General features: G+C 39.9%; 2 protein-coding genes across 2 annotated transcripts; both read left to right on the forward strand.

Moving 5' to 3' along the window:
• Window positions 1–204: 204 nt before the first annotated feature.
• On the forward strand, window positions 205–16,038 carry LOC146763681 (uncharacterized). The gene has a single exon (XM_085567401.1). The coding sequence runs from the start codon at window positions 12,464–12,466 to the stop codon at window positions 13,481–13,483; it is 1,020 nt and encodes a 339-aa protein (XP_085423527.1). The 5' UTR covers window positions 205–12,463; the 3' UTR covers window positions 13,484–16,038.
• Window positions 16,039–16,169: 131 nt separating this feature from the next.
• Window positions 16,170–20,504, forward strand: LOC146763682 (E3 ubiquitin-protein ligase Topors-like). Its single transcript, XM_085567941.1, has one exon. The coding sequence runs from the start codon at window positions 16,174–16,176 to the stop codon at window positions 17,230–17,232; it is 1,059 nt and encodes a 352-aa protein (XP_085424067.1). The 5' UTR covers window positions 16,170–16,173; the 3' UTR covers window positions 17,233–20,504.
• The last annotated feature ends 51,585 nt before the right edge of the window (window positions 20,505–72,089 follow it).

The following is a 72,089-nucleotide window of genomic DNA, read 5'->3' on the forward strand; positions in this document are numbered from 1 at the left end:
CTCACTGCTTATAACTGGATGTCAGTAGACGCTAGGCCAGGCTGGCTTGGGACAAAAGTGGCCACTGAGAGAGACAGCAACTGCCCCATCTGCCAGGATTCTTGGAAGGACGTGGCTTCTGTTCTGCCCCATCACCACATCTTCTGCCTGGGCTGTGTCCTGCTGTGGGGACATAGAAATCCCTCGTGCCCACTCTGCAGGACACCGGAAGAGATGGGCAGGATTTCTGAGCAGGATGAGTGGGACTATGTACAGTTGGTCATCACTTCCTCTGCAGAGTCACCAGAAGCCCATAGCCAGCAGGGAGGACTCCCGATCATCTGGATGCAAACAGCCCTCATGGCCCTGAGGTGTCCCCTCCGTCTTCCCCACAGCAAACACTGTCCCTAGCTGAGCAGGGCTGGAGCCTGTGGGTGGCCTTCTGCCCGAGGTGTGTGTGGGCAGGAGTGTTCCAACAAAACCAGTTTCTCCTGGAGCCCATCCGGCCCTGGCTGTGTGAGAGAAGATACCGGGGCCGGCGGTGGCTGGGTGAGGCCGCAGAGAGCTGCATCCTGCGCTCCCTCTGCATCCGTGCCCTGGGTGCAGGGACCTTGGCCCAGAGGCTGCCAGGCTTCCTTGAGGGGCGCACGGCGCCGCTGGTCCCTGGCCGCATTGGGGTTGGTGCAGCGGTGCAGCGAGGATGCCGAGGGGCTTCTGCATTCCTGCACTGCTGGGGAAGAGGACAACAGCCAAGCAGAGAGCAGCAGCTCCAGCAGATCCAAGTCCAGCAGTTTCAGCTCCAGCAGCTCCCAGGAGAGCACTCCCACCAGTGGCTCCAGTGTGGAAGAAAAAGCTGGTACCTCCGAGGTCACTCACCATGGGATTCCCAGCCAGCCCGCACCTGTGCCCAGAAGGAGCCAGAGCCAGCAGTGGCTGGTCCCTCTGCCCAGGGCAGCAGCTGCAGCCCCTCTGCTCCCAGCCAGGGCAGGGGCTGCTTGCCTGGGGTGACCTGGTGTGCCCAAAAGAGGAAGGTCCCCAGGCCTCTGGATTCTTGCCAGCCCAGCAAGAGGCCATGATGGGAGTGATGTGACCCCTGCAGCCCTAAGCAAACCTTGTCATCATTTCAGATTAAATTATGAAACTTCATCTCTCTCTTCATTTGCATTTCCCATCCAAAGCAAATGCAATGTGCTTCCTTTGGATGGAATGCCAATGCATCTACAATGCATTTGGGAAGTGACTTCAACTTTCGAGGTCTGACTTCCAGAAGGCATTTATGAGGTCTCCATTCAGTCAGTCCCACAAAGACAGTGGTCTGAATAAATCTGTAAATGTTGGAATTCCCCAGTAACTGAGAGAGTCTGACATCCTTAAATGTGAGCACATTTGAAAAGCTCACTTCATATATGATTTGGCTTGTGAAAGCAAAGTCTGAATCTAGAAGCAAAAAAACTGTGGAGAAATTGGATTTCAATAAAATTCTTAGTTCTTGGAGTTTTATGAGATAATTTGAAATTGATTGTTCAAGTCTTTAAGTACCTTAACCAGAACCCAGTAGTTGCTAGGCAGCAGTGCCTTTGCTCTGCAAAGACTCTGCTGTGAATGTGATGTCAAGCTCAAACAATCTTACAACTGTTGAGCCAGTTGTTCTGCTCCAATCAGCCCAAAAGTTCTTTTTCAATGGTCTCTGGGGTCCGGAGGCCAATATTTAACAGACAAGGTGAACTTAAAGATTAATAAAAATGGTGACAAGAAGTTTACCATTATTTTTGACACTAGGAGTTAAAGTTGCAATGGCAACCCAAATTATCTCACACAGACCAGTGCATGCTATGCACAACTGGACAGAATCCACTTGAAATAATATATTATCTACTGTGTTGTAACAAGTGACAATGTGCCCCATCCCCACAGCAGTGGTACAGATGTTAAAATGAAGTAACTTTTTAATCCCTAATGCTGTGGCTCTTAATTTTGTTATATTATGCGGCAATTATTGCACAGCATGTTATTCGCTCAGGTGGAATAATGGACAAGGATGAGCAGTTTTTTAATCTTTCTTCTCTCCTCCTCACAGTGTTTGTGCACATTTCCTCCCGCCCTTCTCTCCTTTGTCATGCACAGATGTATTTTCAGGTCCTGGAAACCTTGACTTTAATGTTTAACTTTGCAGGTGCTGGTCGCTTAATTTTATTGCACCTGACAGGCCCTTTGTTCTTGTATTTATCTTCAGTTTGTCGCTCTCTATCTGTTGTTTCTCTCTTTTGGAGGTAGGCTAATGAATGACAGGGTTTAGTAAATATTTGGTCTGACACAGCAAAACAATTCTTATTTTTTTGCATTCTGTTCTGGATCTGGGGGATTGACTGTGCCAGAGAAGTCTCCTGTTGCAGGTGCCAATTCCTATTGACTTTGCTTTTGGGCTTGCCATTTAGGGACACACAGTTCTTAAGTGCAACACCTTATCATGACTCAGGGCCTTAGTTGAAAATACCAGAAAAATATCTACAAGAGTACAGAATTTTAGTCAATTAAATATTTTCCAGCTTCTTGGCATCCCAAATGAAAGTGTTTTCTGCAAGGCCCACAATAGCTAGAAAATAACTTCTCCTTTATCTTGGGTGAGAAAGAGCTCCCAAAGATAAGAAAAGCTAAACAAAAAGGAAAACATAAAAGTAAAAATCTCTATGTTGTAGAGGTTTAAGAAATGACTGATAAAGAATTATAATGGAAGCCTTTAGACAAATTTTGCAACACTGACTAAAGCCCCATTCCATCTGGAAGCTCACTGAGAGCCCGGGCCAGGGTTGCATTATCTGTCAAACTATGGGCAGCTCGCACAGCATTTAGATAAATGGCTTCCATCCTTGAAACATTTAAACAAAACCAAACAATTCTTTTACCCCAGAGGGGCTTTTGGCAGAAACTGGCAAACATAATTCATCCAGCTGTATGCTGGATATATGATTTGTGATATATCAAATGGAGCATTAAATGTGTTCCAGGGCAACTGGGCTCTTACCCATTAATCACCTGTGAAAGACAATTTGGTAAAAATTGGCATGAGAAACTTGAGCATCTTTGCCATAACAGTTCTTGAGGTATATTCTAAATTTTTTTTAAGACAGCTTTTTTCCATGTCCATTTTGGTCCATTCCTTTTGGAATTTGGATTTGACTATTCCCCTGCCTTCTCCTTAAAACCTTGAAGCGAGCACCAGCTCCATTGTCATCATGGCAATTCCCATCTGTCTTCTCACTTCAGCCATTTGGCCTCAGGATCTCTGCAACAACCCCATCAAGCTCTGCAGAGAGCAACAGGGCATTTGTCCCCAAATTCTCTGTTGCTGGACCAGCTTACTGTGAGCCACAAATGAACCTCTGGAATGGAAGAAGTTGCAGTGGAGATGATCAAAGGACATAGGCTCATGAAGGTCAGGGGATATTTCAGTGTGTGATCCTCTTCCTATCTTCTGGAAGAAGGATGCGCTTGTGTTTGTAAGCATCACAGAGGCACAGGAGACAAACTTTGTATTTAATTTGGAAATTAGGTAAAAGGAAGTGGAAGAGCATGTGGAAAGTTTTACGAAAATATTAACTGCTTTTCCCCTCTACAAACCTTGACCCTTTCTCTGCAAAGATTCCCCAAAGCACACTCTCTGTTCTTATTGATTGGTTGCTTTCAAGAATTGCTCCAGGGGATGACACTGCCCATTCTTTTTTAGCTGCTCAGATCACATCCTCCTGTTTTTCCTTGCCCTTGACTTCCTTGCCTTACTGTAACATTCCCAAGAAATCCTGTGGATTTTAGAGGCGCTGATGTTAATCCAAATTATAAATAATACAGCCTTGCAAAGAACACACTGACCCATAATATTTGCACATTATTTGGTCTAAATGACCTTGCTCTGATTTTTGGAGGGTCATTTTGTAATTTAATGGTTCATCTGAATTATTTTTCCTGAAAGACTAAGTTTCTCATTGTCTCATTCAATAAAGATGCAGCCATTCCAGACCTCCTCAAGATGAAACCAGCCATGAGAATACTGCACATGTATGTGGATTTTCTGAAGTGATTACTTTTCTTGTCTAACCCTACAGAAAAATTATCCTCCTGAAAAACAATTGAACTGAAAGGCTGCTAGGTAAATTTTATTCCAAAGTATAAATTTAATACAATTATATGTAAAGCAAAACATGAATATTGACAAAGTGTCTTTGCAATGCTATTCTACGTTTTTGTATTGATGGTAGAAATTCATATGGTGGGTTTTTTTCCAGTCTGTCAATTACAAAACATGCTATAAGCAAATTGCAGCTGAGTATTTTCAGCTCCTGCACAAAAAACCATTAAGCAAAATAGCAGAGACAGTTACATTTGAGCTGCATTTCCAAAACCAGGGCTTTACTTTAATGCTTAAGGTCAGAGAAGGTAGATGGAGAGGGCCTGTTTGTGAACATAAAGCCATAATGGAACTGTGCAAATTCATTCTGTTCTTTCCCCAGATGGATAATCTCATATTTGAAACATCATTGAAAATTGAGGCTAAATTTCAAGTGACTTTATTTCAATCAGCTGTGTTAACCATTTTAAAAGACTATTACTGGTCTGTCTTAAGTATCTGAATGAATGATAAGCAGAAAATCTGCACATCAAAATGATACTTTCTTGAAGAAGTAATATTTTCCAGAGGAGTCAGAAAGTTGATTTGAGTTTGTTTGGTTTGTTGAAGGGAGGTTTCTGTGTTTAAAAGAAGTTAAAATATCTCACATTTTTGGTTAGCTAGCTCAAGGGAAACTGGTTTGAGGGGTCAATTCTGAGCATTTCCAAAAAATGCTTCCTATATTTTCAGACTTATGAGAGAAAATACATAACCAAAAAAAAAAAATAAAAAATTAATTCAGACATTGTTTTGCTCTCCATTAAGCCACAAATTACACTCTACCCTTCTCATTAATATAAACACAGAAACACTGATCTGGAGGAAAAGGAAAACTGTCACTACCAGTCACCTCAGCATGATGGGAGCAATCGAGGTTGGAAGAGCTTCTGTGCATTTAAGTGTCCAGCCATCACATTAACTTATTGTATTCACACTAAGTGAAAAATGCAAAATAAACACAACATTTATCTCCAAACGAGGTACTGTGAATTTAAATATGCTTCCTTGTTTGTCATCCAGGCATTTATGCCAAAAAGGAATGTAATATGAATCCCACTGAAGATTATTTTTCTCCTAATAACACTATTACTTTATTGGTCATTTAAAGTAAGTGATATATTTTAAATATCTGTGCCTCTGAGCTCTGAAGATTTATATCTGCATTTCCTAAATAAATCCAACTGCCGTTTTACATTTGTAATTCTGTCCTAAGGAAGCAAGATGGTGTAAAGCAAAGAGGTGAAAAATACAACTTATAGATAAAGCTGTAAAATATTCTGTCCATTTAATTTGTATAGAATTAGTTTGTAATCTAACTTAAAATTATTTAAATTTATTTGGAATTGAATGTGTAAGTGTTGCAGATGATAGATAAATATGATTGTTCATAAATAATACAGCTAGGATGAGAACAGTTGTCCCAGCTGGCCGGATGACACCCCTGTCTTTGGATGGGTCCTGGGGTGAAATGCACTGTTCCATCCCACCCCCCAAAAGATGTATGGCTCACCCCGCACCTCTATCCCTCCCTTAAAACATCAGTGCATGCAACCCCATTGGCCATGCCTTATTCCAACCCACCTCGAAGCCCCTTGATAAGGAGGTCTCGAGGGGCCACGCGGTCTCTTGGAACTTCCTCCTCTCTTGGAACTTCCCTTCTCTTGGAGCTTCCCCTCTCCTAGAGCATCCTTTTGTCTCTCCCCTCCCAACCCTCTCAGGCCCGGCCACGTGCTGCGTCTGGGAACACGAGGCAGGACCTTCTGCAACCCCAATAAACCTCTTTCCCCAAGAGCAACCTTCAGAGATCTCTGCCTCCATTCATCTACACCGTGCTGGAGCTTGATATTTTCTACATATAAGAAAATTTTGCACATATCACAACACACCTTTGTGATGGAAAATGGTCTTTTAAGGCTGCATTAATAATGTAAGAGATGATAGAGCCCTCATTCAAATCCCTGATATATCTCAAACTCTACTTTTAAAAAAGAAATAATCCAGGCAGTCCCACCAAAAGTTCCAAGCTCTGTCCTTACAGTGCTAACCTGAGCAGTGTGCAGGACAAATGGAGAGCCCACCCAGCCCTGGAGGGTGTCTGAAGCCAAGTTCAGATCTTTGCCAATGACTTGGTTTTTTCTGTTCTGTTTCCATGCATCATTTCCCTGCAAACTGAGGAAGACAGAAAACCCTGGGCTGCTCTCTGTTTGGCAGCTTTATGACCTGGGTGACCAGGAGGCTCTGGCTACCATGTACTGCTCCTCAAAGCAGCTTCAGGCACTACCCCAGCGACACTAAAAATGTGTTCTGGATGTTTGCACGAGGAAAGACTGATCCCACAGGGACAGGCTCCAGGGATGTGAGCCACGCAAGGAGAACAAAAACAACAGGAGACATGGAAATTGAGGTGATGTCAAGCAGATAACTAGACAAAACTACATTTAAATTCATGTTTTAACAGAACAGACTGAAAAGATATTCTGAAAGATAACATCAATAGTTAAATCTTTGAGATAGGAACTGGAAGTAAAAGGACAGATCATGCCAGTTTAATCTGGATCACTGCTCCCATGGATTTATTTTCACATTTAAATAATCCATAGTTTATTGATTTAATGAAGCCTCTCTCACATACAGATTCCAAACTGTAACAAGCTGCAAGGTGTGCAATCTGTGCTCTTTATTAAAGAATTCCATCCATTGCTTAGTCATATTTTCCTGTCCATGAATCCAGAGGCAAATATGATGCCCCCCACACAGTGAGATGCAAATTACATGTTAGAAGGGTCTGGAAGGACAAAAGCTATAGCCAGAAATACAAGTTAATTTTGACATCTAGAATAAAGACAATCAATTTCCAAAGGAGACCACAGGAAGAGCACTCATTAAGCTGCAACTCACAAATTAGAGATAAAACTGGAGAAGTCTGAGGGACTCAGTTTTGGTTGGTAAATCCTGGCTTTGAAAGGAGCAAGTTCAAAATGCAGGCTTCCCTGCTGTACCTCAAACTGGGCAACCTAATCCTGGGACGTGTCCAAGTAACTATTACTTGTGAAAACTTTGCTCATAAAAGCATCTGGCATGTCTTGGGGTGCCAGTGCAAGCCGATTTCCTATGCACGTGCTCTCTTCAGAAGGCATGTGTTCTTCCTGGCTGGAGTGAATCCAGTGTCATGAGAGGGATTTCTTTTCATTCTTTGAAATGATCTTTTTAAAATATTTTTCTTTTTAGTACTCACTTTGTACATATCAGTGCAGTTCAGGTTGCAAGTTGATGGAGAGATTCAGTCTCATTCTGCCTTTAAAATTTTGAGGTGGCATTTTAGTAAACACCAGCTGGGTGAAAAGAGTCTGCTGTTGCTTGTGTTATTGCAAGTCTGGTGTAGTTCCATAAAAGTGTTTTTGATGCAAGCCAGCACTTAACTTGTGGTTGAATTTTATCAGTGGTAGTGGCCCTACTTCATTGCAATTTAATAATGCAGGGTAGAAAGAGGTCAATGTTATTTCAGCTGCCTGAGCTGTAGTAGGTGGTTGTTGCATCTTCCTCTCTGCTACCTCATGACAGGTCTCAACAGACTAAAACTTAGATGAGAAGTTTTGTTCCCCTCCCTTTTTTTTTTTGTACAGAGACTGTTTCAATAATTCTTTTGTCAAGATCTGAGCCAGAATACTCTTGGATCAGACAAAAGACAGCAGTGCTCCTAAGGAAGTTTACTGGCTTTCTGAGAACCTGAAATTAAGGCTTGTATGGTTGTAATACTAGCTATAAAGGGAGTCATTCATTAGCAGAGAGGGCTCACAATAATAAAATAAAATTCTCCTCACTATTACAGTCAAAGTCAGAAACAGAAGTCATCAGCTCTCTGGATTTTTTTCTCCCAAAACCTTTTAGCAAAACACTGTCCATTTCACAGAAAAATTTAATAGGATCTAATATTTCAAAAATCAACAGCCTAAGTAAGATTAAAAGATATTTTTGACAGTTAACTCCTTTTGCAGATGAATTAGAAATCACTCCAGAAAAGAAAATGTTAAGATGCCTTGAGTATTCTTAACCAGATAATGTCAGAAATTCAGACATCCCTCCCTGGGTAACTGTGAAATTAATGTTGTATTGCACATCTTGTAGGTGTGCACCCAATGAAATGACCAAGGTGTTGTAAGGCATCTGTCCTCCTCCTTGATATTTATTACCTGTGACCCTCCTTCTCCTTTAGTCATCTCCACAGATGAAATATTGACTGCCATGGTTTGAGCTATGCTAGCATGTGGAAAGTCTCACCCCATCCTCAGTTTATGGAGAGAGAGGCACAAGGAGTGCTGTCACCCTGTTCTTTTGAGAGTTTTAGTTTTTTAAAAGTTTTCTATGCCTTCCGATCTTTACATATTTCTACTGTAACTTTCTCACACTGGTCATGTAACTAATGATTGTTTTACATTCTTCTTTGTAAGTAGAGAAAATTAATAGTTTGTTAGTTTAACCAGTGTGGTTGGAGAAGTAGCAATTTCATCCTCCAATCCACTGTCACTTAAAAAACCCTATATATTGCAGAGTCAGAAATTAAAGCTCTCTCTTTTAGTTCTTTTATTTCCCCTTTTTACATCTAACATACTTGTGTGAGTTATTTTGTGTCATACTGCGACAGTGCCAGCTCCAAGGCTCTCCCTGAAGGGTGTGTTACAGGTTTGCAGAGGTGTCCCAAGTCCTGCCCCACAGAAGGGTGACTGCCTCTCCCCAAGGCTGAGTGAGGATAAAGCAGAACTCCAAAGAGAGCCCCAGGAAGACAAGAAACCTGCACAGGGAACATCTAGGCAGAGTCAGAGACAGAACTAGAAGGCAGCTTTTGCTTGAGCAGTAATTGAGATAGTTATTACACCACTACATGACATTATAGACTCTTCTTACTGTTATATAAAAACCACTACTTTTTCACATACATTGACTTCAAACAACACTTGCTATAAACAAGCATTTTATTAGAATGTCAGGTTTCAGTCTCTGAGGATGCATTGAAAAGGTTGACACAGTAATCACTGACAATGGCTCCAAGACAATTCCCTGAAATCTGTGTGATATGACAGAGGGGAAAAAAGATCAAGGTAGAAAGCATAAACTTTTGCCACACTTGGAGCCAGATATATCCCCCTCTTGAGCCCTTCTAATAATTTACTTTTGTCATTCAAAAATGGTCAACTGAGTCTTCATTTCTCATGAGTCAAAAGCCTGCTTAACCTTCAGCAACAAAAGCATCATCCCTTCCTGTTCATTTTACTACACAAATTTTCCAATCACCTAAAAGTAGAGATGAAGAACAGAAAACTAAGACAAAGTTAAGCTTGTGCCTGAGGTCTTTTTTTATCTACAAAGTGCCATTTCACATTCACTCCAATTTTGCCATTCAAAGTGCATTAGAATTCCACAGCTTACAGAATCCTAGAATCACAAGAGGGGTCAGGTTGGCAGGGACCACAGTGAGTTATCTGATCCCACCTCTCTGCTCCAGCAGGCTCATCCCAGAGCATGTAGCACAGGATTGTGTCCAGATGGGTCTGGAATATCTCCAGTGAGCTAAACTCCGCAGCCTCTCTGGGCGATCTGTTCAGTGCCCAGTCACTGCACAGGGAAGAAGTTCTTCCTCATGTTCAGGTGGAACTTCTTGGGCATCAGTTCCTGCCTGTTCTCTTGTCCCACTGCTGGGCCTCAGAGCAGCGCCTAATCCATGTTCTGAGCCCTCCCTGCAGACACTGACAGACAGGGATGAGGTCCCTTCTTAGAAGTCTCTCCTTGAGGCTGAATTGCTCCCTCAAGATTTCCTTGTAAGAGACAAGCTCCTGTCCCTTCCTCATCTTTGTTGCCCTCTGCTGGATCCAGAATCTGCTTCATAATCTCTTGCACAAGGTATGATAATATTTGTGTCTCTTTACATCCTCATTGCAATCAAGTGCCCAGCAACTGTGTTTGATGGATTGTCCAGTGTCACCAAAGGCACTCAGCACAGGGCTGGCTGCCACTGCTAACCCTGTAAAGCAGCTGATCAGAACCTGGGAGCCCCTGTCCAGCGCAGAGCCTTATGTTACGTCTTCAGGTGCTGGTCATGAGCAAACAGTTGGAACTGCTGGTAAGGGCTCAGCTTCTCCCTTGTCATTCCAGCTCCCCTCTTGCAGGCTCCTTCTGAGTAGAGTTGCAGCATTCCCAGGAATAGCACCTGGGGATGATTTTGAGCACTCTGCATTTACAAACCTCCTTCTCTTGCTGTGTGCACTGGCCCCCTGCACCTACTCAGCATCGGGTAGGATTCTTTCCTGTTAGGCATTTCCTTCAAGAACTACTTGCTTTCACAAGTACTGTCTTTTGACATAGTTTCAGGAAATTTCCCTCAGTTGAATTATTCTTTATTTCTGTTTTTCTGGCAGGTGTTGGCCTACAGGTGCTGGGTCACAGCTAAGACCCTGTTTTGAAAGTCCATCCAGAAACAAGTGAATTTTATCTTATTCTCTGGGCTTTCCTTCCATGCCAATCAATCTGGAGGGGAAAAAACAAAACAGCAGGGGTGATGAATGGATTGAGAAGAGCCCTGTGGGGAAGGACTGGGAGATCCTTGAGAAGGAAACACTGGGTGTGAGCTTGCACTGTGTACTTGAAGGCCTGAAACCCCTCTGTTGCCGTGTCTAAAGAGGGATCTCCAACAGGTCAAGCGAGGGAGTTCTGCCCCTCTCCTCGAGTGAAAGCCAGGAACAGGATGCCCATGGCTGTTGTGGATGTCCCCTCATTGGCAGTGTTCAGGGTCAGGTTGGATGAGCGTCTGAGGAACCTGGTCTAGTGGAAGGTATCCCTGAGCATGGCAGGGAGCTTGGACTTGGTGATCTCTAAAGGTGCCTTCCATCCCCATCCTTTCTGTCATTTCATCATTTCAGGGCACATGGGACAGGAGAGAAAAAGAATTGAAATGGGATCATGGCAGCAAGTTAAAGTGGGGATGTTCTGGGCTACAGATGTGCAAGGAACTCAAGATGAAATCAGCACCTTGGGCAAGAGTCCTCTTAAAGCATGAAATGCATCTCCTGGAGTATCTGTGGCCTTAGATACCCCAGGAAAAAGAGAATCTCTTGGTACTCTGAAATTCCAGCTGCTGCCTGCATATTTAGACCGTTAAGAATCCAATTCCAAATGAAGAGAAATATAACTGCAAACTTTAAGGGTCACTTACTCAAGCAAGGAGAAACACCCTCCCCATAACAATACAAAGAAGCCCTGATGAACCAACTTCCATCTTTTTCCATATGGATTGTTAAGCACCAAAATATGGCAATGGACAATCCTCCATTTGCACCGGTTTGAAGAGAGATCTCTGCACCCTGAGGCAGAGCCACGTGGTGGTTGCACACAGCATCCCAAGCCTCAAACCAGGAGAAATTAGTTCCAAGTGAAGAAAGAACTGCTTGGGTTGATGACTCTCATCAGCCAGAGGCAAGAGGGGATGATGGCACAGCATGGCCCACGTGGTGATGGGTCCTGGGCTCTCCAGAGTAATGACAGGGTTCCTCTGGACCTTGTACCCTCCTCTGCTGGGACAGCAACTCCAGCTTCTTCCTGAGGCTGTGGAGAGAAGCACAAAGGCACTGGATTCCAGAAACACAGACACCTGGGAATTGGAGAGAGACCTGGCCCTGTGGGCAAGTGCCAGTAGGAGTGCATGGAGCTGGAGCAAAACATTCCTTTCTGTTTCTCCCTGAAGCAGGGACACAAGCCACAGAGGTGGGAGACTCCAACAGCATCCAGATTGTGCCCAGGGAAAGGCAGTGACAGGAGGAGGCATCATCCAGCCACAGGCAGCCCATGCTGACTGGTCCCACCACTGCACTCCTCACAGAAAACCTTGGCGAGGTGTCAGCAGTGGGGATGAGACACAGGGCCATGGACACATGATGCAGGTGTCCAAGGCAGAGCAAGATGGAAATGCAGAAGTTAAAAACAAGAAAAAATACTTTCTTCTTTCTCCTGAAAACATGCACTGGTGGGGACATCGCCTGCTGATGGAGGGTGACATCAGCGAAAAGCAGATTGTGACATCACTGAGCACAGGATTGTGACATGTCCCCCCTCACTGCTTAAATACAGACATGGGCAGAGCCAGTGCCAGTCTGGGGCAGAGTGTACTTGCAGCACTGACAGGAAACATCTTGTGGTTGGACAGGCAGGTCAGAGGGCTTTAGGGAGGTGGGAGGGTTTCCTTCTTCTTCTTCCTCTCTCCTGCAGGGTGTGACACTGGCAGTGGAGAGCAGCTCCTGATCCTCAGCCCTCCTCAATCTGCTGCAGGGGCCAAGTATGGCCACAGAGGCAGATGGCAACTGTGCTATCTGCCAGGACACCTGGGATGATGTGGCTTCTACTCAGCCTTGTGGCCACCATTTCTGCCGGGGCTGCATCCTGCAGTGGGTACACACAAATCCATCATGCCCACTGTGCAGAGGAGCAATAGAGACTGTCAGATTTTCTGATGATGCCGGTGACTATCTAGAGATTGTCATCACAGTCCCTGAGCAGCTGCCAGGGGCCACGAGCCAGGCAGGGAGAGATCCCGGCGGCCAGGACGAGAACGGCTCCCGTGGCTCTGTGCCGGCCCATCCCTCTTCTCCTCAGGAGACAGCAGCCAGAGCTGTTGGCGGGGTCCTGCCCGAGGTCTGGGCAGAACTTTTCCGTCAACAATGGGAGCTTCTGGACCCTGTGCGGACTTGGCTGAACCAGAGGATGGAGGCCATCCATAGGGAGCAGTGGTGGGTGGCAAGGAGCACACAGAGTGCCATCCTGCATGCTCTCTGTGTGTATGGGCCAGACCAGGAGGTCATGATCCAGAGTTTGCAGGGTGTCCTGGAGGAACACACAGTGCCACTGGTCCAGGGCACCATCGACATCATTGTGAGACACTGCAGCCCAGGGGCCCAGTGGCTGCTGCGCTCCCGTGCTGCTGCAGAGGAGGAAGCCAGCAGCAGCTCCAGCTCCTCCAGTTCAATCTTCTCCAGCTTCTTCAGCTTCTCCCGCTCAAACAACTCTGACTCCCCCAGCCACAATAGCCCCAGCTCCAGCTCTTGGAGATGGACTCCAGCCAGCAGCCCTGCAGTCCCCACAGAGGAAGAAGAGGAAGCTGCCACAATGGAGGACATTCCCACCAGGAGTCAAAGCCACCCCCCAGTTGTGCCAGTGTCCCCAGAGCAGGACCAGCCCCAGGACGAGGCAGGTCCCTCTGTCCAGAGCACCAGCGCCAGACCCTCTGGTCCCAGCCAAGGCGGGCGCTGCTCGCCTGGGCAGCCCCGGCGGTCCCTAAAGAGAAAGGCCCCAGAGCCTTAGGATTCTCCCCACCCCTGCAAGAGATCTCCTCGCCAGTAGAACTAGCAAGGCTCCTTCAACCCCTTATGTAAGAAAAAAAAAAAAAAAAGTTGTTATTTCCCCCATACAGTGTCTGGGCTCTGCTTCCTTAGCCTTCTCTTTGTGCCCCACTAGGAGTGGTGCCCATGTCCTGTGGGGCACAGCCTTGGGCCCAGGGCCATATGGGCAGCACCTTTTCCCACTGGAAATCAAAGGTTCAAATCTATCTGGGTCTCTCTGCGTGGTGTCTCTTCCCTCAGTGGAGTCAACAGCTCCTCCCAGTTTGAGATCAGCAACAGCCTGGAATTGGGACATTTAAGTGCAGCATCCCAATCTTTGAAAAATCCCCATTTTCTCCTCCAGCTGAGCTTGCAGCTGTCCCTCACTTGGTCAATTCCCATGAGGTGTCGCACAATAATGCAGAGAGGCCCACAGGATCCTGCTGGCTGCCCGGCTGCCCTGATTCAGACATGTTTTTCTTTATTAACCAGAGTTCTGTAGCTTGAACAGCAGGAAGGGGCCCTTGTTTGGACAGCAGTGAAGTGTCAGACTGCACCTTGCTGGCACAGTGCCCTTCATCTTCAGGATTCAGGTGGGGAGGACAACTCAGCAGAGGCAGGAGGAGAAAAGTCAAGCTGCACCCCTGGGGCACCATTTGTGTATTTGCAGATTTCCTTTCTTCAGGGGCCCACATGCTGTCATTTGGAGTGTGTCCTTGTCACCTCAGGAGTGCTCCCAGGATGGAGGTCTGGCTTTGTCATTGTGCAGATGAAAGAGCTGCTGCCAAAACCAAAGGCAGAGAGAATTCCTTCCTGGCTTTGGAGCCCCCCTAGACAGGACCCATTTTACTGAGCAAGCAAGGCTGGACAGTCCCACAGCTCTAAACACAGGTGCAGTGTCCTTGTGCCTAGCCCATCACCCTCGATCCAGGAGGGCTGCAGAGAAGATAAACTCTGACCTTTAAACCAAAAGGGACAAAACCTTGTACAGAGCCTGGCCTGAAGGGCCGGGATGTGATGGCCTCTCCAAGGGAGAGAGGTGAGAGGCCCTGTGAACAGACACCAGGACTGTCCCCAGGAATCCATGGCAAGGTGTCAGGAGTGTTATAAAAAGAAGGGTTATAAAGTTATGCTAACCTAGTTATAGAATTATCCCCTGTTAGAATGTTGTTATTACTGTCAACCACTTACCTATGTTCATTCCTTGTTAGAAATCCTTCTGTGTTAGGTGCTGTTTCACTGTGCTTCCAGCTGCTGCTTCCTGGAAAATGGTGCCCAGGTCTGTGAGGAGGAAATCACCTCAGAATCAGTATACAAATACAGGAACTCCTCAGAAACCATGCTAAAATCCCCTAGCACTATGAGCCTTCACAAAATTATGGACCGGGATGCTTGCAGAAGGGTGAGCAACAAACCGTAGCAACCTAGAGAGATGCTTTAATCTGTTGTTCTAACCATAGAGACCTTGAATAGCATGAGGACCCTAGACCATAACACAGACTGTGGGAAGAAGGGGAAGAATCCTGCCACTCCTGTGAGGATGGATCCCCCAGCTCTGCCTGCACGTGAAGTGGACAAAGCTGAATTTCCTCCTCCTTGGCATCCCTCCAGGAAGCAGTGGCGATGTGTGCACAGACTGTCGGGCCCCCACCCGAGCTGATCTCACTAAATAAAGGCATTTTTAAGGAGAATCATCTCCTGCCCATTTATTACAAGGAGCAGGGATTAGAGACAGGGCTGAGGACTTGTGATGCAGGTGGCTGAGGGAGAGCATCATGGAGATGTGGAAATTGAAACTAGGAAACAATATTTCCATTTTTCTCCTGATAATATGTGCCTACAGGGATGGAAGGCTTACTGTGTCATCACAGTGTTAGAAATGAAATAACTTTTAGATACAATTAAATGAGGACAAAGTCGTGGTGGCAAAATAAATCTGTTTAATAGTAACAATTCACCTGAGCTGCATGTATGCCCTCTTTCCCCCAAGAGCCAAACACACACATCCTCCAAAAAAAATGACTGCATTTTATTCCCTTTTCTGTCCAGGCACAGGCCCTGTCCCCTTTCCCATTGGCTGGGTACTTGGGAATTTCTAATCTCTACTGACCATCTTTCTGTCCCCTCCCCTCTCATCCTATTTCCTTTTTGATCAGGTTTTCCAACCTGGCCACTTTCCCAGTCCGCAGCAACACCAACAAATTAACTAGAGCAAATCCAAACCAGAAATAACAACACACAAAACCAACAACTCTTGTTTTTTTAACTAATAACCTTTTAACCTAACAACCTTCAGCAAAATATTACCTCATCTCTCACAACAGGGTAGAGGACTCTGACGTCACCGACCTGTGGATGGTGGCATCAGGGAGTGATGGATTGTGACTTCACGTTCCCTCACTGCTGCCTTGGGGTTCCAAGGAGTTTCCAATGCCTTTTGCGTTGTCACTGGGGGTGTCAGAGGGCAGTGGGCTGTGACATCCCAGAGGGTGGGTTGTGACATTGTGCCCCTCACTGATTCCATTCGGACTTTGGCAGGGCCACTCTGGCTCCAGCCTGAACTCTACTGAACGAGTGGCCAAGGCGGAGAGGATCAAGGCAGGCCTCTCTGGTGCTGGGCACAGCCTGTTCCTGGCAGATCTCGGTGCCAGGCCTGGAGCCATCACTCCTGGGATGGCCACAGAGCCAGACGGCGACTGCCCCATCTGCCAGGACTCTTGCAGGGATGTGACTTCTGCTCTGCCCTGTCACCACCGCTTCTGCCTGGGCTGCATCCTGCGGTGGGTACACAGGAATCCCTCGTGCCCACTCTGCAGGACACCCATAAAGACCATCAGGCTTTCTGAGCACGCAGACGAGCATCAGGACACAGCCAGCACCGCCCCGGAGCAGCTGCCAGTGGCCACCGGCCGGGCAGGGAGAGCTCCCGGCTGCCTGGATGAGAACAGCCCCCATGGCCCTGTGGTGTCCTGTGCAGCTGCGCCACAGGGGACACTGTCCCCAGCTGAGCAGGGCCCCTCAGGGCCGGAGCTCCCGGGTGGCCTCCTGCCCGAGGTGTGGGCCCGACTTTTCCGTGCACAGCCGCAGCTGCTGGAGCCCCTGCAGCCCTGGCTGCGCCGGAGGCTGGAGGGGATATTCCGGCTCTGGTGGTGGCTGGTTGAGGCTGCAGAGAGCTCCATCCTGCACGACCTGTGCCTCAAGGGGCTGAACGCCGAGGCGCTGGTGCAGGGGCTGCAGCCTGTCCTCGAGCAGCACACGGCTCCACTGGTGCATGGCATCATCAGCATCATCGTGGGCCAGTGCAGCGAGGAGGCCCAGAGGCTGCTGTGCTCTGGTGCCATCAGGGATGACAACAACAGCCCTGTGGCCAGTGCCAGCTCCAGCTCCAGCTCCAGCAATCCCCAGACCAGCAGCTCCTGGACAGGGGCTCCTGCCCATGGCCCCAAAGTCTATGATGTGGAGGATGAAGCTGGTACATCGGAGGCTGTTTTCCCTGGGAATCCCAGCCACCCCCCACCTGTGGCTGTCTCTATGGAGTGGGACTGGCCCCAGGAGGAGCCACGGCAGGAGGTGGTGACAGTGGCAGGTCCCTCTGCCCAGGGCAGCAGCTTCAGCTCCTCCACCCCTGTCCTGGGCTGGGACCAATTGCCATGGGGACCCCTTCACCCCATTAAGAGAAAGGTCCCCAGCCCCCAGGACTCTCCCCAGCCCTGCAAGAGGCCAACCCACTGACAACTCTAGCAGGCTCTCAAAATCTTCATTGAAGGAAAAGGGAATAAATGGTTATGTTCCTCACACAAACTCTGGGCAGTGCTTTCTCCCTGCAGGGCAGCAGAAGCCAAAGACAGAGGGGCAGCAGAGGCAGCTGGGCTTCATGCAGGACGATGCCCTCAGCCTGCCTCCAGTGCTCCTCTCTGCCCAGCCGCTGGCACATCTGCTCTGCTCTGCTTTCTCTGTGCTGCCTGTGCCAACCAGGGCAACATGCAGAGTAAATTTACTGGCAGGCAAGCAAGGTCTACTGCAAACTTAATCCTGAGTCAAAATTTTATTTCTATGTCCCAATCAAATAAAATTTTACAGTAACAATTCATTGCTATAGATAATATTATTGAAGGAGAAAGTAATGCTTTTTTCTCCAGCTACTACTACATTTTGAAAAAACATGTTATAAAGCAATACCCTTCATTTCCTAATAATACAAGTTCTGGAGTTGCCCAGTTTGAGGGAATTTACTGAGATTATATGTCAAGTACATGCACTACTCCCAGAGAGTAGAATAAAAATGACTTGTTGCAAAAAGAAATTTATGCAAAAGTGCTGAATGGGAACTATAAATCTAATGAGGAACTGGAGATTTAACAGTAGAGGGACCTATTTTGTTTTTCAGTTTAAAAGTGAGCAAGCTTTAGAAGACGTATTGCCTTTTAATAGGAGATAAGAACATCACCTTCTCAAGAAGGAGGAAAAATAGTTTAAAAAATATTATTATTTTTTAATATTTTAGAATAAAACACAAGAAGAGAGGCAATTATTTTCAGTTTTAAAAAAATATTTTAAAATAATAGGCAAAGAGATGCAAATATTTTAACTCTAACTAAAATTCCACCAGCTGCATGGAGAATGGACAACTTAATTGTCAAATATTGCCTTTTTTTTTTTTTTTTTTTTTTTTTTTTGTCTGTTTGTTAAAAAATATGGAAACAGGGTTATTTGTCCAGGACTATTTTATTTTCAAAATCAACTCTGCTGTGTTTCTCAGAGGGCTGGGAGGGTGTACTTCACTGCTTTTGACATAGGAAAAAACTGGCATTTCACCTGCTAGAGAGATTGCAGCACTATCTGTAGTGGGTTGTTTTTTAGGATGTCCCTTTCTAAGGTATTTTATGGTGTTTAGTGTTGGGATCCTTGTGCCAGCCCATCAGAATGGGGTATGAAGTTTGTTGCAAATTCTTGTCTTTAAAAAAGACTTAATAAAGACACTAGAGAGGTGTCATAGTGCTCTTGTACTTTACTGTACAGCCATCTTAGGTCCTGCAACCAGTCCACTCTTTTCAGTCAAAAAGCTTTGCTCAACAAGCTCTTAAATCTTACAATACACTTCTCAAAAGTGCTGGCTGAAGAGCCCAAAGTTTTTACCATACACCTGGTAAGTTTCTAGCTCCCACAACAAACTTCTTCAAGGTGTTGGCTCACAGGCCACAACACATGACCAGAGGTTCCCCACTCCCACAGCAAACTTTGGTACCAAGAATAGAATAGAACAGGACAGCTGTGCTTTGCCCAGGAGGGTGAGGGAGGAGAGAAATAAAGGCAGAGAAGAGAGAGAAACAACAAAGAATATCACCAGATAGGTCCCACACCAGTCCTGTTCTGTGGATGGTCTGGAGCTGGGTAAACAATGAGAGGGAAAGAGAAGGTGAGGGGAAAAAGAATAAGGGGTCCCAACCTGCTCCTTTTCACAGCTAACCTGCTGCAGCCTCTTATGCGAAGTAGATTTTTCGTGCCTTTTTGTCAGGCATGCACAGCCAGCCCTGATGCTGCAGAGGTGCAGCCCTTCCTCTTCCCTGCTGTGGTGTATCTGGGGGAGAGTCCATGGCTACACACAGCTAAGTCAGGTTTAGGCAATCATGGCTTGTGCCAGTCAGAGAACAATTGCCTTCACTAGTCACAAGTTCCCCTTCTCCATCTCCTCTCCAAATCATGGTGGTGCAGGTCCCAGTGGGCCTGAGGTGTAAAATGGAGTGAAGGGCTAAAACCCTATGCCTTTGTTTCACTGGGGCAACTTCAGCACAGCCTTGGAAAAGGTTATAGTGACACAGAAGAGAGGCTTGTGGCCGTCAGCATACCAAGGAGCAGCTTGAGGAAAAATTGTTTTCAGCTGTTTCCACTGCTAAAGGCAGCTAACATTGGTCCTTCCTCCTCAGCTATGGTTCCACATTAGAAATACTCCACTGTAAAAGTGAAAGAAGGAAAATCTTCCCAGTGGTAATTGGTAGTTGTTTATTTTTTTGTCAAGTTGGACTATGTTACAAACCTGGCTTATAGTTACACACAAGTAATCTGCTTAGTTTGACCTGCCATGTCCCAGGTTGCAAAACTGGGCAAAGAAAATAATTTATTAAAAATTAATTAAAAAGACTTAGTAAAAGAATAGTATGTGAGGTTGCAGAAAGAAAGCTGGCTTTTGACTGTACTAGTATCATACAGGACTCTTCTGACTGAATGAGTGTAGGATCATCTGGTTTCCATTGAAGTATCTGTTAAGAATGCAGAATTCATATTTGTGAGAACCCCGGCCTTATTCTGGGGTCCCATTTGGTGGTGAAATTCCTCCTCCAACCCGTGCTTCCAAAGAAAAACTCCGCAGCCTAGCCTCTTGCTGTTCGGTCTCAAGGCAGTTTATTGTTAGTTATCTAAAAGATTTTCTTCTTGGGCTGTGGCTGCTTGGTCAGCGGCCCAGGCAGAGGCACACACACACACACTGACATCCTCCCTGTCTGCTGCTTTCTTCTTCTCCCTTCCTGCCCAGGGCTGCTGCTATCTTTTATATGATATATTACATGTTACATGTTTATAGTTTTCCCCCAATACCTACTACCTATATTACAAAGTACTTTTCTACTCTAAACCAATCTGTGAGTGCCAACATCACCAAGAACATGGAGGCAAGGAAAAAGAAGGAGGAAGAACAGGATCAGCCCACTTTCCTCCATCTTAGAACTTCTGACCCCCATGTACAAAGTAAAACCCCCCCAATACAACTGTTAAAACCCCCCTTTACAATACTAAAAAAATTTCCCCTCTGTTTTGTAACTACTTTTACTATATTATCTAACCTTTTGTTACTGCTTGTTCCACCTCCAAAGTTGGTAATTCATTCCATGGCTCAAACTCAAAATCACAGCTGTTTCCAGCTGCCTGCCAGGGTCTAAATGCTTCTGACCAAGGCCTGGAACCTCTAAAAATGTCTGAGAGACATTTTGAGTTCCGACACATATTCTTCAACTTTTGCTTCAAACTTTCTATTTCTGAAGCTGCTCATACCAGTGAGAACAGTTAATTAGGTATTTTTGGAAAGTAAAAGAACTGCAATTTTCTGGATGAACATCATCAATGTGAAATCCAGTTACAATCTACATAACCAACATGGTTAGTTCTGGGGTAGGTGTCCAAGACATCATTGTGCAAGTTATGCCTCAAAACTCTTGAGAAGTTACAATGGCAAAGGTAATTTTACAAAGAGTTGCTTTAAGAAATTTATTGATGAGTTAAGGTTTGGTCTCATTCACACTTTTAACATTTCAATTCATATTCAATCATTTATGTACATAAATTTGTTTCAACAGCATGTGAAAACTGGTTTATTATTTCTTCTTTTCATTGAGGATTGCTTATTTTTAGCAAGAGAAGAAGTTATTCTTCATCAGAAATTTTTTCAAAGAGATTTAATAGTATCTGTGTAACTTTCGAGGACTTCCAGCTTCCCTCAAAGTCCTTTGATTTCTGTTTTTCTCCAGTGATAGCCAGAGTAGGCTTTCAAGAAAGATATCTATGAGTACTCAGCTAAAGGGGGTTCATTACAACCAGCTGTACTCATCTGGATTTCTATATTTCAGCTGTTGCTCACAGCCATCCTACTGTGCATCATAATGTAGAGAACTTGCAAACTTACTCGCATATTTGCCTTACAATGCAAGCCCCATGGCCTCGTCCCCAAAACTTCTTTTATCACAAAGTGACAGGATCTCATTTATTTCTGACTCTTTCAATTCACTTTTTCTATCAGGATTGTTATAATAATACTTTGGAAAATTTAGGTAAATCCAGTCAAACACCTGCAGGAGAGCGCTAAGAGATTATCCAGCTATCCAGCATATCCAGTATTGCCATAATTTTCTGAGCAAGCTGCTGAAAAGGTGAATCCTTCATTGAGCAGTGAAGGAAGCACCATACTGGTGGGGTAAAATATTTCTTTTCAGCTAGCAATAAACTGCTGGTGTTTGATAGGCATTATCTCGAAAGAAGGATGAGGCTGACCTTCAGCCTGGTGGAGCTTATGGGTATGTAATTCTTTGTCCAGGATTAATTTCTGGAAATGTCTACCGGAGCATCCAGAACTCTTTGAAAATTAAGCAGACACTTGAAGTAGAAAAAGATCTGGAATTTCAAAGTGCAACTGGAATCTTCCCTGATTTTTGCACCAGTTCAAGGATGAACATCTGTGTAATATATGCAGAGAATTCAAGCTGTGGATCATCACCAGCTGAATGCTCACAGTATTTTGTGGGTATCTCCTCATCTTCATGATCTTTCTAGATTCTTTGTGTCAAACTTTGGCTGCAGAGCATACCCTCATGACCATTGCTGCTGCACAATTTCTTTCCCAAGCATCAAGTACAAAAGATTGTGCAGTTTATTAGTTTGAGGGTGCCCCAATATGGGTAGCAGCAGTTCCAAGTCAATGAAAATGTAATTGATGCTGATTGTCTTTGCTTTTATTTATGTAATGACTAATCTGTTTATACAAAGATGCTACTCTTCTGTCAGACTTCCACACTCAGATCCAAAGAAAAGATGAAAATTTATATTTTCTGTGCCCAAACAATCATCCAAGGTACCTATTTCTGCCTCTGATGTACCGGCTCCTACTGGCTGTTTGCCACTGTCTTTTCTGTGTATCAGCAGATTAATTCTACAGCAAGAACCATCACTTAAAAGGCCAGATTATCTACTGATGATGTCAAATAACACTTCTAGTTCTAGTCAGAGAAGGAGCTGCCTGGACACATGCCTTTGGACAGCTGGAACTTTCTGTCCAGAGAAGTCCTACCCCTCTAAGTTGTGAAAGTGGAAAAAAGTCAATCAGCTACCTAATTTAGACCTGGGCCATTGTTTCCAACAGATTCACTATCTCATTTGTGAAAATTACTAGAAATCAAGGAACCACTCAAGGAACTAATATCTAAAACTCATCAAGTATACACACAGGTGCTTCCCTGACAGTTGGTAATACCACAGTTATAGTGAAATTACTATTTATAACTCACAGCTTTAGTCCTATCTCTCTTGCTGCAGAAGAGATTAAATAAAGAGCCTTATCTTTTGCTGTGAGGGACAGGTTGTTAGTCTCAGATGCTCACAGTGACTCTGCTTGCTGCTCAACAGGTGAAACTCTCAGCAAAAATACCAGCTCTGGCTCTGTAAAAATTGTTCAGGCACAACAGAGTGGATTTTCATGATGAAATCAACCTCCAGAGATGTCCCAGCAGTATACTATATCACGAAAGGAAAGCAGAAACTGTGACATGCACAAATAGCTCTTGGAGCTATTTGCTTCCCTCATGGTTACAATTTCGCTGAACAAAATTAGGCTTACCCATTTCTCTGCCTACATTCTGCTGGAGGTTTGTTTCTCATGCAGAGTTCTGATATGTGGAAGGATGCCAGGTGCACTTAAACAAAACTCAGAGGATGTGGCTGTTTTCTACTAGGTCAAGTGTTTCAAAAATTATTATTTAGGTGGAAGATGCTATTGTAGAGAATGTTTGAAAAATGATATTTCAACTGAGGCAAACCTAACTAATTCCTAACAATCAAGGGAAGGCCTGGCTGAGAAACAAATTGGTTTCAGATCTTTTTTTTTTCTGTTATGAAAACTTTAAGTCCTTTTTTCTCATCTTCCTTAAATCTATTTAGAATTGGAAAAATCCCACCCAAACCCCAAAAAGACAACAAACCACTCCTCCTTTTTCTAGGTTTGCTAAAGATAACTCCCTTCTCCTATCTGGTTTAGCTGATCTAAATAATTTTACTATAGTAGCAGTGCTGTTTCCTAAGAATCATGGAATCAAAATTGTCTGAGTTGGAAGGGACCTCAAAGTCATCTTCTTCCAGGAACACTTTCCACTGTCCCAGGTTGAAGAGGGTCTCACTGAGAACTGGCTGGAGTAATGACACTCAAACCAATATGGCTAGATGTCATCCTCCTTTATTGTCTGCCGCGCTCCCGCCCCAGATCCCTGTTCTCAGCCCCGGCTAGCTCTCGTCCTGGGGCGAGGGTGGGCGATGGAGGCACCCTCTGCCGCTCCCAGCTGGGGTTTGGAGAGTGCCTTTGTGGGTTCCGGGCAGCGCTAGCAAGCCTCGCGGTGGTAAATGAAGAGCGGATCCTGCTGGGGGCTAAGTCCAAGTTTATTGTAGCCCAACGGGGCCAAATATTCCAGAACGGTGCCAGCCAACAGGAACCCTGACAGGGTTCTTACACTGGCTTATAAACTCTTGGGGAGGGGTAACTGACAACTAATGGGTATAGCGGTAGGGAGTGGCCCCGGGATGGGGTGATATAACGTGGTCCAATGGGGGAAGGATATGAGAGGGGCCCCAGGCCCTCGCCCAATCACCCGGTGCCCAAGGTGGAAGCTTCTGGATGGATGGGAAGGGACACAGAGTGACAGACAAGGCACCTGGGAGGGGTAAAGGGAAAGACTGCGCCCCTTCCAGGGTGATGGATAGATACTGGAAAGGCAGGAAGGGAGGACAAGGCGGGAAAACTGGGGATAAACCAAGTTGTACATGGGGGTACAAAGGAATAAACCAATACATAATACAGGGATAATAAAACATACAAATAATGCAACTCCACAATTGTCTAATTTATTAATGTTTTATACCTTATTGCCTTACATAATATAATAGCTAATTAATACTCATTGGCAAAAGTAATATAATTACATATGCAGATTACTTACTGATTGGCTCTTACACTACAAGCATCTGACCAAGTTATAGTGCGTAACAGTTTTCATCATCCAGCATTGACTATTGTATTTGTACAAAGCTTATGGTGTTTTCAAGGATGTCCTAAATTCTTCTGAAGTAACTAAAGTACCTCTGTAATCTGCATGCCAGGGTTGTCCATCAAGAAAGACCTTGTTCCATGAGAAATTCCTTTCCACCAGATTGCTTGAAGCCCTGTCCAGCCTTGAACATTTCCAGGAATGCAGCAGCCACAGCTTCTCTGGACAGCCTGTGCCAGTGCCTTACCACCCTCGCAGTAAAGAATTTCTTTCCAACATTTAATCTAAACCTGTCCTCTTTCAGTTTAAAACCACTGTACCTTGTTCTGCTACTATCTGCACATATAAAAAGCCCCTCTTCTTTTTACATCTGGATTTAAACCACAACTGTACTATTGTTGTTGGATAAAAGAACCACACTCTCCTGTTGCTGTTGGACATTTGTTGGCAATTGTCTTTGAATATTCTAATGTGCTTCATGTCTCTAGTGCTAAAGAAGACTGTGGACTAAATGATGAAAACACTGTCTGCTCCAGTGGAAGCAAGGGTTTTTTTTAAAAGAATTCTTTCAATTATTACAGTTTTAGCCTTTTTCCAGGTTACACTGAAGATTTAGAGACAGCTTCTGTTATTAAGGGATGATGTTTCTCTTGAAAGAAGTAGAGGGTTTTTTTCTTAGAAAGTAACTGAATGCATTTTACATTGTGAAAATGTTCACATGGAGAGGTAATTCATGGAACTGAGAACTAGGTAAGAACTTAAGTCCTGAACCAGCAAAAAAATGATGTGCTCACCAAAACATTGTTCTGCTCTGGGCTTGGATGAATGATAGCTTAGTGTGATAGCTGAATATTTTTGCATCAGATAGTCACTGAAGTATTCATACACTTAAGAAATACAGTTCATTTCCTTGCTATAAATAAAATATACTTCATAGATGTTGCCACGCATAGGTAAAGTTATCAGTCATATATTTTGATGGTAACAGTAGTTCCACTGGGATGCTGTTTTCCTACATTTGTCTTTTTATCACATAATCTTTTCTTCTCTTCCACAGAGCAGAAGCACCTCTGTGAACTTCAGCCAGTTACAACTATGAAATGGTTTTGGTTCTCATCATCTAGTCATCCTTTAATTATTTAATTACTTTGGGCACCAGTGTTGTAGAAATAGCTTCTTAAATCTGCTACTCTACTAGATCCACTTTCTTAGCACCATATTTTTATTTGTTCTTCACCATTTCCATTAGGCATGGTGCCTGGGAGTGTGATATTTGCATAGAAAGGATCTAGGTGGCTCAGCCTGATTTCTGTTGACAATAATGCTGGTTCTTGTTTGTTCTTGTTTTTGTTTGTTTGTTTGTTTGTTTGGGGTTTTTTTAGGGACATAGGCATGGCATGAGTGCTTGCTATGATTGTTTTAAAATTTGGTAACACCATCCATTGTAGTCCAAGCTGAGAAAAAAATTTCAAAAATTCCAGACCACCTGATATCCTTTCCTTGAAGGTTTTTCCATGAAAACAAAAACCTTAAAACCTAAAAAACCCCAAAAAACCCCAAACAATTTCTCCCACACCCAATAAACCTCCCAAAACTAAAAACAAAGCATGAAAATCTTGCAAAAGTCCATGTGAGCACTCTAACTTTTGTGTATATGGGGCAAAATAAGTCACTGCTGAATTCAAAATTGAGCAAAGGATATCTGTACTTTCAGCAGTGTCCTTCACTTGAAATTAAGCAAGAGCCTTTCACTCTTATTTTCTCTTCTTACAGGGACATCTCATACCTTGGATTTTCACATGATGGGGTTCTTATTAGTTTGACACAATGGACTAACATATAGTGATAGCAGATTCTATCTATGATATATTTTTTCTATTTTTAACAAAATAATCTGGTTTATAGACATTTTTACACAGCTATAGTATCTCTGTTTTTAGGATTTAAGCATTATCCCTTCTATTAAAGCTTGATTTGACCTTTTGTATCTCTAAGGAGCTTTATTGATATTTCTTAATGGATACTGGACAGATTACTAAGACATGGTACAAAAAAGGTATTATTTGTGAAAACTGATTCTAGACATAGAATAAATCCTGGATATTCCATTTATATTCTTCCCTTAGAGACAGCATAAACTATTCTTCATCAAAAAGAGAGTGCTTTCATGCTACTCAGATATTTTTTATATAAGGTTTTACAGCCAAACTATGTGGTTGCCATAATACTCTTCCACTGCTTGGATAAGTTTCTAAGTGATGATGTCAGATGTTATGACTATTTCTCATAAATCTGATTATTTATTATAGTCCCAGCTTTGAACACAAGCTGCATGAGTTATTGTCCGAGAATATTCTGGAAAACTCCAAAGTGCCTCTATGCCTTTTTCTTCTGTTTTCTGTCAAAGACAACTCAAACACTCATATTTTTTACCCCTTGAAGAGCCTTTATTGCATAACATCTTGACAAGACACCCTTTCCTGTAGCAGAATTTTTCCCTTCAGTTCCCTGAGTTCCTGCTTCAAAGCCTGCATTTCAGAACCCTCTTTATTTTATATACATAAAAACCTTCCTAACAGACTGTTTTCTTCTGTCAGCTGTGAAAATTTCTCCTCTGTCATGTAAAACGTCTGATGCTTTCCTTTGCACTGGGATGGGAAGGATAGCAGGTGTTTTTACAGGGTATTTAGTTTCGAGCAGCAGTTCTGTTCACAGAGTGCTACTTTTTTCTGTCTCTCCCAAATATGCTGCTCAAACCAAAGTAATATATATGTCTATATGACAATAAATACCTTTGCATTTGTCATATTACCAGGCTGGCTGTACAGCAACTGGGTTTGATCACAATTTGTACAAAGATAATTTTGCTCAGACCAGTTATGTGTCTTGGGATGTGCAAGAGTTCCTCCATACTTGACCCCCAAGCATGGCCTAAATGTATATATATCAGAGTATGTTTTTGTTGGATCACTTCTGTATCTGCCTGCTTAGACCAGGCCTTTGCAGAAGGAGCTTTAGTTATTCTGTACTGACTTATAAACCAAGTGCTTATTCTGGCAAATTAAGTTCATTTATTGGACCTTCCTTTCCTTCTGAGAACTGTTAAGGTGCATCCACATCTTATGCCTTTTGATTTCTGTTCTCTGCTGCCTGCATCCAAATCTCCCTGGATGTTTGGCCATTTAAAATTGGTTGCTATAAGCTCTTCACCACTTGATTGACCGCTAACTTACCCAGACAGCTTAATACAGACACACAAGTTTTATTTTGCTGCCAGTGACAAATTACATTCCTTCCCCTTCCCTTTCCAGATTATGATGGATATGCTGCATCTGGAAATCTTTTCTCAGATAGATCCATGTCACTCCATCAGTACAGTTAGTCTTGCTTTGAGTTCAGTCACTCTTGGAAATTCCAGACAAGAAAAGATGATTTCAAATGACTGAAAACTGGTGGTGGTTTGCCACAGAACAAACAGACATTACTGCCTAGTCTATCTGGATAATCAGTCTTTCATTCTGATTTTTCCTTTACTCCTCCTCACTTTAGTAGATGATCTGAAAAGACATTGCATTATTACTTGGATTTTACAAAGCTGTGCTCAGTGTATCTCTTTTTTCACTCATTTCAGAGACAGGCCATGAGCTTCTTCAAAGCTTAATTCCACAACTTGAACAACTACCTCTGCAAAGGCTAAACTTTAATAATACAGAGATGTATATGTGCAAAGGTGGAGCCTTTTCCCTACATTTTATGTAATTTTTAATGTATTTTTAATGTGTTTTTATGTGCTACATTTTATATAATTTTTCATGTATGTAAATTTATGTAATATTTTCCAATTTATTCAGTGCCACTATCTTGCTAATAGTCACTGAAAGGTGTCCTGCATCTGTAGCAAAAACTGGGATCTGCAATTTCTTCTATGACTTTATCTTCCCTACAAGGACCCTACCTAATTATGATGACATAACAAAATCCAAATTTTACCTTGAATCAGGAGTTTTAGAAAGAGAATAAAACATACTTAATAATTTCCAAGAAAAGATCAAGAAATGGGTTTAAAAGTCAACATGGCAGTATCTAAAGCATCTTTTAGAAGTCCTTTCATGCAGAATAGAAGTTTGCCTGGGCACAGGGGAGAGTGAATATTCTTTTGCTAACCTCTTTTTGTTAAATCTGTTTGTTAGCCTCTTACTCTCTCTAATCAAATGTTCCTTATCTACAGTGAAACCTACTCAGGGACTTGCCCTAAAACATGATCATTTTTCAAATCAGAAAATTGACAACTTCTTCAATGCCAAATCCCTGTGGGTTGGTGAAGATAAGGATCACATTCAGTCTGGACAAGCTTCTATAAATCCTTAGGGTTTAGTATCATCACCATGCATTGTCCAGCAAAAGCAGCTTGAGCTTGGACCTCATGAGCTTTCCACTGCTGTTCTGCTCCATTTCTGCAGCTGGGCTGAGACATGTCCTATAGCTTCAGAGCTCTGCAACTGTAGTGGGATTTTTTTCTTTCCAGTGTTTGGGAACAGTTCAAGAAATCAACTGGAAGCTGCAGCTTCATTATGATTTCAAGCTGTTGTCCTTTGAACCCCTTGCATAGTCAGAAATTCACTTAGTGCTTAAGTTTGTCTGTTTATATATATGTGTATATATTTATGTAGTGCTTAAGGTGTGTGCATAGATATATACACACGCCTTAAGTATATGTATGTATATTTATATATAGATATTCACAAATTTTGTTAAGAATCCTTTAAATATCTGCTGTGGATATTTCTCACCCGAATTCCATCTTCTGGAATTCACATCTGCTGTACAGGAAATAAACTTCTGAACTAAAAAAGAAAAAAAAGAAAAGAAAAAAAAGTGAAATAAAAGTGAAATAAAAGGAAAAAATATGCATTGTGAAATTGCCACAACTGTACTCTAACACCTTTAATCTTTGGGCCAGAATAGAAATTATCCATTATTCAGGATTCTAAAATGACTCTTTCTGGACCTTTGATACCTCTTAAGTCAGTGTCATGAGTGCCTGCCCTGATGTTTGTTATGTTGTCTGTCACCTTTTTAACTTGCAGAATAAATATCAGATGGCTCCCCAGGCAATGGAAGTGAGATTTATAGAAAGCCACATATTTTTGTTGAAGATATTGGGTTTTTATCACTTAAGTTCTTCTTCATTTATATGGCAAGAGCAAGAGAAATTTGACAAAACTACAGCACAGTTTTCCCAATAAATATAAAAAACAATGAAAGGACCTGTGCACTTTATTTTATTGTCAGCCTGTGTGGAGTGACTGATTATTGCCCAGAAGAAAATACCTATGGCAGGGTCTATTTTCATCCTGAATCATTTCCCAGATCAATAAAAGAAATTTCTGATGGCAATTTATTTACATTCATATCAATATTTCCTAGATTTTTAAAATAAATTTGAACCTCTGGGCTCATAATTCAATGTCAGTAGGCTTGAAGTTCATGTACATTAAAACAGAAATTTCTTTTATAGAAAGAATATATTCTCTAGATATTCAAGTGAATTAATATGTCACTGTACTTGTAATTAGTAATTTTCTGTTCATTTTGGATTTCTTTTTGCAGTAACAAGACTTTTAAAGTATTTGTTTAATTTTGCTCATTTTGAAATTACTGAGACCTTGTTGCATTTTGGAGTTAACATCTGAGTAAGATTAAGTCTGTACTTCCAGTGGATTTATAGAGTTAAACTTGGGAACACATCTCTGGATCAGTCCAATATAAGACCTGGTCATGAGAATGATTTTTACTAGGTTATGTCAGGCATGACATATTTGCTATAAGGATAGCTTATATATCACAGGAGTCTGAGAAATATGTGAGGAAATGGTTGTGGAGGTGCAATGGTAATGCCAACAAAAATTAGCAATATCATGTAATCAAATATTCTGTGTTTTGGTAAGAATACCAAGGATTTTTTTTTTTTTAAATTCACAGTATCAATGTTTATTGGTATCAGTTTGAATTCAGAGACAAAAAAATAATGTCTTGAGATGAATGAACTGAGTTTTGTAAGAAATTAGAGTGAATAAAAATCTGAAGAGTACCAGAGCATTATTACAGGGCTGGGAACCTGTGCTGTGTGCATGTGCATTGTGTTTGAACATTTCTGGGTTTCTGCCCAAAATAATGTTTCTGTGAAGAAAAGCCCTTAAAAAAAGTAGCTTAGCTAAAGATGTCTTGCAGCCCTTTTGGTCACAAAAGGATGAATGCCTTTAAATTGAAGAAGGAGAAAGAGACATGTCTAAATTTTATTCCCTGCTCATTACAGGTGGCACTAGGACCCTCCCAACACAAAATATTCTATGACATACTTTTTTTAAAATACTGTGCAGTTTAATTTAGAGACTCTCAATGAATTTTCTCACCATTTTCTTATGTGTGGTAGAAGCAGGAACAGATGGACCTGTTGGGGAATACACAAGTTTGTTTTCTCTTCTGCCAGAACAAAATTAGAATTTTTTTAAAAGTTGGTAGATTTCTGTTTATGTAGAGAAAGCTATGTGCTGCTAATGAAAATATATTTGAACATTGATACTGGCACTGGGTACTTTGGTAAAGGAAGGAAATTTTAAACAGGGAAGAAATGAGAATCGTTAAACTGAGACTCAGACATATACTCGCAGGGTGAAAACTGGTGTTTCACCTCTTGGTGTCACTGCAGCTTTTGGTATTTGCAGTTACTAGCCCATGTTACTGCTGGATTTTGAATTTGCTTTTTTTTTTTTTTTTTTTTTTTTTTCCTTTGGTTTGTTGTCGCGTTTGCTTTGGGGGCTTTTTTTTTTTTCTTTTTTTAAGAAAACGCCTATAGTCACTGTATCTATTTTTTAACAAGTTAGAATGAAAGGTAGTGATTAAACTGGGAGCTGCCAATCACTCTCAGATCTACCAATAAATTTTGTCGTGTATTAAACCAACAGTGTGAAGCCTTAGGCACCAAACTGGTTTGCAATGAACATGATTCAAAGATAAATAGGAATTCAGGGGTTAGAAATCTGTCAAATATATTGTAGTAATTTGTGAACTTGGTCAAGTCCACAGTACTCTTCCTCTTACATCTGTACCCTTTCCAATTCTTCTCAAAAAGTGGGTATCTTCTGACACTTCCACATCAATCTTCTCTCTGTGATGTGGGCAGCATTTCACATAGAACATATTTTCTTTAAAATGCTATTCAGACTCTGAATTTATTTCAGGCATTGATTTTCTTTGTGCTCTGTCCAATGCATGTCTTGTCCAATGCCTTTAGGCATCAGAGCTAGATTTTCTCTGAATTGAAGAAAGAAGTAAAAGAAAAAATTATTCTACAAGAACCATCTTGTAGAATGTTTTGTCATCTGAACCAAGAGCATCCTGAAATAGAGGCTGATAGATGAACATGTGCTAAACCAGTGACAGAGCAAATACATTCCTTAGTGTCCTTATGAGCTGGCTGCAACGCTTCAATTTGCTTCTGGTCCTTTCCCCGCTATTTTTTCTCAATTACTTTGTCTCACTGGCCTCATCTCTTTCTTGGACGTACATATTTTTGTACTTTTTCTTCACTGGCCTCAGAAGTGAAAAGGAAGAATGAGGCATTTAGCTGAAATACAAGATTAATATTGTGTGGATCAGATTTTCTGACAAAGTAATTTCTTTGTTCTTAGCTAGAGAGGACGTTGTCACCCTGGACTTTAAAGCTTTGCAGTGTCCTGAAAGACTGGCAGTGCAGTGTTTGAAAGCACTAATGGAGGAGAATTCCTGCCATTAGACAGTGCAAGGGAGGCTGAGGAATGAGGGACTTAATGTCCACTACAATGACCAGTGTTTGATGAAATGCAATTTCTCATTGAGAGAAATGAAGCAATGTACTGGCAAAGGTGAAACTGGAAAACAAGATCACAAACAGAAATTATTCCTGCACATAGTCTATCAATAGAAAGGGGCAAGCAGAAGAAGGATCCTTTACATGGTAAAATAGGATCTTATCTCTCTTGAGTCAATCAAATCAGTTTGACTGTTCTTCCTTTTCAGCCCTGAAATAATGCAAGGTAATTTGGCTTCATCATGTGTAAAGATAATGCCAACAGGGAAAATTGATCTGTTGGGTTCTTTTTCCCACTTCTGCAATCCCCTTCCCACCAAAAGGCTGTGAGGAAAATTAAAATCATTTGAAGTTTCATTATCTCCTGTCTCTGTGTAGGCAAAATACCCAAACAGATGTCTAGAAATAAAACCATTCTGATCTTGAATAGCTTTAGTCAGAATCACCTTGAAACAGTCTGAATGATTTAATGTGTCATGAAACATAAAAATAGGTCCAGGTATTGTCCAATTCTGCTGCAAAAATAAATTAATGAAAGATTAATCTCATGAGAATATTAGATTATGACTACTAAAAAGTGTTCAAAAGCCTTAAAGCATCTTTAAAATTGGAGGAAATATATCACCAGGAAAAATGAAAACTGAGCAACTAGAAAATCTGCATAAACATGTTGGTTGTTAATGGTCTTAATTACTCAAATTTAGGAATTGCCTATTGTACTTTGGGAATAGGTTTTAAATATATCAGACCAAAACTCCTTTCTGAAATTATTTAACACAGGAAATCATGATGAATATTACAATTGCCCTGTTAGTTTGTTTGGACTCCTGGAAAATGTAATTTAAAAGCACGGGTGCATTTGTGCTCAGTAAATTTATATTGAACTTATTGTGATGGTGTCATTGCTAAAGCACTAAAATGAAATAAATTACTGGGATAAATATTCTTGTCCCCTTTTTTCTTTTTTTTTATTTAAGAAATAATATGATTCCCAATGAAAAAATAAAGTCAATAAGAACCATGCAGTGCAATATTGCATTTCAAAAAATGTAATTATTATTAAAATATAGTAATTTTTTTTTGTGGATTAGGTAACTGGAGACAGTAATTGCTTTCCCAAGTTTCCTACTGTTCATAATACATATAGAAAAATACTTTTCAGTGTTGTTGTTTTTTTTTTCTTTCCTCCATATAACATTTCTATCTGTACCTGTACTTTTGGTGCAGTTCCAAACTGTGCCAAGGATTTCAGATTGACTGAAGTGTTTCATTCTCTTAAGTTCTCTAAGTGACAGTTTTTACCCCAAAATATCAATTCATTCATTTCTGGTACCCATGCACATACAAATTCTTCCCCCTCCCCTGGAAAATGTTCTACAATATCTGATCCAGCAGAAGCTTTCTTGTGGGAATAAATGCGGGTAAGAGTGTGTGTGTATATGTATATATACACACACACATAAAATATTAATATATTTAATATGCATATATTCATACAAAACAATATATCTATGTAGCTAAACAAAATAAGGGGTGTGTTTTTTTTCAGTCCTGAGAAAATTCAAAACCACTGATATGTCCAACAGCATAAAAGTAATTTTCATTTCCTAAATTAACCATGTACCTGGAGTGATCCCATATCAAAGCCAGTATGCCTCTTAAATTAAGTATTAATTTAATTAAGTATTTGTTTAAATCAACAAGGAACCACAGTACACATGAAACTTTGGAAGCTGTTTTTCTGAAATAAGAAGATTAAAAGTTAGAAACAGGACTAAACAGACACAATTAACTGGACTTAGCAGAAGCCTCTGAGCCTCTCCACTGAAAGAAGTTTTCAGAGGACCACATTCGCTTGGGATGATTCCTTGCCTTAAGCTGGTTTTCTAACAAGTTAGCAACAGAGATAATATAGAATATTATAAAGCACTGTAAGCATGGTAGGCTATAATCAGTGATTAAAGCATTGTGCTGGTAACTCAGTTAAAGATTCAGGCCAAAGCACACAGAGCTTTAACTGTGGGTGTTCTTGCATGAGTTGAGATGCTGAGGCTGAGTGTGCTTTTGGGACACAACTAGGGTATCACCTCACCCACACAGCCTAGTGTATCTCTGGGGCAAAGAACTGGGAGTGGATCACTTCATTTTTGGAGTTTAGGGAAGTAAACTACTGTTTTCACATTGTAGCTGTCTCAAAACCTCATTGGAAGGTCTGGGAAAAGGCATCAGAAAGCCTTTCCCTGTAGTGAAGGATGATCACTGTCAAGTGTGTGAGGCTTTAAGAATTAGGGAAAATATTGACACAATTGTAAGATGGGAGGCTTGGCTGCCTCATGTCTGATCTCCCAGCACACTCAGCAGAGTGCAGAGACACAATTTAGGATGAGGAACATCTTCCAAGGCTGCACTGCAGCCAGCCAGACTTTGTGAGTTATGTAGGAAACGGAAGGAAGTCCCAGCCCCTCATTTCTGTGGAAGTGCCCTTTAGTGGAACTGTAAACCCCTTGAATATTTTGGCTCATGAAAACCTCTTTTGCTTTGCAGACTCTGGTTTAATATTCCAAAAGGAGAGGAGTAACCCTTTTCAAAGTGAAGCAAAATATACTTAAGTGATAGGGGATATGTCACTTAAGAGACTTGCGGAAGAAAAATGAAGATTTCAAAATCAAGTTACATAAATATATATTTCTTGCTGTCAGTGTGTCTATATAAAAACTCTGAGACAAGAAAAAATGAGACTGCACATCCAAGAGGGGAAAATGTGTTTTTAACACTAATGCTAGGGAAATAGACATAAGGAAAAAAGATTTTGCATAGATCATGCTCAGTCTTCCATTTCAGCTCACAGCAGAGATGAAGACAGCATTTTCAGCAATGAAACTAACAAAGCTCTCAGGTCTTTCTTTAGAAAATCCCTAGAGGTGCTCTAGAGCAGGGAAACTCTCCTCTCACAGCCCAGTGCTACAACTGCTGCCAAGGGATCTGCAACCCAGTCAGAGCTGCCCAGGCCATAAAGACGCCCTCCACCCTGCATCTGGAGGCTCATGTGCTCCAGGAGGTGCTGGCAGAGCTGTCATTGGGACATAAATCTGAGGCTTGTCTTTCCAGCAAAAGGGCTCAATTTCAGTAAAATATTTTATGTCCCCTTCTTTTGGAGAAGAACCATAATTTAATATATTTTGGCTCACCTCAGCAATCATAGTTGCAGTCTGCAGGTCTCATCAAAGGAAAAAGTTAGAAGAGAGAGAAGAAGATAGAGAAGAAAAGAAAGGAGATAAAAAGTATTTTTGAATATTTACTGAATCTAGGTTCTTCTTCTATTTAACAGCTTTTTACCAAATGCTCCAGTGGCCCTTGTAAGTCATATTCCCAATAGTTTTGTGTTCTCTGAGAGTGGCTGTTCTGTGTTGCCTAAAAAAAAAAAAAAAGGAAAAAAAAAAAAAGAACAAAAAAGCCTATGCACTTCTCAGTAAAAAGCATCCAAGCTTTGTAAGTATGATGAGAACAGTGGGTAAAACATACGGCATATCCTCAGATCTGAATGGAAATGTAGCAGAGCAGACAATACTAAATTAGATATGAGAGGTTCAGACAGCTATCAGGAAATGAAGAGTGGATTATTTTTTTTTTTCACCTTGAACCAGATGAAATACATTTACTTATCCATCTGTGGATCCTTAAATTATTTTCCAGCCAACCTGATCCAAATTTGTCCTGGGCTATGTTACAGGAAGTTATAATTATTCATTTTGCCTAGATTTCATCAGGACTTCTGATGTGTGATATTATCCCTAATGGAGTTAAGTTTTCAATTTTTTTTTTTCCTGATCTCCTAGAGACTTGCAACAAATGCAGAATTTGCAAATCCTAAATATAAACATATTGACCTTTTTCAACTTAACAACCTAAATCACAAAAATTTCTGTGGCCTAACAATATGCTTTTCAAAGCTGGGTAAGTCAAGTGATATTTTTAAGTTTTGGTGATGCCATTTTCTAGCATGCTCTGAATGAGGGAGAGCCAGCCTCTGACTGACTGAAATTACTTGTAGTAGCCAGGGCCTTCAGTGCAGCTTCAAATTGATGGCAAACATGAATCATAATTTCTTGGAGTTTCTCATGGAAACATTAGATAAATGGAAATAAATTTCCAATGGAGCATATTTAAAGTGAAAATAATTTGAATAGATGAAAAGTTGAAACTGACATTTGGTTTAATTTAAAAGGAATTTAAAATAAATCCTCCACTTTAAACTTCCCTAAAATGAGCTGTTCATTATTTCTTGATTTAAACTCAGGACTTTACAAACACTTTGCTCATTATTAACAAAGAAAAAGAAAAAAAAAACAACCCCAAAAAACTCCCAACACATACTCCAAACCCAACAGTTTTAATAGTTCCTCTGCTAATTAGGCAGTAATTCAGTCATGTTTACACAATTTGCTGAGGTCAACCACTGTAGGAGATTTAGGGCAATGTACAAGACAGATAATGAAGATAGAGAAAAATTATATGAAATTACCTGGAAATTTAAAGGGCTTTCATCCATGGTGCTCAGAAATTCACTAATGGTAATAAAATAGTGAGAAAAATTTACTCATAGAAATTTAGGCACAACTCAGTTCCAGTTTAAAAAATAGTTTACTGTCAACAGCCAGAAACCAAATTTTGTTCTGCAGGCATGATACAATTTTTAAGCAATGATTAAGTAAGGCATCAACCAGTTCTTGAGGCATTTTTTATTTGACACATGAAATTATTTAGAAAAAACCTCCTTGGTCCCAGCAGGTTTGTATGGGTACATTTTCAATTATAGTCAAATCTCTCTTGTCATCTCTTCAACATTTTATTTTATTACACCACATAACTCGAACAATCCCATTACATACTGAATTCATTTTTACAAGTTTGGTTTTTCATAATTAGTATGGATCCCTTGTTGTCATGACCTTGTTCTTTATCTGAGTAAAATGCTGGAAAGAGATTGTTGCTGAAGATAACCCAGTGCCTAATTGAGAAGAATCCAGACTTTACAGTCCAATGAATTCCTTTAATTAAGAGGAGTGAAACACATACATTATTCTCTAACGTGGCTGACTTAGAGTGTTTAAACAGAACAAAATTTAACTCTGAACTCTTTTATCTATTGATTAATACACACCAATCCTCTTTATTTCATTCAGCTGGGTGACAGCGTTTGTGGTTGATTACTGCAAGTGTTGTGACTCAAAATCCCATGACTTTTTGAGCACAAGAACTCAGTAATCTAGAAATTCCAATATTATATTCTTACCAAATTTCATGATCTCTACAGCCAAGCATAACTGAGCATGAAGGGTCATGACTGCTTTTTATTTAGGAAAGCAGAGACCTGGGAGGATCAAGTGTAGACAAGCCTGCTGTGAGGATGCGCAACCAGTTCTGAGCAAGGAGCAGGGAAATAAAGAGTGGCTCTGTTTCTAAGTTGTTGAACTGGGCTGCAGCAGTGCAGGGTGCAGCTGTTTCATTTGTCTGTGATAAATATCAGTTTATCAGCTTCCTAGGCTAAAATGCTGCTTCCATAGGAACTTCTACAGACGATTTTGGGTTAGTCTGTCAAGTTAAGAACTGATTCAGAGGTTCTGTCTAACAAGACCAACATATTTTATAAACAATGTCCATTTTCCATAAACAATTGCTGTATGGTTTTGTTTCCTTTTGGTTGAGGAAAAATAAAAAAGCTTACTTACTCTTTCTGAGCCTTACTTCACTATGTCTTGTTTATTTCTGTTCTGAATACACCTGGGGATTTAAGACAAGAAGCCAAACATGCTATTGGTAGTCTCATCACCAATTTTTAAGAAAGGGATTAAATTGCAGCCTTTTATCATAGGCCATAACAGTAACTATTCCCATCAACCCCAAATTTAGCTGTTTGCAGCACTTTTTAAGTAAGTGGCTAAATGATGTTATTTCATTGAATCCTTATGGATGGCACTTAGACAGGATTAGACTAACGAGGACACAAGCAAAGACAAATTATATGGCACTTGGTTTAGGTAATAATAATCATCCAACATTCCTACATTTATAAAAAGTTCCCAGATAGATTTCTTAGCCCAAGGCAGGGCAGAGAGAGGAACTGGAGCACTTGGGGCAAAATTTTATTTGGTATCTGATACTGAAAGTCAGCCTGAAATCATGATCAGACTAAGTATTTCCAACTCTTTCTTTGCTCAGGCTAAGATCTGAAAAAGAACAGTGACCAGTGTTCCACGTGTAATGCCATTCTGAAGTGACCACATCAGCATGGTCCAAACACAGAAACTTAAGGTTTTCGCAGTGCTTTCCCCTTATTTTCCACTCTTGTTGCAGTTTAACCCCAGGCAGCAGCCAGCCCCTCACAGCTGCTCACTCACTCCCACACCAGTGGGATCAGGGAGAGAATCAGAAGGGTAAAAGCTGGAAAACCTGTGGGGTGGGATAAAGACAGGTTAAGAGGGGAAGCAAAAGCTTGCAGAGAAAAGCAGAGCAAGGAATGAATTCCCTGCTTTGCATGGCTGGGCAGGTATTCAGCCATTCCCAGGGTCCCATCACACACCACAGTGACTTGAAGGACAAATGCCATCACTCCAAATGTCCCCCCTCCCTTTCCCCTCCACTTGCTCCTCTGATGATGATGCCACACAGTCTGGAATGTCCCTTGGGTCAGCTGGGGTCACCTGTCCTGGCTGGGCCTCCTCAGCACAAGGAGCAGAAAGGCCTTGGCTCTGTTCAATCCCTGCTCAACAAAAACACTGTTGATACTTAATGGCTGTAAAACCAAAGAATTTTTGTTTTCATTTTTTTTAAATTGAGGGCCTGCAGAGATTTAATTAGAAGGTAAGGAGGCAAATGAGATGTAAATATTTGTTTTTAATTTTCTTATACAGTTGAAAAAAATAGGCAAGTTTTCATTACACAGATTCTAGAGTTGGAAGTAGATGCAGAATATTTCTAAAGTTGAAGTCTAAAGGCAATTGGGTTGAAGTTAACATTCCTTCATTTATCAATTATCAGTGTAAGTGATATTTACTGCAAGATGCATGAAGTTTTGCGAATGTTTACTACAGTATGCATAAAAATTTTCATCAACAGAAATGAACCCCTTCTTATAATGTGTCGATAATAAAACCGTGCATTTTCTTTTACTATTGATTTCTTGCATAATTTTTTAAATTTTTTTATTTATAATGAAACATTCTGGATGAAACAATAAAGCTAAAATACAAAGCCTGTGAGATATAGGAGATTATTTTTTTTTCTTTGTAAAAATATAATTTTCTTTCTGGTTTGAATGGCATATATGATCATCATTTGTATGGTAGAACTCATGGGAATGAAAATACATATTAGAGTAAATTCATGGCATAATAACTCATAATCAAAATTTTAAAAAACTCAGAAAGAGTAAACTTACATATGAAGTAAGTGTACAGTTTTTATTCTAAAGACTGTTTACCCCTTGACTGAGCATTCCCTTTACTACTGAAGATTTACTGAAAAGTTCACTTAAAAGAAGTAAGAACTTGGATATTTTACCAATAACTATATGTGATGTCTTTTTAGTATACACCCTATTTCTAACAAGATCAGGACAGGCTGCAGTTTTCCTGAGCTACCAGTATAGTATGGTACTAATAGGATCCATGGAATATCTTTCTACACATTTTAATTTAAGAGTAGAATGATTGCTACAGGATTTTTGGGGATTGCAAAAAGCTCAGTTAATTCAGAAAAGGTTTAGACATGTTCACAGAAGGAATTTGCATCATGGATGAGTGAACACAACAGTTCAGATGAAGCACCCAGTTCAGAAATCCCTAACATGCCAGAACCAGGTGAAGGTTTCTTCAGGGAAGATCATTCCATGTTTGATCTTCTGTTTCTGCTCTCTTCCTGAGGGCCAGGCCATGGCAGCTGACTGATAATGAGCATGGATGAGCAAATGTGCAGATGCAGTGCCTGCTTGCTTCATAGCCATGTGTGACTTTTATATTGTGGAAGAATTAAAGTTGGTGAGTTTTGTTTTCAAGGCGAGTTTTACTGAGACAGTATTATTGCTAACTGTGGTCAATTATGCTGTCATATAATTCTCATGATATGAAAGAAATAAAGGCAAAGAAAGAACTAAAGCTTTTTTTTAATATATTTTTTATTCTTTCTTCATTCCTTGAAGGTATTTTAAAAGTTCCTTGGATTACAGGTGACTGCAAGGTTAGCCTTCCCTCAGTGATACAGTAAAAGATTTGCTCATTAAGACAAACTATTAATGTACAATGTGATAAAATATAGAGAGAGCAAATAAAAGTTTTGTCCTCTGTAACACCCAGAAACAGCCTGGGTCTACAAAACAAGAGTGTCAGTGCTGTCTTCAGAAGTCTGGTCCCATTGCAAGCCCTGCTAAATCAGAATTAACACTTCTGGATTGTACCAGTTTAAGAAGTTCTTGGGAAAGTGGGGAAAACCATGGAAGTGAAAAATGAGCTGTGAACAAAATTGCCCATCCACACTGCTGTCCAGAGGGAGGCTGTGGCTTGAACAAGACTTAGGACCACTGTTATCCCTCGACATTCACACAATTGCAGCCCCAGAAATACAACCTGACTTCCTGAGCTGCAGCAGGGCAGAGCAGGATTTCATTCTTTCTGTTTGTTTATAAGTCCATCCCATCAAGATGATGTCTAAAGTGGTGAAAGTGCAGCACTGACAAAGGAAGAAAAATAAAAACTGCATTTTCTATCAAATCAAATTTGTAACAGACCTCTGGGTAGTGGCTCTACATATTGCTTTTTTCTCTTGTGCAATCAATACTCCTGCCTCACCATGGCTGCACCTCAGGTGCTCCAAGTAGGAAATTCAGCTGTCAGATTGCTCCTGCTGTTTTACAAAAGGCCTGCTGCTCTATACTGTTACTTCCCAAGCTTTCTGATCAACTTGTGTTTATGCTCCCATTCAATAAGGATCAGAGTTTCTTTCATATTAGGGGTTACGGGGTTGTGCCACTGATGCCAGCAGTCTATTCTGGCTGCTTCTTTCTGAAGGGTTTTGGGAGATGTTTGTGACACTGGGTAACAACTATTGCTAAAAATGCAACCAATACTGAAGATATAAAATTAGGAGATGCAAAAATAATGCTGGCAAACTGAAAATAGCTGAAGAGTTGAAGCAGGATGGTGGTTTTTTACATCCTGCTGCCTATGAATATTTCCTTCTTGTTGGTAAATAGTCTTTGTCTAATAGGTGCTGACCACTGTTTTAAAAGTAGACCCAAACCTTTATTTATTTATTTATATATTTTATAGGTTTGAATATATTTTTATATATTTATATATTTTGTGCATATATGAGTAGAAAAATTATTACAGAGTGGGTTTATTCCTTTCTAAAAAATTCATCATTTAACAAAAACTAGGGGCTATATATGTGGAGAAAAAAACTATGCACTCACTGAGGGAAGTTGCAGGCAGCATACAGAGCAGGTTGAGGGCAGACATGACCTCACATGAAGTGCTAAATAATATATATTTTTGAAAACCTGTAATAGAAACACTAAAAGATAGCAAGATAGCACTCTTTATTGTCTCCAGAGAATCTCAACTGAATGGGCCAATGAATTAGTCAGCTTTTTATTATATAGCCATTCAATTAGCATTGAGAGAAGCACAGCATCCCAGTTCTTCGCCTATTACAAAGCACCTTTAGGATAATGGGCTTTTCAGACTGCTGAAGACTTGGAGACAAAATGTTTCACATCATACTGTTTGGAAGAACTAATAGTCTCCAAAATCCAGACAATTTTATACTCAGGGGGAACAAATATCTGAAATTTCCCCAAACAGAAGGAAGATATATTCTTGACTATAATAATTAAGTTTACTTCTGGAAATCCCGGTATCCTTATATTAGAGAAGCAAGATATCATATGGAATTTGTTAAGCAAGCATCTTGAGTCATGCAATTTATATATTTATACAATTCCCTCTGATCCCTCTTAGTCTGATTCACAAATTCAAATAAACAGATTATCTGTTTACAGATATAAAAGCTTAGATTTCAATGTTGCCCTAAGATTCACCTCCCTTGTCCCTGGAAATTTTCCATTATTTTATCTTCCTGGTTAGTTTATCTTACAGGCAAAATGCTGCATGAGTATCACATGCACAAGAAATCATAATTTTACAGTAATTTATAGTCATTCATCTCAGATCTACCTCAGGCAAGTTCAACATTAGAGGAAAAAAGGTGAAATTTAACTCTTTTTTATCCAGTAATCATGCAGGTGTAGCATGGAAAGCGCTGACCCTTTTAGGGCCTCTGAATATTTTACTCAGGAATAGGTAATAGGCAGCTCTTCCCCAGTGTACATTAGGGTTAGACTAATAGCATTTCTTCTAGTGTCTTGTTATGAAGTATTGAGTGAGGTTGCCTGCATAATTTTATTTCTTTTGTTGTTTTGAAATCAACTCTATGGCAACAGCAAAGGCAGACTGAGACAGAGTATTAGTCAGAGAGTGATGAATAAAAGAAAATAGATTCCAATAACCACTCCTGCTCTCTCTTTCCCTACCCATGAACTCCTAGAATAAATATGTAGCTGCTCAGATTAGAGAAATATCTCTCTGGTAAAAACAGAATAATTGGGGAAAACATATTTTAAGAGACCTCTGGAAATCATCTCATCCTACCTCCTTCTTGGAGCTGTTTTAATCTCGATGCTAGATCAAGCTGCTCAGTAGGGTTTGGGAGCTCTTGTGACAGAGTTTACACAATAGTCTTGGCAACAGTGCCTAGAAAATTACCTGATATGGATCTCCAGTAGATGGGAGCATGGTATTCATTGCTATTTCTGTCAAGTCTAACTCTTTTCAACATAATATTGTCCCAAATTCCCTAATAGTCCTGAGGGAATGGGCTTCAATCAAAAGGTGTGTATTTATGTACCCATCCCTGCACCATGTCCACTCAGCTGTGCCATTTATGTCTGGTCTCAAGCCACTTTTATTTCAGTCCCCTGGTTGAAAAATAGCATTTTCCATGCTCTGATCTGCCAGTAATTTGCTTCAGCTGTTCTGACACCAAAGGAACTGACTCTACATAATCTTTTCATGAAAAGGCAACCAGAAGATTTTGAAGAAAAAGGATTACAAATTTCTGAGTTGCAATTATCCCACTGTTATCACATATTGTATCCAGAAACTTTCAAATACACAGAGTTATTAAAGGGGTTTTGTGCATCCTCTACAATGAGCTTTTCAATGGCCTATTAGAAAAAAGCAGCTCATTTTCTGTCTCACTGAGTTTCACTTCAAACAGCGTTGATCAGAAGATAACAAAATATCTCAGAGGAAATCTGTTATTTATATTTTATACCCAATTTCCAAACTGCAGCACTCTGAATGGTTCAATGATGTTTTTGTTTCATTACCTTGGTCATGTCGTACCACAGGAGAAAATATTTCCACAAGGAAATCTGAAAATGGGAAGCACATGGATTCCACAGTGGGAAAGAGGAATAGGGGAAAGCACATTTTTCAGGAGTAAGCAATTAAGGACTTTGGCAGTGAAATGGCAATAATTCCATTTCTATAGGAGTATAAAGACTTGTTTCTTTTGAATAGGTGAGCTGGGCTCCCAGTACAAGACACATTAATTTATGATCAGTGCAGGATCCAGACTTATTAAAACATATCAACATTACACCTCTTTTTGGCATATCAGGTGTACTTTTGGTTCTCAGCTAAATAAAGTTCACAAATAGTTCTTTCACTACCTTGAACCTGTCACACATAATGTTCTTGGCTTTTCTTTTAAATAGTCATTTAAAAGATATGTGCTTCAATTAAAGAAAAAGATTAAAAAGAAATAAGTATTATGCAATTTCTTTTGGGAGGGGAAATGAAGGATTTTTTCAATACAATAACACTAAAGCAGAGAGGAAAATTGCTACATTCAACAGTGGAGAAAAATCCAAGGAAATAATTTGATAAACACATACAGAAGATCTCATTTTTGCTGAAAGGAGTGATAAAAAAATACTACTATTCCAGCCAGATACAGCCTTTCATTTACTTAAAATGAATTTTATGAAATAATTTTAAATTAGATTAATTTCAGCAATTCATTTCTTATGCAATATTATTCTTGTTTTTAAAAGGATAAAAACTGCAATTTGTATCTCCAAAGACATAATTTAACCATCTCAAATGTGGCCTTTTTAGTAATGCACTCACTGCATTTCCTCACTCACAAGAAGCTGCCTCTTAATGTGCAGCTATGTGCAGTTAGTAAAGTAAAATTAATATTTTAATTTTTTTAATTGCTGATTTAAAAGAACTTTTTCACATGGTAATTAAAGTTTACCTATCTCCTAGTGGTCTCATGTAAATAGGTTGGGACTTTCAAAGCTGGCCAAAAGATACATAGATCCAATTCCCATCTAAAGAAATTTGATTCATCATTTAAAATACCTCCAACTGAATATCTTTCTGTTAAAATTTTCTGAGTTGCAGCCAACCTGCATAAAGTACTTTAATAAGAAACTAATTTGTGATTTCAGTAATATATTTTCATAGAGTTCATTAGACTTGCAGATAGTTTCTAAGTCTGAGTTATCACTTCTTTGAACTCCTTTTGAAGATGATATGGAAAATAGTCCTAGTAGTTATTAGTATCCCAACCAGATTTAAAATATCTATTAATCCATCATTGGCACGTCACATTTAAGATTAGAAAGTGATAATGCTTTATCTGTCTCATCTTTTACATTCACTGGTGGACTTCAAACTGCAATAGAAAGGTAACCTTTCTTAAAGAAAGGTGTGCAGATCTTTTTGTCAATTTCTGTTCTCTGAGAGCAGAGACAGTGTTCCTTTGCTCCTATCAGAGAGTGTGGGGAGCCCTCTTGTTTCAGCAGAAATGAAAGTTTGAGGTTTTTTGCTAACACCACATTATGGAATCTTTTTCATTGGTCTAACTGCTACTTCAATCCATACTGCTTTTAATTTGCTGCCGCCATAAAAAAAAGTTGTGTCTCATAGGTCATCTTTTCTGGGATTATATTTTTTATCAAAGTACCTTCTTATTGTATAATGGTAGAGAATTTGGTACCAGCAGCACATCTTCATTACAGATTGTGGATAGGAAGGACAACATTACAAAGAATGATATTCCCAGTCTTTCAGTTCCCTCTATGCAAAACTGCAGAGATTGATATAGTGCTAGTAGAAATGTGATATTAATGTAGAAACTCATTTTTAACTAAATTTTTTTGTCAAAAGTTCACCTTGCATTTGCATGTGTTCACTTGTGAGCAATTAGATGCTGAGCTTAGTTGTACTCTGGAAATCATGATATGAATATAAAAAATTATCTGAGAAAGTAAAAGTGCTTTCATTCCATAGTTTAACAATCCTATAGCAAATAAGTTCCACATAATAGGATTTTGGAAAGGTGATCTGTGTTTTTGTTAAGTGCTTAGAGTTGTTGGTATTTTTTTTTTTTCCCTTTAAAAGATGGAAGTTTTTAGCTTTCTTCTGCCCCTATCATCATTCTTTTCCTCATGTCATCCCAGCAGCTCTGCCAGCACAAACACTTGTGTAGCATGCAGTGGATCTAGCTATTCTCTAGAGGAGAATAAAATTTTAAAAAGGTTAAAAGGAAAGGAGCAGGAGGTTCTTCAGAAAAAGGTCATGGTTTTGCACTGTTTGATAATCAAAATCACAGTTTTCTAACCATGAAAGGGAACTGAGCTGTGAGAACACAATGCTGAGAATAAGGTTATGTCTGGACTTTATGTTCCACTTTCTGTACTTGGTTCACTTCCTCTATTTAAAACAAACAGCATCTCAGTCATGTCTGCTTCTCAGTTCTCTGTTGCAATCTTTTTTTGTGGAGCCTGCTGTGTGTGGAGGGCCCCTCCAGAGATCTGTCTCACTGCTTCTTGAAGCAAGAGTCAGATATAACAATAAAAGTGAGAGCACTACTCATCCTGCTCATGATAATACTTTAAATAAGGGTTAAGTTTGGAAGAAATGTATCTTCACAACAGATCATCTGCTCAGTGACAGGAGGTCTCTCACCTGCTCTTGGAAATTCACTTGAGAAATGAGGACTCCAGCCAACAGTTTCATAGTTTTCTGAGGGAAATTGCTATCCTCCTTCTGTGGCTGTGTTGTAGCTTTCCACAGGAGAGGATTTTGGAGAGGTGGTTTGTGGTTTGTTTTGAAAATCAGACCTGATACCAACTGAAATGTACAATTCAATGTCTACCCTTCACTGAAACAGCTGTGAGTTGATTTGATTTGGGCCAAAACCACACTCCAGAGTAAGCAGTGAGTTGTGAGGAGAGACAAATGAGGAGCTAAAGGGAGGAGGACACACCTGAAACACCTGAGACTTTGTTGTGAAAATGCTGTTAGTGCAAATAATGATCCCTTTGCATTTCCTGCACATCCACCCCGTGTGATACCCTTGAACAAGATTGTTAGAATCACTGCCTCAAAAAACCATCAGCTTCACAGGGACCAAGTCCTGGTTTGCTGCTATAGCCCCTGGGAATGGCAGTGATAACAGTTTCCCAAAAGGCACTGGAGAATGTGCCTTGATCTGGTGACCATTCACTGTGGACGTCCTCTCCTTGTAGCTTCTTTAGACCTTTTTATCCCTCACTGAAGATCTCTGTGCTGAAAGGAAGAGAAATAGTGTAGATGTGGATAAAGGACCAAAAGTACAAGCTCTCCTTTAGTAGGCAAAATGGACAAACGTTGAAATGCAAAACTAAACAATTAAGCTGTGTAAATCCTTAGGATCTATGGCCTGCAAGTAGAAAAGAACTTAATGAAAATGTTTTTTAATGGTGAAAGATTAATTCTATGCCAACATATTCTCTTGTTCTGGGTCTGGGAGTCACTATGAAGCATCAAAGCTTCCCTATCACAAATGTGAACTCCACCAGTTTCCACCAGTTTAAGCAGGCAGATAGTCCAGCCTGAGGTTCCTTGCTCAACTCCCTGACTATTCTCCAACAGTCAGAGGTGAACTAAAACTCTCTGCATTGATCCCCTTTTAGGTTGGGAGGTCATTAGTCCTGGAGTGTCCTACTTGACATCCCCTATCTTTAACCAAATGCTTAATTTTCTGGCTGCTGTAAAATGCTGATTTTTCAAACAACACTATCATTCACTCTGTTAGGAGAAGGTCTGTTCCAAGTGTTCTCAGTGGCAACTGGATCATGCCTTTATCTAAAGACATCCCAAATGCTACTGGGAAAGAATTTTTTTGTAAATTCACTGTAATTGGTTGTACCAACCTGGACAGTGGCCACAGCTGATTTTTTTTTGTGTTTTGTTTTGTTTTGTTAGCTTTGTTTTGTTTCTAGGCTGGAGTTCATCTTTGAATGAACAAGCCAGGAATTGGGAATTTATTCTCTGTTCTTCAGGACTACAGCCTCACAGGCAGAATGTCAGATAAATTTTTTGTTTTTGGTGACCCAGGCAAGCAAAATATGTAAGACTAGCCAAAATTAGGATGAGTTCAAATGGAGTGGTAAAATGCAAAGATGTGTGAAAAGAAAGACCTGGCTGAATTACTGGATGTGGGAAAATAAATATGATGAGAAAATGCGGTTGGTTTCTGTTGTATAGTCAAATATTGAATACTGTGTCCAATTCTAATCTTACCTCTCAGAAAATGTAAAAAACCTATAAAATTTTTGAAAAACAGTGGTAAAGGGTTTCAGGTGTTGATTTCTGTTTAAGGAAACCGTAGATTAATCCCTTTAGGCTGGAGGATAATCAGATGAGATAGGATGTTAGAGGGAATGATTGGGAATGATTATTCACTATGAGAAAAAAATCCAGGAGATGACAGGTAATATAAACTGCTTTGCATTCCTTACTCAGTTTCCAGGAATTATCTCAGTTCTGTTTGCACAAGCAGAGGCCATGCTGAAGAGCAGCAGATGGGAGATGGTCCCTTTGTTGTCTTGTTACCAATTCTTCCCTGATAATATTTGTGCCCCTTGCTATTATACCTGCCTGAGTCCTGACATTTTTCAACACAGGTAAAAACTGAGTCTCAAATGGAAAAATACTCATGTGTATAAAAAAATTTAGTTTTGATTAAAATGTCTTGAAGTTGCATTTATCTGACACACAGATAAATGAAAAGTGACAGTTAAATTACAAGTTCATCCTTCTTTTCATTTAGAGTTTACTAGGGCCTTATTTTTCATGACAAAAAGAGTTTTCTGCATTCTGCTAGAATGAAAGATCAGGTCGCTCAATGGTTTAGACACTGCTCCAGACTACATTTCTTTCTGAGAGCAGTTAACAAAAAACATGAAGCAAACAAAAACCCAAACAAACTAGCAAACAAATAAAATTTATTTTAAATAATTAACCCAGGAGTCTGTCATTGACAGAACCTGACTGGAAGTGGTTCTGGACAGAAGCTGTGCTTCCATTAACCAGGGCAGAAAACTGCTCTCAGCATAAAGAATCAGATGTGGAAAAGAAATATATGGTGGTATAAAATTATATCGCCCCAGAAGAACCTCTGTAGCTGTGCTCTCAGTCTGCATCTCGTAGCAACATTATAGCTTTGATTTCATGGGGGCACTAATTTATATTCTTGGGGGAAACATGAAGCCAGAAACTCTAGCTAAATACATTTTACACAAGGCATAAATGGCTCTATGAAAATGACCATTTCCTCCAGGCTTAAACACGTAATTCATGTCCTCCAGTTCACTGGGTTTTATGCAACACTGTTTTACCTGCTCTGTTTCTTTCTAGGATTATTGGTTTTGTTACCTCCTTGCTTGGAAAAATAACATGTTAACCCCTTAGGTACTAAATAAATGTCCCTATTAAATTTCATTCTTTCTGAAGCCTGCTAGGTGGAGTAATGAGCTGAAATCTACTAATGAAGCAATATAAGCCCAGGGATTTGAAAATACTCAGGAAGCACAGAACCAGATTTTCCAAATGCCTTCTGCTACTCCTTTTACTCTGTCACTCTGTCAGCTTTACTGTGTCATGAATCTGGAAAGAGAAGCATTGCATGGGTTTAAATAATGTCAGAATTTCTCTCCCCCTTTCCTGTGTCCTTCACCAGAGAGGATGAAATTAGAACATGAATTTTGACTGGCAGGTATTAGTCATATCACTTAGTGTCTAAAAAGACACAGGAAGGATTCATATGCCTAATTTCATTGCTTAAGGAAAGGTCAGATAATCTGGCGCACACAATTTCCTTACAGGCACTGGAAAGCATCAGCTGAGGACTGGATGCAATTTATTTAATCCTGAAGTCTGCACATGATCAGAAAAATCCCTTCCAGAGTTTGTTGTCCAGATTTGTGCTGAATCTGACTAATTTTGGTACAGACTGAATGACTCCCACCTTCAGGCTCCTTTGGAAGGAAGGGGTGTTGGAATGTGCCTGGAAAGCAGCAGACAAAACGAGGGAAGTATGTCTGGACTGAAAAAAAGAGTTGTTTTTCCAGAACAGGACTCTAAGCGGTACCCTCATTGCCCTCACTGCTTGGGAGGGTTCACAGAGGAGGAATATCCATCAACTCTACAGGGAGTCAGAGAAGGTGGGTTAATATAATTATTTGGAAGTAGATAACTAAATACAACTTAAATTACACTCTGATATTTCTCTCACTGGTCTTTTACTTTCTTGAGAACTAGTGCCATCACTTTGGTTTCAGAGCAAAACTCTTTTTAGTCTTTCTATATGCTGCTTATGGAAGGCCCTATAATGTTGTCACAATGCTATGGTACACTACAGCACACAAATATTAATAATTCCTGTCTCCATTAATATGTGATAGTAGTTTACTGGCCCTTGGGATGGGCACCTGCAGCATATCTTTCTAATAAAAATAAAACAGTTTTTAAAGCAAAGAGATATTTTAAATAATTCAGGGCCAAGTTTAGTTTTAAGAATGTATCTTTGACATTAAAATTTATTTTTCTTCAGTTTTCTTTTCCTGGAAGTATAATACAGAAAGAAACACATGAAAGAGAAGATATATACATTCTGAGTCTTTAGAGATAGAGCAAAATTCTCAGTTGAAAATACCAGGCAGATTTTCAAGTTAAATTTGAAGAAAACAACCTGTGTCCAACATCCAATTAGAGCTACAGTCAACACTTAAACAAGGGAATAAACATAAAATAATTTGGTTTTGTTGTTATACCAGTTATGTTCTGTCTTCTCTTTCAGGAACCAGGATAAGGGAAACAAGACAATTTACTAATGAGAGTCTTGTTTATATTCTGGTAGGATTTAAAGTATAAAATTGTGTGGCTTGTGTGGCAAAAAGCCGTGATATCAAAGTTGTTGGCAGAACTAAATATTTTGGAGTGCAATGTATTCTGAGTACCCACTCCTGGATTAGTCCTGCAAAATAACTGATGATATTTTATGCCTGCTAACAAAATACTAGATGTCTGACCCTCTATGTTTTACTTCCAATACCAATATCCAAATCTGAGGTCTCCAGCATGGGAGGACATGGATCTGTCTGAGCAAGTCCAAAGGAGTGCCATGAAAGCGATGAGTAATTGAACATTTCTTCTACAAGGAATGGCTGAGCCAGCTGGGATTGTTCATCCTGGACAAGACAAGGCTCCAAGGAGATATTATTGCCAGGTTTCAAGACCTAAAGGTGGCTTTTAAGAATAATATGGACAGTCTTTTTAATAGAACATGTAGCAATAGGACAGGGGGTAACAGTTATATATTAAAAAGGGGTAAATTCAGACTAGATAGAAAGAAGAAACTGTTTATGGGAAGCATAGGTTTGGCACAGATTTCCCAAAGAGCTGGTACATGCCTCAGCCTGAAAATAGTTGGTGTTGGACTGGGCCCTGAGCAGCCTGGTCTGGAGGAAGATTGCCCTGCTTGTTGCAAAGATTTTGGACCACATGAGCTGTTGAACCCAAATCATCCTGTGATTCTATAAAGACCCTGTCTGATTTGAGGTGGTGATCTGGGTTTGAGGTGGTGATCTGGGATCAACCAAACAGTCGGTAGCAATGCCTTTTCTTTCCATCTGGGATAAGTCTGTAAGTACAAAGGTATTTAATGAACTCTGAAGTATGAAGGAATGCTGCAGTTTGTTTTCCAAGAATTTGGAACATTGTTGCACTCCACAAAAACACTGAATTAAGTATAATTCAACAGGCCTGTCACTCCTGGGATATTTTCCTCTTGGCTTTAGTAGTTGTAATTCATAAATTTGATAGTTTTTGGTAGGTTTTGGTCAGAACTGCATTTAGACAATATATTTTACTACTTTGTGTCATATAGCAAACCTTTTTTCTTCATGAATTGTTCTCCCTTCTTCTATGGGAAGAAGATCAGCTTTAGATCAGCTACCTTGGCCCTTCTGTGATTCTGTCTCTGTGACTCCATGATGTCCTCTCATGACAGAAAAACCAGCACAGCTACAGTAAATCTGTGTAAGGATTAGGATTGCACGGCCCTTGTGCAAGTGACTGAAATACCCTTTAGAATCCAGCAAACATGAGATTTGAGTTTTAAGGGTTATTCCAACCAAAGAGCAAAGTCATAATGAGCTGCATCCAACTAGTAGACTTTGGCACCACTTCAAAGTAATTTCATCCAATTATATTTATATTGTAAATACAGACAAACCCAATGGGAAGAAATGATGATGACTGAATCAATTCAGAAGAATGAATAATTTCTTTATAATATACTATATAAAAAGGAAGATACTGAAACTACGTACTACTTTCTCTAACACAACTCATGACCCTCTCCCAAGAGTCCAGACACAGGTGGGTTGGATTGGCCATCAGGCTCAAACAATCCTCACCAGAATCCAATCAAGCACTCACTCCAGGTAAACAATTCTCCAAACACATTCCACATAGGAAAAACAAGGAACAGAAATAGAAATTGTTTTCTCTTTCATTTCTCTCTGTGCACCTCTATGAAAAATCCTGAGAGGGAGAGAAATGTGCTTACCACATATTTAGATGAAGTTTTCCTTTTGAAATACAGTGTATAATCTAAAACAAAATTAGATTTCCGATTTAAATAGCTATTAGAAGCAACACAGTTCAGTTGACTGATTTTTTTTAATAGGCTTTTATGGTAAGAGAATTAGTTCTTCACTATTACAGTATTTGCATTGAGATACATCTTTCAGCATCATGATGGTGGGGATGGCAGTTTCTAAATAAGCTAGTTGAATGTTTCTGCAGGAATGGTGTCTAAATAAGTAATGCAAAACAGTAATTTCAAAATCTCTTCTCATCTGAATATTCAGTGAGCTTCTGTTATAAAGATTGTGATGATGAGGTCCTGTATCTGGAGACAAACTTTATGAAATTTAGATACAGATCCCTTAGGAATTTTTCTTTAAGAACAGTTTCAGGTAGGCATGGGTTTAGGGTTCCAGATGGGATCCATCCCACGGAATAAGTGTTGATTAAGCTATTTCATCAATTGATAACTTCTGTAGAAATAATGACCACAGTAATATGATGTATGGGGGTCAGGATTAATCTGCTCAGTTTGGATCTTTGAGTAGAGAGGAATGCTGTATCCTAAAAGAAAGACACCTTCTGTTGCACAAAATGCTATTAGCAAACTGAAAAGGCTACCTTGCATTGAAACAAAACTTCCAATTGCTCTGATTAGGTGACAGGAGAAATTGATGAAAAATTTTTTGAGAACATTGAAAGGTAAGAATTATTGCTGGTTATTTTACAGGATATACAAGTGAGTTGGTGTGTTTTAATGGACATCCCTTTCCAGAATATATTTTTTTTTCATAGTTGAGCTAGCACATAGGGGCAGCAAATCCTTTTGGGAATGGTCTTCTTGCCTTCTCTAACACATTTCAAGCCTTGGGCATCTGACTAATATTGGTCTGTAATTCAGAAAATGATTTAGTAAAGGACTGCTGATTAATTTATTAAAAAAATCCTCCGAGGAAAATGTTATGTAGTAAGATTTTAGGACATTCCCACTGAGAACTGTAGAGTCCTAGTGTCTGAAGTCAGTGCGTGTCTTAAGAATAGTTCTCTTAGGGGCTGGGTGAGTGGTTTACCCTGTTGAGCAGTGATTTAACCAGCTGGGGAGCTCCAGACAGACACCCACACCCTGCTGAATTTGATGGACATAAGCAGCCACTTGGAAGTTGAGCATGTGGTTAAGTGCTTTTCTCAGCAGGGGCTCTGGATCAGTTTTGAATGCCACTGTTATATGCTTTTCCAATATAAGAAAAATGTTTTTTGCATCTTTTTATTACAGAATCTGTTCATTCTTTTGACACTCTTATGCTCCCTTTTCCCATAAGAAATTAAATTGTCTTTTCAACATCATTATTTTCTACTACAGCTAGTAACTCCATCTTTGAAGAGTCTCAGGGATGGTAAGCAGAAGAACAGATGAACTGTTTAAAAACTTTCATTCATATGTCCTTAGTAATAAAGTGCAAGGGGAAAGAAATTCAGAGCATGTGTAATGCATAAGTAGAATGATTTCTAAGTAGGATTGTTTCTACATTTTCTATGAGCCTCTTTAATGGTCCATCCCCAAGTCCTGAGAGATGGTAAAATGTGCATTGATGCCCATCTGCTGTTCTGATGGGGTCCCATGCTAGAAAGAAGCATTTTTATTTTACATTTGTTTCTCCATGAAAATATTTTTCTTTCAGCATAAAATCCCGATTGCAAAAAAATTACTCACCCAAAAATATGGAAAGTATCTTAATAACTTTCATTTTCCTTTCAACCAAACAACAGGTGAAGTTCCTCATAAAGGGGGTGAAGACGTGCATAAATCAGATCTTGCATAAGGCCAGATCTTGTAAAACTGAAGAAAAATGTCTTTTTAGTTTGCATGTAGAAGCTTTAGGCTGTGAGAGGCCAAACAAGGTCAGTGTCTGCCAGTCAGCTGACATAGTCTGAATTATAACCTGACTTTGTATTAACACAGACCCAAACTCATTTCAGAAAAAAAATATGTGACATGGGGGGTTTTTTGAGTCCAAAGATAATAAACAGAAGTCACCTGTGTACACAGATTAGAATTTTCTTAATTCCCCAAAGTTGAGTTAAACATAATTCTAGATTTAATAATTTGCATTAGAAGTACACATAAGTGGCCTTTAAAAATTGAGAAATTTTGCCTTTGAAACAGAATGATGGTTGTTGCAGCATTCTCTGTAATTTTGCAGTGTATCCTGTTTGTATGTGTACAAATACCAAAGATTTGCACTTTCTTCTTCTCAGAAGGTGAGAGGGATTCTATGTGTCTAATGTCTCGGTTATTTGGTATTTGATCCCAGTTCAGATGTTTCGGTCATGTCACAGCTCTTGCTGGGTTCCTGGCTTTTGTGTTTTGTGTATGCTTGTCAGGGCATGGTGGAAAAAAGTCCTTAGACCTTTATGAGCTGCTTCAAACACTTTGGAGGAAAGGAGGAATAACAGGTAGTTTTGACATAGAAACTGCTATGATTTGTAATTTGGTGCTGTTTTGTCCCCGGCCCTCCATCACCCCCCTCCCACCATTTATAACCTTGCATATTCTTGCTCTTAATGAGGTTATTCTTGCATCTTTTAAAGAAACCTATCCTCATGAGGTATCTCATAGCAGAATCTCAGGCTTTAAGTCCAATCAAGTGATTTATTTGAATTGCACAGCAGCAGAAAGAGTGCAAACTGGGTACCTCTGTGAAGATAACCTGAAAAAAAAAAAATCCTGGGCAATTATACCCCTTGCAGTCTGAGTTTCCAGTGGCAGTTCAGACCAATAATACTGGGGTGTGGGGGCTTCCTGTTGCTCAGCATGTCTCTCTTTTATCTCTGGATGGTCTATTATTTTATTTTATCTTATCTCCAAGGCTATGTTTTCTGCTGATAGCTGGAACTTCCTTATCTTCCAGCTCCAGATATCTCTTGGGGTTCCTCTTTCAGGAAAGTTGATAAAAGCTCAAAAGTTCAAAATATCTGCATGATAGTTCACAGCTTACAGCCTAAGGCTTCAGAAGATTTAGTAAATAGTTATAGGCTGTTAACTCCAGACAGCTTCAGACCTGTATCCAATATTCCTTAACAGCATCCATCACAATCTTGCTCTTCACCAGTCTTGATGGTTACCTGGCTGGAACTCCTCTAGGCTGTCATCCCATTGAAAGAAATTTCACTTCTTAAATGGCTTTCCATAGACTGGGAAACACAAGATGGCAGAATAAAAACTTCTTTGCTTATATGAGAGTCAGGGAACTAAATGTTTCTTTACTGTTAACAAATCTGCTGGAGATAGAAGAAAAATAAATTATATTTCCACCTGGCAATGCTCTGCAGCAAAATTCTGCTAATGCCCTGTGAAAATTTGAGTATGGCCTTTGATGTGGCTGTTGGTTCAATTGCATATTTAGGTTATGTGTATGGTCTTCATAAAGTGAATGCCCAAGACTTGTAGCTGAGGTCTCTTCTGATTCTTACTTGCTTCTATTGTCTTTTTTTTGTCTGTTTGTTTGGTTGTTTTTTTGTGTTTTTTTTTTTTGTTTGTTTTTTTTTTTTTAATTTTACAGTGGGTTATGCACTCATCTGAAGATGGAAGTTCCTGTCCTTCTCTGCTGTGCTCTGCAGGCTTTATCTTCCCCCTGTGGATAATCCGTGCATGGAGATGTCTGCAGATGAAGAACAACAAGCACAGGTTCAGCTGTACAGAGAAAATACTCATCTAATTGTAATCAAATAGGTCCCATCCTAAGAAGACTTTATAGTCTACTTCTCTGTAGAAAGCTTCCTGTCAGCACTAGCTTTGCTGAAAAAAAACCCCACACCTTCTCCAGAAGGGATCCCATGGGCAAACAGGAAGACAAGTGCTGTGAAACACACATGGTAAAGTGAACTCTAATTTGCATTTCAGAAACTCCATTTCAGCAAGTGAAGCTGAAGGCTTCCTGTATTTGAAGACCCTCATTGACTGTGACAATTTCTGGCTTGAAGGATTTGTTTATTTTGGTATTCAAGAGATTGTCCCTCTTTGCTTTTTCTTTGTGAGTATTGCAGAAATTAACTTCTGCCCTGCTCTGACCAAAGTTGTGTACACCTCAAAACTCTTTGCAGAGCATGTTCACACATTGTGTTGTATATTTTTTATTTGATTCATAAAACAACAACAACAACAACAAAATGACTTTCAGCAAAATCATTGCCTGATTGTGTGGATAGGAGAAAAGTTTTGTGTTTAGGAGGCCAATCTTTCTCCTTATCCATCTTCCTTCCTTTTTCCACCTAAATCCTCATAAATTAAGTCACTTGAAATGTTTGAAACAGAGCTGATAGACTCCTTGCTGGGGTTTGGCCCTTCCCTTTGAGGCATGAGCAGAAAGCAAGCACAGGGGATACTCTAATGTCAGACAAACCATGCTACAGCCCCTGAAGGAAACAACCAGTTGGAGGCACCTAAAAAGGCACGAGTGGAGTTCCAAACAAAGCACTGCTCTGTATTTTGGAGTAGATTGCAGGGGCTGCTGCCCGGTGCTACAATTTATTCTCTGTAAGATGAAGTGGGAAGTAAGGAAGCACAAGACTCAGCAGATGGCTTATCTTTGTCCTCTTACTGAGCAGAAGAACAGCTCTGACCACTGGGTAAATTGGTCCTGGCTTTTTGTTGAGATGGTCCAGCAATACCCACCTGCAGCTCTTTGACTTTCCACTCAGAAACCTGTGGAGTGCAACCTGTCTCTGATGCTGAAGGAGAGGACATCACTAACCTCACCCAAAGCATTCAAGGTCCTTGTATGCTGAACTCCTTTTCGACATCTAAAGGAAACTAAAGCCTCCAAACAAAATGAATATGCTATTAATTAAGCAAATGAGACAGTGAACTAAGCTGTAGAGAGAGCTTCACCACGTCAACATTATTCCTTTGATTCAGGTTTAAAGCAACAGTAGTGCTGCAGAAAGGAACCTGATTCCTGGTTGGAAAGTTGAGTCTGAGGCAGCAGTGGCTTGGAGCCAGGAGTAACATCCCTGTCCCAGGGCCACCAGGCCCAGCATGGCTGGCTGGGCCAGGGAGGGATTGTCCTGCTCTGCTCTGGGCTGGGCTGGCCTCATCTGGAATATTGTGTGCAGTTCTGGATGGTTTCCTTTTGCTCCTAACACCACCAGAAATACAGATCTCTTTCTCTTTATTCCTCTTTTCATTGTTTCTTTCTTCTTTTCCTAACATTTCCTTTTTTTACCTTTTTCTTTCTGTGTGGTGGTAGTGATGGACTTAGATGTTGCACATAAATACCTGATATGGAGAAATCTATGCCTACATCCTATAAATTTTAATCCTTCCCATTAACGCTCCCTCTTTGTAGAAGCCAAAAGTCATTAAAAATATTATTTTTGCTCTGAGAATAATGTTCAGGCATGATGATGGGAGAAAGTAGATCATTCTTGGTTCCATTATGGCCTTTGACTCCCTATTCCAAGAAAGGGTGTTAATAGCATGGTAGTACTTCAAGGGCTGAAAATATTAATAAGACAATCACAAACCTCCTTTTTTGGCCTACTATATCTATAAAGAACTTCATTTTCTCACAACATATGTCCAAGTTGTCTTTAGTGCGTATTCCACTGAAATCATTGAGCTCATCCATGAGACATGTCCGTGATAGTTATTCCCAGTTTTGAGATGAAGAGCACTCGTCAAAGAAAGAACACAATTTTTTTAAAGGTAAAAAAAAAGAAGAAAAAAGAGACCACAAGCAAAATCAGCAATTGAAGACTGATCATCCTTGAGACTGTGCTGCATGTTTGAATCCACACTGTCTCTCAGATGCTTCTTTTGGAAATTTATATATGCCAAGGACTATGAGATAAAACAGGTGCTCTAAAAACATGTGACTGTGCTTGTGTGTTTAAATTAATTCCCAGGTGGCTCAGTATCTGCTTAGTTCTTTATACCCTGATGATGGATAAATCTCTTAGCAGTACAAGGAAGAAAATAAAATATTTTATTGTTATAGAAGGTTTTCTCTTACAAGTTAACAGTCCCATTGTCCTCACCCAGTGGTCCTCATCATTGCTTTCTGCACCCCATGTATTCATTTTTTCAAAAGGAAGAACATGGGAAAGAAAGATTGCAGGGATTTTTGGTATTATTATTTTTAGGAAGACAGACCAGCAGTCTAATTATCAGACATGCAAACAGGGGCTGCTGCAGGAATCTATGAGCCATCGCAAAGGCAACCCTTCACTTTTCTGCAGATATTGTAAGGGTACAACTGATATTTCATTATGAAAAATCCCCTGGCTCATTCTTTTGGATTGTGAAGCACAAGTGTCTTTGCAGTCAATGAACACATGAGTTTTTGTGGCATGATTACACCTGCTTGCCACCCTTGAAACAGCACTTCAGTTTTCAACTGCTCCAAGTGCATTAGTAGAAAGTCCAGGCCTTACCAGGAAACTCATTATATTGGGAACAGACTTAATTTTTAATCTGAGTTGCAGAAATGTCTCTTAGTGTCCTGATACATTTAATATTTACTGCTTCAAGCAGGCAGGTCTCAGTGGAGAGAAAAGAGTAATTTGTTTCTGCAGTCCATGTCTGCTGGAGTTATTTTTAAGTCTAGTTAAAGTGGTGAGTTTCTTGCAGCTGCTTTACAAAAGGAAAAGTATGTGGCATGTGAATCAATTTGAATCAGGTCCAAGGGTTTACAGAAGTGTATCTGTGCATAAAAGCTTGGCTTTCACTTACTGCTATGTCAAACAAGTATACCTTCTTCATATAATTTACTCATTTGGAGACAGAGTAGAACCAAACACACTTTTTTGGCTCTAGGGAGTGCTAGAACCACTTTTGTATCCAGCAGCAGACACCAAAATGTATTTGCCTCTCTGGTCCTGTGTATTGCCCTGGCTGGTCTGGGGGAATGTTTCCCCAAGCTGTGAGTTCGCTGTAGCAGCGGGCAGGCAAGGAGACTCCACAGGGCTCATGAGGTGCTCGTTAGATTAGGGTTTATTGGGAAGGGTTATTCTACCCCTGGGAAGCAGCATGGTGTCTGAGGGAGGGAAGGGGGAGGGGGAGAGAGGGGCTGAGAGAGCCCCGGCCAAGAGTCCCGGCTAAGAGAGACCCTCATCCCACCAGCACACTTAACAGGGAGATTCCAAGTGGGCGTGGGATAAGATTTGGACCAATGGGATTACAGACACAGGATACTTCAGGGGAGGATTACAGGTTTGGAATAAAGCATACAGTTTTGAGGGATGAGACAGAGCATGCCATTTAACTAAAATGCAACACCACTATAATATATGACTCAAGAGGCTAAAGGAAAAAGCCTCTGATTCTGCATCTTCTCTACTTTTATGCATGCTTCTTAGTGTAACATTTACCCCTTCTGTAGAAATCTTCTGAAGCTTCATTTTTGTTACCTATACAGCATAAACACAGTTGGTCTGGTTGTTTCCTTTCCAACTGCCATCAATGATTCAGCTGTATCAGTCCATCCCTCCCCTTTGCCTTTACAAAACCTGTTACCCCTCTTTCCTCTGCCTTTGTAACCTCTTAGTATTGCTTCTTTATTAAAACATAAGAGATTGTGAAATTCTCTGTGCTGTAGGATTTTTATCATGCAATCCCACATCCCTTCCAGGATGCCAGCTGACAGAGACAAACAAAGCAACTTAGCTGAAAAATGGGAAGCTTTTGCCATTAGTCTGTGATGTTGGTTTATGAGCTGTAAAATTTTATGTCATCCAATCAGCCTTTTTTATCCCTTCATTTCAGCTGCTTGGTGTCAGAATGAGGAAAGCAAAATGCTGTAATAGAGCAACTGTGTGAGGTGTATCCATATGTCTGTGGTCCTCTGCCACTATCCTGAATTGGTTGACCTTATTTTGTAAACTAGGAGGTGTCTGAAGCACGTGAAGGTTAAGAGGATGAGAAAATGAATTTTCCCGTCTGTAGAAGCTGATATGTGTAAGCATCAACAGCAGTAAGGAAATTACTTTCATATCTTTAATAATTGGTCTGCTCAGCTATTTGCAGACCTCCTTGCAGGGTCACCACCCATGGGATCTGTCTGCTGTATTGATCCAGCCACCAGAAAACAGAGTTCATGTGACCTCTATGTGAAAAAAAATTTTGGAAAAGGCTGTCCCTATCGTGGCTTCAGCTGATCTCCTGTGTTCAGTCCTGCAGTCAGAGCCATCCCAGGAACTCAACCTGAGTGCCAGCAAAAGGATCTCCCTTCCCAGCAATGACTTTTTGCCAACCTTGAGTGATTAGCAACTTGTGCTTCATCCTGAGGAGCAAATCCTGCCCCACTGAGTCCATGTGTTCTGAGATCTAAGAACCAAACAAAATTAGGTCCGACACCTCCAGACTCTAGAGCTCCTACATTTGGAGACTGTGTGCCAGGGGAGAGAGCCAGCCAAATTCCTTCCTCTGCAGGATTTTTTGAGTCTTTATGGTATTAAGTGTAAGTTAAAACACCTGGAGGGTTTACCTTCTTCTCTCTTTTCTCCTCTTCTTCCCTGATTCATCTAGTTAAATCAGTCTCTGTATTAGGAAGATATAGTCCAGATCACAGGACACTACCTGAGTGAGGGTTTTCATCTCATTCACCCTGTAAAACTTCTCCTGGATTTCAACTTTTATTAATAACCCATTCTCCCTGTCTCTGCTTTTATATGCTCAGGATGCCTTTTCTTCTCTTAAACTTTTTGTGCATTAGCTGAAGCCATAATTCTTATGAAGGTGTCTATAGAAATGAAAATGCTACAAGGCAACTGCATCCTTAACTTAAGAATATAGTGTCAGGGAAACAGAGGAGGGTTATAAATCCCAGAAGGGATTTCTGACTCCACAGACTAGGAGAACAGTCTGTGGGAGCAAGGAGCCCTCTCCGCATGCAGCTGTGGCCTCTGAAAGCATCCTGCTGAATACTGCAGAACTCATGCTGTGATGAAGTTTCTCAGTAAGGAAAGCTAAGCTGTTTAAGCTCCTTCTGGGTTTCTAATCCTCACTTAGGAATAATTCCAGAATATTGTCTGAAATGATGTTTTGAGTGTTGGAGTATCTTTCTTTTCCTGAGCCCTCTTCAAAACAGATTTGTAGGGTTGAAAATGCATCACTGAAAATAATGAGCAGGTCTGGGACTTCTCCTGAAGAAAGATGAAGCCCCTTCATTAATTGCTATGTGGAAAAGCATGCTTGTTGTTCTGTACCACTATTATCCCACCTACCAGAGTGGAGACACATGCTTGTATATGTCTAGATCAAGTTTTTGTGCATGACTTCTTGTAGGCTGATTGCTTTCTGTGTCCCTCTGATCTGGAAAAGATAGCTGGTATGATTCCTTGTAGGTTCAGATTTGGAGTACTGAATGTAAAACACCTTTCTTTTTTTTATCTTCTGTGAAAAATTTTTCCTTGCTTGGCTTTTCTGTGTGCTGGTGTATCATACATGGTAATAACCGGAGAACAAACAGGAAGTTTTTCTGGAGACAAAGTTTAATTTGCTCCTTTCAGGGCATGGGGCACCATCTATTATTGAAGCCCTCATGTCTCTCCAGACCAGGAGCAAATGACACCTTGAACTCACACAGGTGCTTTTTGGCAGCAGCTGAATTGCAAGGAGAAATGTTTGTTGCAGCTGAGTTTGAGGCCTGATATTCTGACCTGATGCAGAGGAAACGTGGTTGTTACTGATGCTCAGTAAAGGGGAAGTAGTAGGAAGAAAAATGGCTTTCAGATGTGAATTTCTTCAATGTAGATAATAAATTAGGATCCTGAGATTTGTGTGAAAACTGGAAACATACAAAAATCTGCTATAAAAAGTTAATTATTTGTTTCTGTTGACAAAGCAGTATATTTTTATTTATGAATAGAAGATAAGAAGATACAAAGCATTCTAGCTAAAAGCATCAAGGTTAAAACCACAATGCATTTTATACTGGACTCCTGTTCACCCACCTCCACCTCCACACACACACACACAGAATTTGGCATCAAGAAAAAGAAATTTGGATTCCTAAAAGGAACTTTGAAGTATCAGCTTGATATGCAGAAATCTTTGAAGATGTGTATGATATGTGCTCTGCTTTGAAGAAGGCTGTGAAATGTTTGTTGAAACTACTGGGTCAAATTCTACTCTCAATCCAACTAGGTACCCAGCAGGGAGTCACAGAATCACAGAAGATTTCTTCTTCTTTGAAGGAAATCGGGAACTTTATATGGCTTCACGAGCTAAAGGGGTTCAATTCAAAATCCACCTTTGTAAAATTTCTTCTGTATTGTAACTAATAACCATAGATTTGCAGCCCTTTCCTTAGCAAGTGATATGTGTGTGGCTTAAAACAAAATAGTCTCTTTGTTTTACACATTTCTGCAAGAAGAGGTCTGAGGAAAGATTTTGATGCTTAGGGTGAAGCTCAGGGATTTGCTATGTGCATGACATAAATATACTTTTAAAATTCTCCCAGACCTAATGTATTTAATATTCTTTACCAGTACCAAACTCTATGTCCCCTCACCCTCCCTTGCTCAAAAGGTTTGCAACTCTATCTGCTCTAGAGCTTGCATTTCTTCCAGCACCTGGAAAGTGACAACATTTTACAGCATAATTGCCACGCGTGTGAGTGTTACATGAAATGCACTCATCATACTCCATCTTTCCACCCTAGTGTTTTGGTGTGTTTCTCATGAGGTCTTTTTTGTGTCCCAAATACTTCTTGTTTTGTACACGAGATCGTATTTTGCTGCCTTGCTTTATATTTTTTTCATTCTTCACAAGATGAGGACTTGAATATTTTTGAGAATTAATGTTGTTAGAGTTTGGGGTTTTTTGGTAGTTATTTTTTTTTCCTGTAGGGGTGGAGAGAATGGCATGAGACCTTTTTATTTGCATATTTCATTGTTTTGATAAAAACTAGTCAAATATTTTTAAGTATAAAACCAAACCAACGAGGATAGGCTTTCTTCACTGACTGCAAAAATCCACCATGGTCACAGACTTACCTATAAAATTATTACAGCACTTTAAGACATCACATTTAATTATCAAAATAGTGCTTTTCTGCTCCTTCCATGCAATGTGAGAAGGTTCTCAATTTGTTCCTTGATCATCCTTAGTGTTATGCTGTGACCTGAGGCTTCAGGGTTACCACTCCAGCCACCATTCTCAACCAGATTTTGCTTTTCATGCTACATATTACAATTTGGTAGATATTTAGGTGTACAGACAGTGAGAGCAGTCTGCTAGTTTGGTAATCAGTAAAAGATTGCTTCAGGTGCCTACTTTTCCAAAAGATTCTATGAGCTTACATGTGAATTTACTAAATAGTTATTTCTGTACTGAATTCCTTGAAACTAGTTCCTGAACTGTAGCATTAGTGCATTGCAGGTAAAATAAGGAGGGTTTTGGCTTTAAAGCTGCATTGTGTTTGCTAGTATTACCACAAAAAGTATTTAAAACTATAATAACCCTGCAGCAACACGGACAGTACCTGCACAGAATGCAGAAGTTTTATGCTGTAAAAAGTAAAGCTTTACACTGCACTTTTACTTGAAGCACAGAGCAGCAGCTGTAAAAAATTAATATGTTTTCTGGCTTGCCATTCTATACCATAAATCATGGTGAATGGAATCTTATAGGCAAAGTCACTTGGGGATTAGGCGTGGGACAGGGAGCAGGAGCCTCTTGATCCATTGCTCCTGCTGAAGCAGTGAAAACCATGAAAACCTGATCAGGAAAAAAAAGTGGATTTGAGTCTCACTTCCCCAGTGATGCTTAGTCCAGCATTTTGAGGGAATGTTTGTACATGTTTGTGATAAGCAAAAGAAATGTAGACTTAGACTTTCAGTCTGTTGTCAGGATCAAGGTGAAGCACTGGGGCTCCTGCTCCACTGCCAAATTTTTATCCTCTACGTGATAGTAGCATTTGTGTGGTGCAGCATGTCAAGCTGGGCATGAGAACAAGAATGGGTCTAATTAATGGTGAATCTCTTTACTTTGGTGCTGCCATTGGTGGGATAAGATTCTGAGGGATGCTTTCATCCTGATGAAAGTATTTCAAGGTCCAGGACTTAATGCCTCACATAATTGCAGGAGTACCATCCCAGAAGACTTTTCCAGAAAATACATGGTAAGAAGGGAAAACGGTGTAACAGAAAATAAAATGCTTTTATTTTTCAGTCCAAAGTGATGACTTTAGGTCATGATGATTGATAACTTCAGTAACATTCTTACAGCCTTATCACACAAACTGTGTTTTCTTCCCATTTTTTTTACCTTGGTCTGGTGTAACAATTTTTCATGGAGAGGCCAAAGGAAAAATATACAGAGTATTTGTCAAAGTCAGTAGAATACTTCTTTCCAAATGAGCCTGTTCACAGGCCTTGCATTTCCCATGTGTGATCTACTTAGAGAGGCATTGGGAAGTAAAAGGACTTTGGAGTCAATATATTTTAGCAAAAGCCTAATTTTGTTAGCTGAGTTGTATACATTCGTCCAATAACAAAGATCACTTTTGGAGAGGTGAAGTAGAGGTTGTGAACTGTTATGAATGTAATCAGCCCTGGGGTTTTTTTCTTTTTAGTCTTGTATTTTTTGTTTTGTTGTTATTATTTTATTTTATTTTATTTTATTTTATTTTATTTTATTTTATTATTTTATTTTATTTTATTTTATTTTATTTTTATTTATTTTATTTTTGTTTGGGGTTTGTTTTTTTTTTTTTTTCTGTTATGGGAGACTGCAGGAAGTGTAACAAACTTAAAAAATGTAAAAAGTAAGACTGATGTAAAAACACTTACTATAGGAAAAAAGCTATGGTAGGTTAATTACCTCATGAGTTATTGTAAGAAACACTACTGTCCCATGAAAAGAAATGCTGCCCAACCCAAAAATGGAGACTAATTAACACCTTTCCCTGCATGGTTACAGATAACTTATCAAAATGAAAGCAGACAGAAGGGAAATAGCCTTTTTTAATTTTCATGTTTAAATGAGACTTTATGGAAGAGGTGTCCTTCAGATTTCCTGCCAAATTCATCCGTCAGTGTAAGTTTTTGCTATTTTTAACAGTCTTCTCCCAAAATTAAGAAAAGGAGACAGCAAGGAACTCTGGAAGTATGAGAACTTTAAGAGAACAGTCATATGATCACCAAGATGCTGAGAACACTTTACTAAGACTTCACTGAAATTTGGACTAAATGTATGTTTTGTTCTGTCATGGTTTCAGCAGAACCCTTGTTTTTTTTTTTCTCTGTCTCCTTCTTTCTCCCTTAAATGAGTGATTTGGTTAAATATCAGTTGTATTTGGTTCAGGGCATGGCTGCTGGGGCTGGCAGTGCTGACTGGTGCTGCCAAAGTTGCAGGTGACCGCCTGCCAGGGGCTGGAAAATTGCCCACTGCACCAGGGGCTCCACACCACTCATCACACAGCTCAGTTCACCTGATGCAAACCTGCCTCTCCCAAAACTCATAGAAAGGAGGTTTTAGTGATGGTGATCATTCCTCTAGAGCCAGATCACTTGAACACAGACCATATTGCTGCTTGTAGGGATACTTGCATATGTTGAAGATGCTTCTCTGACACTGATCCTGAAGAATCATCCTGTTATTGTGAGGGATGGGGAATAATAAGGCTGCAGTTCATTTGGCAGGTTCTGAGGACAGCATCCGTCACCCTAAGCTGAGATCAATTAGCACAGGAATGGCAGGCTGATTCAGCAACACATTAACTTTACAGCCATAAAATTATTTATAATGGATGAGTAACTTTAGAAATAATGGAAACCATGAAGATAATTCACAATCCAAGCAAATAGAAGTCTGCCAATTTTCTGTGAAGTCCTGCCTTTAATGGAAGTATGGAATTTCAGACTCTGCAGACATCAGATTATCACAAAAACAGCGTTTCTCCTGGTACACAGTTAATAGTGATGTAGTGATCAACTCTCCTGGGAAACCCAAGAGTTTGGAAGTAATATCCAAGGCCACAAATTTGAACTGTCTATAGATCTTGTTAATGTTAATGATGGGAATAGTGTGCAAGCACCAAATAGGGGTGATGAGTTTAAGTGCTTGTTCTCCAAGGATAACTCTCAGGAAATGTCTACTCCTACAGCCGTTCTTAGTCCTTTAAGAATGACTGAGTCAATTTGCGCAACAAGCACTTCCTGTCCCCAGCATTTAAAAAAATACATTTCTGTTACAGGAATTGTTTTAATTAACACTCTCTGAAGGATAGTACATGCCCAATGTATTTCTCTGAAAATGTTTTCCCTCCATCTATTCTTCTGCCATATTTTAGGTTATTGTTTGCCATAGTACCCCGACCTCCAACTCTTTTGACTTCTATAGCAATATGATGATATCTAAGAGGGTGATGATACGCATGGTCTCATCTTGGATGAAATGCAGTTTAGATTCTGCTCTATTCTACTCTGACTCAAGTCAGAACTGCTCTTAATGTTTTTTTTAAGGAACATTTTTATTTGCAAATGCTTGTGCTGGTCAGTATAGTCCTGTTCTGCCTAGCAGAAGGCATGTAAAATAAACAGTGAAAGACTTTCAGATTTATCTGACAAGAAAATGGTACAATATCAATGAAATATGCACAATCAATATTCTTCAGGACTGTGTATCTCAATGGAAAACAGTCAAGGTCTATAAAAGAGATCATGGGCTGCATCTTGTGCTCCTTTTGCAATCTCATGAAATACAGGAAAGATTCAGAAGTGTCTTAAGTGTGATGATGCCTTTCAAATAACTCACAGACATCAAATTAATTGACACTTTTGATGTCTTGCACTTAATCCCTTTTATAAACAGTAGCTCTTCTATCTGCATTGTGGCGAGATATTTTGAAGCAGCTTGAGTAATGTGGGCTCTGTTTCCATAGGTCAACTTACACTTACTTATAAATAGGAGTGATGGAAGGAAATGGAGCCTACAGAATAGATTTAATGTTTTAAAGTATACTGAAGACTTTTAAAACTATACCTTCTGCCTTTGATGCAATCACATTCTCACAACTCTCACACTCATGATCAGTCTGCATTAAAATTGCACATGAAATGGCTGTGCTTGTAGGGAAGGTTACTTCTTTCACTGAAATATTTAAGTTTCTAATTCACTCTAATGAGCAGCTGCTTCCAAGCTGTCTGCAGTTGTTATTCACAGTCAGAACTGTTGTCTTATAATGTCTGCATAATGTAAAGTTTTCATTTTTTTCTATGTTCAACTCAGTAACAATTTGCTGGAATTTGAGAAGTGTATGCTGACGGGATTTAAATAAGTCCCAGCAAATTTAATGATTTATTAGCTGATGTTATCTGGATTACTGTAAATATGGTACAGAGGAAATGTTTGCTTTTCTTTGTTTTGATGTGGCCTTTGTTTTGTCACTGATTTCTTTTTTAATGGAAAGTACAAGCAGCAACCCCCTTTCTCAAATATTATACCAATCAAAGAAGGCTCTAAGGCAAGTTCAGAAACACAAAGAGCACTTAGAAAGGCCTCCAGTATTGCAGCTGATTGAGTTGCTCCCCAAAACATGTGGATTCAAATATCTGAATTACGTACAATCCATGTTAGGCCTTGGATGTTTGTTTTCCTGTATGTTTAGCTTAAAGTTGGAATCTAAGTATTGTCCTGGACCTAAATGCCTAAGTTCCACCTTAAGAAGAGCCTTGTTGGATTAATTTCCTTGGAGGGGACCAAATCAGTGCCTTCTAGTGCCATGCTCTGGGCACCTACAAGAAAAGTATAATAAACAAACTTATGTAGGATTTTTGGGTTTATTCTTTAGTAATTTACACTAAGAAGACTTCTGAACTGTGCAAAGGGTTGATTTCTGAGATGGTGAATGTGTTTCTGAAGTATAGGCACTTGGATGTGATTCTGCAAATGGTAATGAATTTTTTTTTTTAACTGCTTACTGATTATTGCAATTGTGCATGCAATAATTAGGTCATTAGATAATAAGATAATTAAACCTCAATTAGATAATGAAGCATAGCTGCCTATAATTCTATTCCAGCACACAATACTATTAAGGAAGAGATTAGTATTAAAGTGATGGATTAATCTCAAAGTTTTCACACCACAAATGTTTTGCAGATTAACTTTCATTTTGCAGGAAACCATCCATAATGTAGCATAATAGTAAAATACTTTTGAAACAGAGCCATCAGTTATAAAGAGATTACACTCTTTCGTAAAATAAATGTATAAATACTCCACAATTTCTCAAAAGGAGTAGGGACCCATGGGCCCACAATGTAGTTAGGAACTAGTGGCTCTGACAGTATTCTATATTTTTATTTCTTAACCTGCCATAGAAAAAAGATCAGATTACTGACAAACAGCAGTCTGACTCAGAAAAAAAAATAATCCTGTCATAGAAAACTGATTAAAATTTCACTTTAAAATTAAGATTTTGGTTGTTCTTGTTTGGTTGCTCTTTAGTTTCCTTTTAAAATTAGAATTTTAGTTGTTCTTTTATTTACTGTGTTGTGAAAGACAGTATAGCTCTAATGAGTCATGAGAACTACTCAGTCTGATAAATGCAGTGAATGGCTACCACAAAAATACCAAAATACAGTAAAACAATAATGAAAAAAGAGTGAAAAAACCCCCAAAAAACAAGCACAAGAACCTTCCCCCCAAACTTCTTTCATTAACTTGAGGCCTTCTCTGCAGTTTTTTCATCTTCTGATTTCAAACTTCTCATGATGTGTCTGTTGATACCATCTTGGTACTAACTCTGCTATAATATAGCCTGTATTCAAATCTCTTCCCTCTGATTACTCATAAATAGCAGAGCCTTTCACTACTTTAACCTACAAACAAAGTATTAATTCACTTTCATTAAGAAATAACTGTGTTTGAGCCTAGATAATGGCTGGTACACAGAGTAGCGGACACCTTTCTTATATTCTATATGGATTCCAGCAAACTGTAAATTATTTCTTTTTTTTTTTTTACAATCTGTGTGCAAGTGATGGATTATCTTCTGTGGAAATGAATGGGAGAGTTGCATTTGATTGATGGAACTATGCTTAATTTTAATTGTAGAAGATGTTTGCTCCTGCTGAGTTCATGATACAGCACCTGCTGTTAAGGAGTGCTTTGTTCTTCATTCCACTTGAAGAAGTTCTAGATATAGAAGGGTAAACTGCTTGCTGAATGTTCCTCTGTGGTCCAAAATCAGACCAAAATATTTACATTTTTGTAGATTGCTCCTAAAAATGATTTTCTTTTAGTGATTTAGACATCACTAAAAAATAACCTAAGTTCTGTGCTGAGAGCTTATTGTCTTAGAAATAGACAGTTTTGCTTCTTAAGAAGTGTCCCAATTTCAGTTTTAATATGAAGTTTTTCTGCTTACTCTGGGTTTTTATTCTTAGCTATTTTTCTGGCTCTATATCACCACTTGCATATCAAGAGAGCACATTACTCCTCAGCCCTACCATTTGCTTTATGTCAGTACCCAAAAAAAAACTAAACTAAAATTACATGCCTGTTTTGATTTTGGTTATAAGAAGAAAGTGTATAAAAACTACAGAATGTAAATATAACATTACAGAAAAAAAACTCTTTTAGCCTGCTTGCTTTTCAAGCATGTTTGGTAGTGGAGCAGACTACTGGAGTGGTATAGCATGGTCTACTTATTTGCAAGGTTTTCTTTTCTTTTAAAAATGGTAGTTTATCCTTTGTACTTGAAAATCTTAATATTTTAACTTCCTGGTTTGAATTTTCATTTTTCACCAGTCAGCAGGTGCTGAGCAATTGTATTGTGTGTCACTTGTGGCTTTTGGGTTTTATTTCTCTCTTTTTGTTGTCTCTTTATTCATTGCATGATATTGCTGCTCTTGTTGGTCAATTTTCCTTCCATTATTACACTGTTCAATTTTTCTTATCTTGACCCACAGAATTTATCTTTTTTCCACTTCTCAACCATGGGCAGATGTGTGTGTGAATAAGCATGGTACTTTCTGGCTGGAGTAACACCACAGTAGTAGTATAAAATATTGTTTTATCTTTTTATCTCCTATGAAGTTATTGCCAGATTATGCATACTTCTCTTTTGCTGTATGAAGCTTGTTTTGTGCTTAATCAGCAAATGCTTAAGCTACTAAGCATTACTAAGATAATTATTCTGAATTACACTTGTCATAAATTTTTGCAGTTTTTAATAATATTATTGTTATAAGCAGAAAATTCTTCTACTTCTATCTGCAGAGCACTGTTACAAGAGAGCTAGCCTATTTAGAGAGATCACAATTTGTTTTTTTGTGGTATCTGAAGTAATTTTCCCACTAGGACAAAATGGTACTAACATGTACTAGGACAAATTGGTACTTATTAGTAAGTACCAATGGTACTTACTAACAAAAGACAGACTTAGTGAACCTGGTCTTCATTAACACGTTTTTACACAGCTGTACTCTCTTTGTCCCCTAGTTCCTAATCCACAACAACTAGATCAAGGGAAGTGCTGGAAACTACTCACAGAATTGTTCATGCTTACCTGAATTTACCTGTTTTATTATAAAACTCAGATTGCAGAGTCACAAACCCACAAATCCATGGATTGGATGAGGTTGGAAGGAACCTCTGGAAGACACCTGGTCCAACACCCTGCTCAAGCAAAGTCACCTCTGGGAGGTTGCCTTTGATCACACTTTGAGCACATTTAGATGGCTTTTGAATAACTCCAAATATTGGAGTCTTCACTGATGTTCAGACAGCACCTCCTGGATCAGAATGAAACTGTAGTTGAAAGCACCACAAACACCCTCTTGTTTAAACACTGTTCTAAACCAAGGAGAAATAATAATGTTGCTGCTGATTTGGCTGTTTTCCGTTCTGATCCATCTGTATGTGCATATCCAAACATTTATTGGCTTACATTCCTTATTTCTGAACACTACAAAATCATCCAGCTCTTTCCAGCTAGGCAAAAGCCTGGAAAGTGATAATCTTTTCTTGCAGAGAACCCAAGAAACTTGACCATGGAAAAGGAAAATGTGAATTAATGAAGAATTAATACTGTTTCCTTGTTCTTCTCCTGTGCCTATCAGTATGTTGTACAAATAGAAAAGGCGTTGTTAAACTTATTGCCTTTTCTGGTTTGGCACCTCAATGTTGAGGAGCACAAACCAGATGTACTTAGAGATTGTGTTGTATGTTTCCTAAGATCTTCCACTTTCCAAAAAATCAAGAATTGGAAATATTAAATTGTACTGTGAAATGCCCTAAAGTAAAAGTCAGAGTTCTATGTCAGCTGCTTTCCCTGTCTCAAGCCATTGAAAAAAGTTAAAGCACACAAACAAAAAAAAAACCTTCAAACCAAACAAACCCAAAACCCAACAAAACCCAAGAAGGGCTGGTGCATGAAAAGGACAATAAGAAGTTTTTCTTCTATTCCAAAGATATACATATATAATTGGCTGTTTTTGATCCTGATCATTAAGCCCTGTTCACTGGACAGCATGGCAAACCCCATGAGAGACAGTTTTTTGCTTGATTTTGAAATCAGACACTTGAAAAAATTCTCATTCAGACATGAGAAAAAATTAATCTGCTTTGCTGCAAAAGTGGCAGTGTGACTGGACAGCCTCTTACAGTCTATTTATCAAAGTGCTCTTTGCTCTCATTTTGAGGCCAGCTTCGAGCAATACACAATTCTGACAATGCGAGAAACACTCAGGGGAGCAAAGAGCTTTGCACGAACAAAATTCTTGTGCTTTTCTTTTTACTTCTGGTACACGCTGTTCTGTACATGGAGCTTTTCCTTCCAGTGTCACTGAGAAGAAGAAAGTTGAAATTAACAGCTGTACACATTCAGAGAGCTTTCCACAATGAGGTGCAGGAGACATCAGAGGAGCTGAATACTAAATAGAGCTGTG

The sequence above is a fragment of the Lonchura striata genome, chromosome Z (genome assembly GCF_050655825.1).
Source record: "Lonchura striata isolate lonStrDom1 chromosome Z, ASM5065582v1, whole genome shotgun sequence".
In the NCBI taxonomy this organism is placed as follows: domain Eukaryota; kingdom Metazoa; phylum Chordata; class Aves; order Passeriformes; family Estrildidae; genus Lonchura; species Lonchura striata.

Bases quoted from the DNA above. Each gene is read 5' to 3' on its own strand.
- LOC146763681 (XM_085567401.1), top strand. From the start codon at position 12,464: ATGGCCACAGAGGCAGATGGCAACTGTGCTATCTGCCAGGACACCTGG.
- LOC146763682 (XM_085567941.1), top strand. From the start codon at position 16,174: ATGGCCACAGAGCCAGACGGCGACTGCCCCATCTGCCAGGACTCTTGC.